At 38.4% G+C, this 60,948-nt stretch overlaps 1 protein-coding gene across 2 annotated transcripts; it reads right to left on the bottom strand.

Annotated features, from left to right (window-relative positions):
* Positions 1 to 5,232: 5,232 nt before the first annotated feature.
* KYAT3 (kynurenine aminotransferase 3) lies at positions 5,233 to 56,027 on the bottom strand. Of its 2 annotated transcripts, none has more exons than XM_061186359.1 (14): positions 55,974 to 56,027; positions 48,645 to 48,744; positions 33,469 to 33,527; positions 32,736 to 32,880; positions 31,944 to 32,093; positions 28,730 to 28,816; positions 27,816 to 27,941; positions 27,599 to 27,719; positions 23,124 to 23,200; positions 22,001 to 22,090; positions 17,821 to 18,007; positions 13,168 to 13,244; positions 12,657 to 12,743; positions 5,233 to 5,540 (listed from the first exon to the last, which is right to left on the bottom strand). In XM_061186359.1, exons 2-14 carry the CDS (start codon positions 48,741 to 48,743, stop codon positions 5,478 to 5,480), a joined length of 1,368 nt encoding a protein of 455 aa, XP_061042342.1. In that variant the 5' UTR covers position 48,744; positions 55,974 to 56,027; the 3' UTR covers positions 5,233 to 5,477. The 2 variants fall into 2 exon arrangements, with proteins under 2 accessions (XP_061042342.1, XP_061042341.1); XM_061186358.1 differs by having other exon boundaries at positions 55,922 to 56,002.
* Positions 56,028 to 60,948: the final 4,921 nt, after the last annotated feature.

Raw genomic sequence — 60,948 nt, 5'->3', positions numbered from 1 at the left:
AACTTTGGGAATTTGTAGACAACTTATCGTCATTTTTGCTAATCTACTTGTATTAGAATTCTTCAGAGAAACAGAACCAATAAGGTGTGTGTGTGTATGTATATATATATAGAAAGAGATTCATTTTAAGAAACTGACTTACATGATTATGGAGGCTGGCAAGTCCAAAATCTGCAGAGTGGGCCTGCAGGCTGTAGACCCAGGAAGAGACCATATTGTAGTTCAAGTCTGAAGGCCCTCTGCTGGAAGGATTTCCTCTTGCCCCAGGGGCGGGGGTGTAGTGAGGTTGGGGAGGGGAGGTGGGGGAGGTGTGTCAGCCTTTTGTTCTGTTAAGGCCTTCAACTGATTGGATGAGGCCCACCCACATTCTGGAGAGCAATTTGCTTTACTCAAAGTCTACTGATTTAAATGTTAATCTCTTCCAAAAACACCCTTACAGAAACATCCAATATGTTGGATGTTTGACCACATATCTGGGCACCACGGTGCAGCTAAGTTGACACATAAAATTAAGCACCACCAATATACCACCTATATTAACCATGCTTGAATGTCAGGAAATAAAATCTGCTAAAAGGTAGAGAGCACAGGGCTCATTTAGAAATTGAAATGAGCTCAGTAAGACTAGATATTTGAGCAGGAAAAGATGGGAAAGATGGACTGAAGGAGTAAGAGGGAGACCACGTCACACAGGGCGCTGTAAGCCCTGATGAGGGGAGTCTGAGCGACTGCAGAGGAATGACCTTCAGGGGTGATTCCCTTACCTGACTAAGCAATGAACTCATTCTTTCCTCAGTCAAGAAGGGTTTGCGGCAGGGAGATCAGCTCGGTGCTTTGTGACCACGTAGAGGGGTGGGATAGGGAGGGTGGGAAGGAGGGAGACTCAAGACGGAAAAGATATGGGGATATATGTATATGTATAACTGATTCACTTTGTTATAAAGCAGAAACTAACACACCATTGTAAAGCAATTATACTCCAATAAAGATGTTAAAAAAAAAAAGTTAAGTTTGCGGGACTTCCCTGGTGGCTTAGTGGTTAAGAATCTGCCTGCCAAGGCACGGGACATGGGTTCAAGCCCTGGTCCGGGAAAATCCAACATGCTGCAGAGCAACTAAGCCCGTGCTCCACAACTACTGAAGCCCACGCGCCTAGAGCCCGTGCTCCACAACAAGAGAAGCCACCGCAATGAGAAGCCCTTGCACCGCAACGAAGAGTAGCCCCCGCTCGCTACAACTAGAGAAAGCCTGCGCGCAGCAACAAAGACTCAACGCAGCCATCCATAAGTAAATAAATAAATAAATGGTTTGCATCAGAGAATGATCGTCTAAAAACCCCAAACACCAAAATAACCCAAAACAGAACCCTAAAACAACAGCAACAAAACTCATTTATGTTAAGAGCAATGGAGAGTAAAAGATTTTGTCACTTAAGACATTTTCTCATCCATTTCCTCCCTTCGTCATTCTGTCCCTTCTTTCAACCAATGTAGTCCATGTGGAGTTGACCTTGGATTGGCCTAAGTTAGTTAGCATGTCCAATCCCCTTGGCCTCAGTGGATAGCTCAGGAATGAGCCAATACGACACAATATATCATTTGCTGGAGCTTCAGAGAAAGTGTCCTCTTTTGCTGGATTTGCTAGTGTCACCATATGATGCTCAGAAACTGCTGTAGCTGCATTTCTATCCAGGAGGTACAACCTGGAGATAAAGCTGACACAGAGAAGACAGAACTACGAAATGGAGCTTGGTGATATATTACAATATGAGTCTTGGATCAAGCTGTAACTGAAACTAGACTACTCCTAAAATGTTGAGGCAGACAATTCCTTTTTATTTGATTTAAACCCATACAGGTTAGGCTTTCTGTCACTTGCAACAGGAATAATCTTAACTAATATATGTAACATGATCACATTTGCATTTTATAAAGCTTGTTTGGGCTACAGGGAAAAGTTGCAAGGAGCAAGACAGGGAGAACTGTTAAGAGTTGACAAGTAATTTAGTTGAGAAATGACATTGGTTGGTGCCAGAGTGGGGGCAATTGGAGCAGAGAGAAGTGATGGATTGAAGAGAGGTGGGGTACTATATAGAGGATTTGGATGTGGGGAGAAAAGTTAAAAATGACTTGTAGGTTTTCTGACTTGAGCAACTGGATTGGTGGCACCATTCACTGAGGTGAGGAGCCCAGATTGAATAGGGTTTGCCTATAAAATGTCCATGTGAGATAATGAATGGGATACTGGATGTATGGGTCTGAAATTCAACAGATAGAACTAGGCTGTTACAGATTTAGGAGTCACTAGCATATACAGAGTAAATGAAGTTATTTAGTGAGAAAGACAAAATACCAATATCTAAGAAACAGGCAAAGGAGATGAAGGAAGAAGGGCAGAGTGGAAAAGGCAACTGATGAACATGCAGCACCACAGGATCTAAAAAAAAAAAAAATTAGGGTTTAGGAAGGCCCAAGTGGCCTGCAGTGGTAAATACTAAGAGGTAAAGCCAGATGGAACTGAGAAGTTTCCTTTAAACCTAAGAACATGGAGGTCATTAGAGAACTTAGAACAATAATGGGTATGGAATCCAGACTGTAGTGGGTTGAGGGTAAGTAGGAGTGTGTGTTTGTGTGCGAGAAGGTGGAATCATCAAATGAGGAAAACTTTTTCAAGTTATTCCATTTCGCAGTAAAATTTCTCAAAAATCCAGAGCTAGGTCATCAGTCCCCTTTAGTCGCTAATACTGACATATTTGGCGCTCGTACCCAGTCTCATGTCTTTTTGGTTGTTCCTAGTTTGGAGGAATTATAAACCATGCTGCAATAAACATTATTTTAGATATCAAAAAAAAAAAAAGGTATGGATAGGATGGCACAAAACCATTATCCTCACTCTAGTCCTTGAGGTCCTATGTTACTTCTCTGGCCTAATACCTGCTACTCCATCCCTGGTTATTCCATCCAGCCACAGCAGACCTTTGGTATTCATCAAACATAAGACACCCTCCTGTTGTAGAGCCTTTGCACTGGCTATTCCTTCTGCCTGGGATGTTCCTCCCTAAGATCTTCACAAGGCTCTCTCCCTCTCTTCTTCTAAGTCTGCTTCTATGTCCCCTCCATGAGACCCACCTGACCACACTGTTTAAAATTCCAATTTGCTTCCCTAACACTCTCATTCCAACCTCTACCCTGCCTTACTTCTTTTCTTCATACAATTGCCATGTATAAGTTTTACAATATATTTCATTATGTTTATGATTTAGTTATTGTCTCTCCCCTATCTAGAAGGAAAGCCCTAGAAGGCAGGGATCTTTGGTTCATTTGTTCACTGATATATCCTAAATGCCTGAATATCTTAGGACAGTGCCTGGCACATATGAGGAGTTCAATGAATATCTGTTAAAGGAAAAAATGAAGGATGGAGGGAGGCCAGTAGGGAGAGAGAAAAAAATGGAAGGAAGAAATTTTGCCCTGAAGAGGAAGAGATAATAGGGTTATAGATAGAATCAGGGAAAGGATTTTCTAAGATGGGAGAGATTTGAAAGTATCTTACTATTGAGGAAGGGTTCCAGTAGAGGCTGAAGATCTAAGAGAATAGGCTGAACCAAGTCCCTGAGAACGTGAGAAGACATGGGATCCAGAGTACAGGTGGTGGGATTAGCACTGGTCAAGTCCAAGGCTGCACAGAGTGGATTTAAACCCTGGTGAAGATTTTATCAAGTCCCCCACATGAGTGGACAGGCACAATTTTCATATGGAATTTGTTTTGCTGCAACAGTTAGCTCCTGAGGCCCTGGCCTCCTTCTGGATGGCTGGGCCTAGTACTGCTTAACCACCAATCCTCCCCACCGTCCCCAGGCCCTGGGGGCAATAAAGAAAGGATGGATGCTGATGTAGATGTCATAGACTCACTTATCAGTAGAATCCCAGCTGGGAGTGCTGGTCTGGTGGTTCCTACTTTTTCATTTTTTTTTAATTTTGTTTTTCACAGAAGCTGGAGATTAAGTCATTTAATAGTACTGGCAGGGGTGGGCTTTGAGGTGTAGGAGAATGGAGAAGGCTGGATATTTTTACTATGAAGAATGGAAGAATATTAGGAATGGCTGTTGTGGTAAAATGTAGAGAAAGCTCACTAGGGGAACACAGAAGAATTAAGTCAAGTTAAGGTCAATGACGTGCATTCATGGTTGTTAGAACCTGCCCAACTATGCATTTTGCTACAGCAGCGCTCAGCAGCCCAGTTGCAAGCATGGAACTTCAACCCCAGGGATGAGTTGCTGTTTATTTATTTATTTTGACCAGGTAGATGAGATAGAACAATGAGCAAGTTATTCAAGGCAGCAAAAGTATCTTGGCTGAAGTTATGGATGATGAAATCTAACCTGGATATGGAAGGGAATGAAGATACAAAGAGACTGATAGAAGGTTCTACAGACTACAGCAATGATTTTCAAACTTTAGTGGGAATAAGAATCACCTGGAAAGGGCCAGATTCTGAAATTATTATTCAATAAGTCTGGGGTGAAGACCAAAATCTATTTTCAACAAAGATCCTAGTTGATTCTGATGTAAGAGGGCCATGGACCAATTTTTGAGAAATAGTGGATTTGAAATGATAGTTTAAAGTAATATTTTGAGAGGAGCTGAGTGAGAGAGAGAGACAGAGAGAGAGAGAGGGAGAGAGAGGGAAATATTGGCCGGGGGGATACTTAGTGTAAGAATAGGTGGTTACAGTGTGAAATGACTAACTTATTATCTCAGAGATGGAACAGCCTGAAATGATGAAAGGTTTAGGGTATGCCCAAGGGAGTGGGTGGCTGAAGTGGAGAGTGGAGTGGAGGTGAGTATCACCAGAGGTGAACAAAGTACCAAAAGCCTAGGTAATCCGTGGGGACCTTGAAGCCATCCCAGATGATGGCAGTACTTGCAACAGAGAGGCAAAACTATGAGCAAAGTTCAAAGCCGTTAGTAAGTGAAGGAGAGAGAACTACAGGTGGGTAGAGACAAAGCAAAGATACAGAGTTGAGGGGGATGTAACTGGTTAAGGGTTTTCACGCAATGGCAGAGAAGTGAAACTGGCCAAGAGTAGTTGAGTGCTTATTGTTTGCCAGGCTTTACATACATCAGTCCATTTCATCCTCACAAACAACAACTCACAAACTTCATATAAAGTAGGTGCTATTTTTATTCCCCTTTTATGAGGAAACTGAAGCACAGAGACGTTAAGCATCAACCAGCATCTCACAGTTCTTACCACTGCACTATACTGACTCATAAAATGGTCTAAAAGGTGTTTTAATACATTTCAGCTGAAAAAAAGATCAGATCTCCTGAATATTGTCAGGAGTGGGATTAACAGTGGAAATAGTCCTTTAAATTTCATTTGTACTGACATTTTTTTTTTCAATACCCAGCAAGTAGCAGTACTAAATAATTCCATACTAAGTCATTTAATAGAAACAATGCAGTCTGCATGTATCAAAACTTCTGTCTACTCCATGCCTTGATGATTTCTTCAGCAGCATCCAGTGTACTGTCTTTCTGTAAATTAATGAAATAATCATCATTATATATCAAAATAAATTCAAGATGAAATAAAGATTTTAATATAAAAAATATACCAAAATCAGTCCATCCGTAACAGTCATGTAGTGATTTGGGAACCTAGTGCTTCTCAACCCCTGATAACTTGAGCTGGGCCCAGATGGGCTCCAGCCAGTCCTTGGCCTCTGCAGCTAAGACAGAGCCCAGGAGCATTCATGGGGTGGGGGTAGGGGTGGGGGACACCTTGAGTTGCGTCACTGGATGCTCTGCCCCATATTAAGCCACTTAATCTTAGCAGGAACACAGAGACTGGGAAATGGCATCCACAGCATCATCCCTTGCCTTGGTGGCCAAATACACAAGTCCCAAGCGCTTTAAGGAGCCCAGCAGCAAATCAAACAAACCAATTATTTATAATGCTATATCCCATTGCTGTCAGGCTAGAAAAGTGAATGAACCTCACAAGAAGTCAGTGTTAGGGGAGCTGGAGAAGCATCACGGCAATCACTACATCATACTGTTTTGTGATGCTGGCTGCCAATTCAGGGCACTTTATTACTACTTTCCTGACGCCAAAGAAATCTACAAATTAACCAGTAGAGGGCCAAAGAGCATCACCAAAAAAAAAATGACTGACAAACTGTATATACAGCTCAGACTGAAAACAGTTTAACCTGATCCCAGCCAAAACCATGTCCGTCAGTGTGAACACCCTCACTCATAACCACCTGTGGCAGCCCAAGTGGCCTGCAGCACCAAAGACCCAGACTCGTAAATTAACACTGATGCAGGAGGAGAGTCTGAAGGATGTGCTGATGGGATCCATATTCACTGTTTCGTCCATTTGGGTAGGAAGTATACAAAATCACAGACCTCTTTCAAAGAGGCTTCTAGACAACAGAAGAAAATCCCTCCCTTAGCTCCCAACACACAGAGGATGCCAGGCGGAGCAAGAATGGAGGAATAAATTAATACACAATTACAGAAAAGAGTCCAGGAGTACAGAAGAGTTTACATTGAAAAATAATCATCTGCTTCTTCCCTCCCCACCCCTTCCTACTACTCCCACCATCCCCCAACACAACAATTTATGGCAATTTCTGGTTTTAGTTCTAGTGGTTGCCACTAAAATCTAAATAATGTGTGTTTCTCATTTTTTATTTATCAACTTCAGACAATGTTCACCATTCTCTGCTCTGAATGAGGAAAAATTGGTTCATTCACACTAGTCTGCCCCCTCCCATATAAGTCTCACAGTTATAAGCCCCTAACTCCCACACTGTTTGAGGGTCAACTGTATTGATAAAATTCATTTGTTTTTTGAATAGGTAATATCTACATATGGTAAAACATTAAATTGATGGATAAACTTCCTCTTCCACTTTCTCTATTTCTCCTTTTCCTTTCTGTTCCATCTCTACAGAGTGATTTAGTCCAAAAGCCATTACATGGGGCTGAGTGAAATAGGAGATCATGTATGGGGGCAGGGGGAGCCTTGGCAGCCTGGTGCAGGGTGCTGCAGCCAGAGTGGAGTGAGGAGACTTTCCAATGTTGGTGGCATGACGTGGTGGTGATGGCAGTGGTGGCACTGACCAGGAACAGGGTGTCAGAGTCGAGGGGGGTAAGTAAGCAAGGCATCTGTATGGCAGGGTGGTTCCAGGCAGCTTGGAGCCTGGAGGGGATGAGGCAGGTATCTGCCAACGCAGACAGGCATGGAGTGTCAGAGCCCGTAAGGGAAGAGGAGGGCTTCTATGCAGTGGGTGACAGTGGTGGCCTTGGACACTTAGAGGAGGGTATCTCTGCAGGAGAGTGATAGCAGCAGGTCAGCACAGGGTGTTGAAGCTCAGGTGAGGTGAGGATGGTGGCCATACAGGGGACAGGGGCAGCAGCCTGGTAGAAGTGTCAAAGCCTGAGAAGGGTAAAAGCTGCCTGTCAGGGGTGCTGGGTGGAGGGGCAGTGGCACTGACAGGAGACTGGTCACATACAGAAGTACTGATTAAAGAAGTGGTTACATGATGAGCCAGGTGTTTTACTGTCAAAGAAGGGAGGGACAAATATGGACAGGGAGAAAGCTAGAATAAACTCTGTGGTGGTTTCAATATATTTAGATAGACATAGAAATAAGTAGAATAGACACAGACATAGAATGTATGTATATACATTTACATATTCCCTACGTCTGTCCCCTGGGAGGGCCTGGGAATACTAATACCCCAACAGCAATGAGCACTCCCAATGCCCAGATCTTGGTTTCTTAATACCATTCTCCACTAAAAGGTGATTCCAAGTTGGGCTAGATAATGACAAAATGAACCTGGTGCACCTTGCTATGCCAAAAAGTAAGGAAGTGCTCAAAAAATGATGGGGACATGTCAAAGGAAACAGAGGCCAGCTTAAAGGGGCTCCTAATGGCCAAATCTGGGGAAATTTGAGCATCAAAATAAGTAATAATAATGATAAATTATAACCCACTGAATGAAACAGGAATCCATGAGTCCTTACATATATGAATGAATAGATAAATAAATTGCTTGATGAGAGATGGAATATTCTCATAGTTTCAAAGTACCTCACCGCAAAACATTCATTATTTATCAAGGGAAAAAGTGAAACTTTACAGTAGAGAAGCCTGGCAGACACCACCTCAATAACGTAATTAAATTTAACATTACCAGCAGTAGGAAAAACTAAAATCATGTGCTGATAGGATGCAAAACAGTGAATAAAGCATCACTTCCATGGTTTCCTGCCAAAGGTGCACAATCTGAGTCTATTCACGAGTAAATGTCAAACAAATGTTGAGGGACCTTCTTCAAAATAATTGGTCAATAATTTTCAGAAGTATCAAGGTCATGAATGTCAAGGAAAACTGAGGAACCATTCTAGCTTGAAGCAGACATGACAGCTAAATACAATGCACAATGCTGGCCTGGATTGACTGATTGATGACTGGCTGACTGACACGATTATGGCCTGGATTCATTTATTTACTTGCTTGTTTGTTATAAAAAGGACATTATTGGGGCAATTAGTGAAACTTGAATTGGATCTGAGATTAGATAGAATGATATAGCAATGTTAAGTTCATGATTTTGATGGTTATACTGTAGAAGAATGTTGTATAATTGGGAATACATAATAAGGTATTCGGGAGTGATAGAGGCATCAATAATTCAGTTAGGAACTTATATAAAATTGTTTGGAAAAACAGTTCTTGAAACTTATTTATTAAGAATATTTCAAAATATTTTTTTTAAAGTAACCCAGCCTCCCACCCATCTCCCTCAACCACTCAGTTCTCCTCCCCAGAGGCAACACTGGGATTTTATTACATCTCCTTCCAGGGACAGTCTAGGCACTTAAAAGCTTCTATCTCCCTCCCTCCCTTTTTCTTTTTATATAGATGATAGTGTTCCTCACAAACTGGTCTGCTCCTTGCTTTTACCTTATGCTCTATCACTCCATGGAGCTGCTTCACACTTTTATGGATGTGAATGTACCATAATTTATTCAAGCAGCCTTCATTGGTGAATATTTTGTTTATAATCCTTTGATATTATAAACAGTGTTTCACTGAAAATCCTAGAACACAAGACATTCAATGTACAAGTAAATCCACAGGAAAAAATCCTATAAGCAGAACTGCTGGGTCAGAAGATACGCGCATTTCTATTTGGATGATACATTTTCATACTAACCACTGCAGAGATTTTACACATTATACTCGTACTCTCAATCAATGCATGAGAGTATCTTATGAAACTTTTCAGTTGTTTTGGTTGTTTCCAAATTATCAGATAAAACAAAATTTCACTGCAGTTTTATTTTTCTTTTCTCTTATTATGAGTGTGGTATAGCATCCTTTCATATATTTGACAGCTACTGAGGACTTTACCCATAATCATTGTAAAGTGCTGCTGCTTTTGGTTTGTTTTGCCCTAAATTCAACCTTTCTTTCAATTTCCACTTTCTTGGCACGTTTTGCCACCCTTTTATTTTTTGCTTTTCCAAGAGGTTGGATGAGGTGTGTCAGCTTTCCCTAGGGACTTCTTGGTGTTGCTCCGCTATCTTCCAATATTGAATGCTCATGCAAAGGAGGTGGGTCCACACTGATCCTCCTCTCCTGTCTCCACGGAGGCCTTGATCATCTTGTCTAGATGCCAAAGGATCATTTATAAAGTCCAATAGATTAAAACAAGGCATATCTCAGTGTTATTCTGTGACAATGTTCCCTGAGACAAGCCATTCCCTTCCCATTTTTAGATTTATTTGTTTGTTTTCAGTGGAAAGCATTCTCAGAATAAAGCTATACAATTCTTTCCCAGTTCCATTGGTCTGCCTCCCCGCACCACTCCCTCCAGGAACTCTAGGTATTTCATTTGTCTTCCACGTCTGTAATTTTTCTAACATTTTAAAATTCTTTGTTCCTGGGAGTTCCCTGGTGGTCCAGTGGTTAAGACTCTGCGCTTTCACTGCCGTGGCCTGGATTCAATCCCTGGTTGGGAAATTAAGATCCCACAAGCCACACGGTGCGGCCAAAAATAAAAATTCTTTGTTCCTTTCTACTTCTTTTTGCTCACCCTTCTCAAGCCTCAGTGTGCTTACAGAAGTATTTAGTGTTCTCTGCGCTGTTTCCAATGTCACTACAATTACCAATAGCTTTATTTTTTCCCTTCAATTTCTTACCTGAGCTCTGACAGCTGCCATTTCATCTTCTTACATTATCTTACTCTATCTTCCCCGAACTTTTAAAAATCTCTGCTGTAACTCTTGTTTTACATGTTTTGAATTTGAAATATCACATTTTTGGTTTGCTCTATGGAAACAGTTTTTTTCTTTTTTTGGTTGAATATTCTCTGTCTGATACTTGTTTTTCACTGTACCTTTCTCCTTTTCCCCTTATAGTATCTTTTTAGATTCATAGCTGGTTCCTTTTAATTACTCATCTTTGATTGAATTCTCTTTGTAAGCTCCCACTGCCAGCACACCTATGTACGGCTGGCTCCTATTGTTCTGGGTAATGAGTAAGCTACCTGCTGGCTCCGTCTATGATCTGAAGACGTATTTGCAGGTTTGTATAAAGGAAGATCCAGGGAACCACTAGAAGGGAGTAGAAATTATCTCTGGCTCACAAGGTTAAATATGATTAATGTAGAGTTCAGAGAGAGGGAGTTCTTTTAGACTTTATTTCTTTTCAACTAATTTAATTGGCTCCCTCCAATTTAATGTATCCACACTGCCTCAACACAGCTTTAGCAAAAATGACAGAGGTGAAGAGCAAATCTATACAGCCCTTTCTTTCCACCTGGTTTGCACAGGTGCTAGATGACATGACTGTATGTTTCTACTCTGCCTCTTCCATGGGGCCAAATGGCTCTGGAGAAGTTCCCACTACCAGTGCACTTACTGTTCCTGCTGTTCTGGGTAATGAGTAGGCTACCTGTTAGCTCTGTCTATAATTTGAAGATGTAGAAGCAGAAGCCTTTCTTCGTGTCTTCCCTCTACCATTACCTTCACTGATTTGGCAACTCTTTCTCACTTCCTGGGGGATTTGTGAATTTGTTTTCCACTCTCCTAGTTGTTTCTTTAATAATTTCCAAGAAGAGAATGGGGAAGGGCCGTGTTTACCATTCTAAAACTGGAAGTCTTATGCTACTTTTTTCTTCTGTTAGTTCTGTTTATAACTTCAAATAATATACCTCTGTTTCTAGATCCACTATAAGATGCGAGTGTTAATGGCCTTACCCTTTCTTCTACATTTCAGACAATTAAATGTTGACATTGTTATGTTGGTAAGATTTATATTCTATTCTGGATAAGTCTCCCATAGTTTGTCTATAGGATGGCTCTAAAAGTTGAAAACAGTGTTTACATCATTCTGTCTAGACTTATACATGAGTGTGCAGGTATAGAGAGTGCCTTAATCTTCATAAGACTGTTTTCAGTAGTGATAACATCTTATCACTAAATTGTTAAAAATAGCAATAATACATTCAGATTATTTTTAGCACAGATCTGATGGTACTGAATTCTCTTAGCTTTCATTTACCAGGGATGTATACTGTTTTCAGTTTTAAAGGATATTTTCCTGGATATAGAATTCTAGGCTGACAGAATTTTTATTTCAGCACTTTAAAGGTGTCATTTCATTGTAATCTGGTCTCCGCTGTTTCTGATAAGAAGTTAATTAACATTCGTACCTTTGCTCCCATGCATGTGAGGTGTAGTTTTTCTCTGGCTGCTTTCAAGATCTTATCATTATCTTTGGTTTTCAACAGTTTGATTATGATGTGTCAAGATGTGATTTTTATTTGTATCCTGTGTGGTTCACTGAATTTTTAGATCTCTAAGTGGCTTTTCACCAAATATGGGGAAATTTTGGCCATTATTTCCTAAAATATTTTTTTGCCACATTCTCTCTCTCTCTCTCTTTTTGATACTCCAGTTACATGTATATTATTACTTGACACTGACTCATAGATCTGAGACTCTGCTTATTTTTCAAAAATAATTTTTCCCTCTTTTTTCAGATTGGATGATTTCTGTGGATCTGTATTCAGGTGGACCCATTTTTCTTTTCACAACCTCAATCCTCTGTGTTAAGCCCCATATATTTTTCGTATCAGATATTACTTTTTAAAATTTTTAAAGTTCCATTTGGTTCTTTTTTAAGAATTTAAAATTAATCTAGTCACTCATTATGACCATATTTTCCTTTAATTTCTTGAACACATTTATAATATCTGCTTTAAAGACCTTGTCTGCTAATTCCTACATCTGGGTCACCTTAAGATCTATTTCTATTGACTGCATAGAAGTCACATGTTTTTTCATTAAGGGTCACATTTTCTTGTGTCCTCACATGTGTATTAATGTTTGGTTGCATGCTGGACATTGTAATGTTACAGGTAAGGAGTCTGATTACATTGTAATCCAGTAAGCTCAACTTCAAAAAGTGCTGAGTTTTGTTCTGGTAGTTAATTTTATGGCAGCAAGCCAAAAATTAAAAACTGTATATGAGCACATCATGTCTAGCAACAGAAAAAAATGGTGTTTTATAAATCAGAAGGAAGGACATTATAAATGTGTTTTTGAGTAGAACAGGGAACTTACTTTAATGAAGCAAAATCGCACAAATTTCTCAAACTGTAATTTGGTCTCTGCATTACAGAATGCTGAAACTGGGATGGCTGACAATTTCTGAAAAACAAATAGGAATATAAAATAGGAAAAACAGGAAAACTACTTACACTTTAAATATCAATTTTTGGAGCATAAACATTAAAAACAAATAGATACTTCTAAATATTCACAATAATTTCCAAAAGAAAAATGTTTTAAAAATCCTCCAGGGAATTCCCTAGTGGTCCAGTGGTTAGGACTCCACACTTTCACTGCCGAGAGCCCGGGTTCAATCCCTAGTTAGGGAACTAAGATCCCATAAGCCATACAGCGCAGCCAAAAATAAAATAAAATAAAATAAAATAAAATAAAATCTTCCAAATAGCTATGAGTAGAATATCATGTAACAAAACTACAGTTAACATTTTTCAAAGCATGTCAGCAGGTTTCCTTCATAAATTATAACATACAGCACAATATTGCAAAGGCCAATAAACATTACCTTATTTTTAGTCATCCATTTTACAAATTTATAGTCATAAGGTTCGTTGCTGTTCTTCATATCAGAAAGGTCTGTATCTAAAACAACAATAAAAATTGGATGGCCTATGTATTACATCTGAGGCAACGTGTATTTCATTTGTTTATCAAGATTCAAAATTTTCTCTCAAAATGTTCTCATGCTGGATTCATACTGCATGGTGTGGTGGGAAGTAAGGAATGCACAGAGAAGCTTTACTGATACTCTAAGGCAGTACTCACATATACATCTGATTGATCATGCTTGTGTATACAGCTTTTAGCACTGGAAGAGAGTAGGAAAGGGGAAGGACAAAGAGGAGTGTTGCTTTCCGTTTAAAAATAATATAAGCCTCTATGATCATTATTAAGGAAATAACACCTAAATTTAGAGTACTCATCTGTAATAATTATGTCTCCAAATGGTAATTCATTATTAGATTGTAAGCTCCACAGGGGTATTGCAATCTATCACTATCCCCATCTCCTAGGTCAGAGTTTAACATATAAGTAATGAAAAACATATTTGTAGAATGAATAAGTTAATATTATTCATTATTTATGAAGGGAAAATGTCTATGTAGTTCTCCCAAGTGATATCTTTATTGTTTCCTCTTCCAAACATTATGCTTAAAAAAAATTTTTTTTTTAATTTGGTGAAAAACTTCAAATATGTATTCTTATATTTATCTCTTGTTCCAATCTTGCTTTAAGGTCTGGGCAAGATATTTCTCTGGCATTCAGATTCAGCAATCTACATTTCATATTGTTTTGATTTTATTGACTTGTACTCAAGATCTTTTTGAATGCCCCAAAGCAACAAACATTGATGGTTACTGTAATCAATGAAATTTTACAATTTATTGCTCAAAATAAATTGAGGCAGTTACCTTTACCTTTTTTCTTTTATTCACTAAATACTACTGGGTCCCTTCAAATTAACAGTGTAAAAACCTTGACATTGAAGAAAGTTTCACCTGTATTTTTTTTTAATGACTTAATATGGTTTTCCTTAATGATTGTATTTCAATTTTCTTCTGTGCTTTAAGAATGTAAAATTTCCATATAATAATGCTAATAATACTCTACCATTTATTACTATTTGTTAAGCATGTTACATGATTCTCTCATTTATTTGTCCTACAATTCTGAGAGAAGCAACAATCCTCATTTTACAAATGAAGAAGTTAAATTACTATTTCAAGTCATATGTATGTATGTGTGTTTAATTCAGATTTGGCTCTAACAAAATGACAACTTAAAATAGAGTCTAACTGTAAATTATGTGAAAACTCCAAGTGACAAGTACACAATAGTAGCATACTCAAAGGTAACCTGGAGAAAGGAGTGATTACAGCAGTAGAAGAAAGAACAGGAGGGTACTGACTAACTGTAATTGACACAGGCTATACTACTCATTTACTCTTTTTTTTTAAAATTTTTATTGGGGTATAGTTGATTTACAATGTTGTATTACTTTCTGCTGTATAGCAAAGTGAATCAGTTATATGTATACATATATCCACTCTTTTTTAGGTTCTTTTCCCATATAGGTCATTACGGAATATTGAGAAGAGTTGCCTGTGCTATACAACAGGTCCTTATTAGTTATCTATTTTATATATAGTAGTGTGTATATGTCAATCCCAATTCTTCCAACTTAACCGCCCCCTCCATGCCTGCTTTCCCCCTTGGTAACCGTAAGTTTGTTTTCTACATCTGTGACTCTATTTCTGTTTGTAAATAAGTTCATTTGTACCATTCTTTAGATTCCACATATGAGCGATATCATATATTTGTCTTTCTCTGTCTGACTTACTTCACTCAACTACTCATTTATTCTTGTAATGCTTAGAAAAGAGAAATTTATTGCCATGGTGCTTAAAGAAAAATAAGGGAATAAATACAATTCTAAAGACTTTATAGTTAGGAGAAAGTTGGAATCTACTTCTTTTGAATGCTTGAGTCAGAGACTCTCAAAAAAACTAAACAAAATATTTCTTTATTGAAGGTAGGAGTTTGAACCATATTATAATAGCACTAGCTTATTTAAGTAACCTATGAGAATCAAAATTGGTTGTTGCATTCCTACTATCTCCTCCCTAATTTTGGACCTTATCTCACTAGAACAACTGTAATAATCTTCTTATTTGTAATCTTGTCTTCTAATCAAATGTTTCCCTTTTTAGTTCTAGGATGACGCTCATTGGTCAGGAAAGTTGCTTAGTATAGCAGAAAAAAGATAAGTTCACTGGTTAGGACATGCATCTCTGGATTCAGAGCCTAGCTCTGCTACTTATCAGTTGATTAACTTCAGTAAATTTCTTGATTTTCTATCTCATCTTTCTCAACTATCAATGGGGATATAATAGCACCAATCTCATAGGGCTTTTGTGAGAATTGTGATATTTGTAAAGCTCTTAGCATAATACCTACTAGATCATAAATGCTCAAAAAATATTAACCAGTTAGCCATTGCTATGAGTTTTAAAGAGAATTACTATGTCCATGAATTTTATGGCTCATTTTTATTTTTAAGCTACCATCAAGTGAAAGTGTTGTTTCTTGCTTCTGTCTTTAGCAAATTGTGGGACCAACCTCTAGTATATGGAAGAATTTCTACACTCAAATCAGTCTGAGAAGACGAAAGAGTAAAATAAAATGAACTTATCTTCATATGTAGAAGGGTCTTACAGATACTAACATTTTTCTCACACAGGTGAAGGAGGACCATAAATAACACACATCTTTTTTCCCCATCATCATTGAAGGTTTTCTAGCCCAAATACTTTCTGCTCCTATTACAACCACACTAGTTCAAGATCTAGGACCTAAACCAATATTACATGCAGGCTGGATCAACTGAGGATAGAATGAGAAACTGTTTAAGAGCTTAATGCAAGCAAAAGTTGCATTACTGTCCTTTTGATGTTTAATGTCAAAATGTGATAAATGCCTTTTAGTTTGGTTCTAGAAGAGACTTATTCTTATCTAAAAAGCTGTTAAGTTTACTTTTATCCAAGAATTATGTAACTAATTCCATTTTTCTATTTGCCTTTGCTGCCATGAAGTTTGGACTCAAGTTAATGCTAATTACAATACAGCTGACCCTTGAACAACACAGGTTTGAACTGCATAAATCCACTTATACACAGATTTTTTTTTCAATAGTAAATATCATGGTACTATACAATCCAGAGTTGGTTAAATCCACTTATGTAGAACCTTGGATAAGGAGGGACTGCATGTACAGAGGGACCTCAGATACGGAGGGCCAACTATAAGTTATACACGGATTTTCAACTGTACAGAGAGTTGGCACCACTAACCCTGCATTATTCTAGGGTCAACTACCATATGAACCTAGGTGACTAAACTATTTGCTTCCCCCACTCCATGTTACATTGATATATGAATATTTCTACTTACATATTATTGCATAGAAGACTTTAAATATGAATTAACTCAAATTCTTGTTGGAAGCAGATAAAATAATTTTCTCCTAAACAGATGAAAACTGTGCTATTTCTTTTTATCACTGCATGAAATGAGCTGCACATTTAGGCCCAGTACAGGAAAGGTGATTTCCAAATCTTAGAATATAGAACATTATAAAGGGTTTTATATAAGAATGGAGCTTGGGAGCCTGACAAATACAGCTCTCCGGCAACAGCAGAACAAGAACCTCTGGTCACCATGGCCTCTGCTTCTCTCACGAAAAATGAGGAAATAACAATCACTGTTTTGTTATAAAATTGAAAGTTTCTAGCTTTATAAAATTTATAAAATTTGGTATATTTAAAAGACTTTTCAAGTTTGGTGGCATATCAACTTCATTGTAATAAAACCTTAGAACATTTAAAACTGTTCAGAATGGCTGTAATTTCTATAATTTCTGTCAAAATAAACTATGCTCTTAAATTTACTATGACTAACACTACAGTTTTCAGGAAGAAAGACGTTATACATAAAACATTATCATGCTTCTAACTTTAGATTTGTGTGGCATGTCAGAATTACATATAACAGCTTCAGGTAATATAAAGGCCATTGCTTTTTGGAGACAGAACTATTTGGAATCTAGCTGTGTGACTTCAGGCAAGTTATTTAATATTTTCTAAATCTTCATGGCCTTAAAAATGGAGCAAACAATGTTTTTTTTCAAAAGAGTGTCTGAAAGTGCTTGGCATGTAGTAGACCTTCAATAAATATTACTTTCCTTCTTAACTTCATTTCAGTATACTCTAAAATGACAAGTATTCCTCAATAGCATCAATATTCTAGAAATCATATTTTTTTAAGTAAAAAGGAAACTAAAATTATACTAAAAGGAACACAAGGAACATATATTATTTCATGTACCTGTGTTTTAAATTACATACCAGAACAAGATGACAGCAAATTCTATGCTTAATAGAATATCTAGAACAAATGACTCCAAACCATGTAACAACAGTCATATTTAAAGTTAAGAACCTAATCACCAAGATGATTGTAGATGACTGACACTGTGGAAATCCATTTTTCCATAAATGAAATGCTGATATGGCTTTGACACCAATCTTTTCTTCATAATTCTGATATAATTTCACTCTTAAGTTTCTGTATGTTTGAAATAATAAAAACCTTTACAAACCTAGCAAAGACACATCAGCAATGATGAAGTATCCCCCATCAGGAACTATGGGTTTTAGGCCAACACTTTCAAGTAAATGTACCATCCGATTTCTTTTTACTTCTAACTCTTTTGGCAAAGAATTAAAGTAGCATTCTGGGTCATCCATGCGCTTGATGTCAATCCAAAGAGCTTGAGCCAAAGCTTCCTGTATATTAAGATTGAAAAATGTGGAAAGGAAATATGGTAATGTTATTTACTGCAGAGTTTATTGGTATAATAAATAAAGATTGTTGGCAAAAAGTCATTCAGGGAATTACAGTTGAATTCCTGTGAACCTATGTGAATTTCTACAGATTAATGGAGGAATCAGTTACATGGAAATGATTAAATCTAATGTGAAGAGCTGAGAATGAACCATGAATATCCAAACTGAAACAGAGGTACAGTTGTCCCTTGGTATTCACAGGGGATTTGTTCCAGGATTCCTGCAGATACCAAAATCCATGGATGCTCAAGTATCCATAATACACTCAGCTCTCTGTATCCCTGGGTTCTGCATCTGTGAATTTCAACCAACTGTGGATCCACCATCTTTGGTTGAATCCATGGATATAGAACCCATGGATAGGGAGGGCTGACTGTAGTATATAAAGATGGCTTACTTGGCAATGAAAAGACATCGTTGTTTTCTATTGAGGTTAGCTTTAGAGTTACTTGCTAGATCTAAGTCTGAAAGATGACCAGAGAAATGATGAACCAGCCAGCATTTTCCCATTACCTTGCAGGACGAGGTAGCGTAAATGAAAGCTGATCCACTGTGTCATTCCTCATAAGTGTGCATATCCCTGCTCTAATCATTCACATCCCAGGAAGGAGGTCTAAGTCCCACAGGGGTTAGAAATGAGTTTCTGGGGGTATGTGGAGTTACTTCTCTACCATTCTTCAGGAAAGTCAGAAGAGAAAGGGCCAAACAAAAAAGCCTGTGTTGTTTAGATCAGGCAGGTGTCTTAGAAGGCAACGGGTCAGGAACAGATAAAGAAGTCCAAGTCCAAATCAGAACAGATAAAGAAGTCCAAATCAGTCCAAATCAGAAAACAAGGATGTGTACAAGCAGGAGGGCAGAAATTTGGTAGGTGAACTTAGAAATACCGGTTCTCAGAGCAAACAAGGAGATCCAAACAAATAATCAAGAACCCGGGACAGTTAAGAGACAGAGGGGCAGAACAAAATTGCCAAATTTTAAGGAAATTGATCAGAACCAAGAGACAGCAAGAACTAAAGGATAAATTCATTCACTCAGTCAATATATATTGAGTACCTATGTTAAACCTGGCATTGTGATAAATACTGGGGATATAATGATAAACAAGATAAACATGGTCCTTGCCTTTATGGAGATTCCAATTAGTGTGTATTGGCAGGGACATGTGAGAGGAATGAGAAAGAAAACAAAGAGATGAAAAGGTCAGGATATAATTTGTTCTGCTGGAAGAACTGAGAAGTCTGGTGTGGTTGAAGGGTAGCAAGAGAGATAGCATGGCAAGAGAAGACACTGAGACGGAGAAGGGTAAAATAACAGAGAAGACTGCATGTCAAAAACATTCAGCAGGAAAACAGCAATAATAATAACTCCCCAGAATTAAAAAAAAATCTTGGATAAATAAGGATCAGTTGCTTCAGCCTCAGAATCTGTGGTTCACCATTGGAATCTGTGGTTCCAGTTTCCAAACACGGTTGTCTGAGGGCATGGGAAAGAAACAGGCACTTAGCTGAAATGGAGAATAAGATAGTTCAGAAAAACATGTTCTAGGTTCTTAGATGAATCTTTCTTTTCCTCAGTAACTTATCATTCGCTATAGTAAGAGATATTGCCTAGAAAATTCAAAGCCCAGGAGACATAAATATCTGTCCTCACCATAAAATTATACTGGACTCCTCTCTTTGTCTCACACCCCACATGTGATCCACTGGCCAATACTGTCAGCTCTACCTTCAAAATATATGCAGAACCCAATCACTACCTACCACTCCTACCATCTCCGTATGGGTTCAGTCCATTGCTGTCTCTCTCCTGGATCATTTCAATAGTCTGCTAACTCAACAAAGCGGCTAGAGTCCCTTTGATAACACAAGGTAGATCGTGTCACTTCTGTGCTCAAAACTCTCCAGTGGCTCTTCCTATCTCACCCAGGCTTTACAGTGACAAACATATCCCTACTCGATCTGGCTCCCAGCTACCTTTCTGATTTATTCCCTCCTATTCTTCTCCCTTGATCATCCCATCCCAGCCTTTGTGCTTTTCACTGGTAGAAACTGCCTGCCCTAGGGCCTTGTACTGGTTTTCTCAGTCTGGAAGGCTCTTCTCTAGTTAACCACGTGACTGCTTAACCTCCTTCAGTTCTCAGCTCAAATGCCACCTTCTCAGTGAGGCTTTCAAAGACTACTCCTTTTAACATTGTGTGTTTTCCCCATTAGCACTTTATATTCTTCCTCATCTGTATTTTATTTTTCTCCATTGCTTCTATCAACACCTGACATATTATGTTATTAGGACATTTACTTGTTTTTGATCTGCACTCCCCCACAAGGCTGTAAGCTCCAGAAGGGCAGGAATTTCTGACTGCTGTATCTCCAATGCTCAGTAAATATTTACTGAATAGGTGAATGGATCTATTTTGAGAGGATGAAATGAGTTTAAAATATAATAAAACTAATGTCCGACTAGCCTTTATCATCATATCACTTTAGAGAGTCACTGGAAAAAGAATTTTTAATTAGGATTCTTTTTCTCCTTCAGTAGGTACTTTTGACAGGAGGCAAAAAAGTTTATTGTAGCCAACATATTTTACTGTTTTGGCCTTTTAACTACCTTCCAAAAAAATAAATTTTTTCTTACTGTTCTGATTATTCACAAAGTAATAGTACACAGATCCCTGTTTTACAGGTATTAAAAAAATAGAAAATATAGAAAGTCTTGCAACCCACCCCTGACCCTATCTACTAATTTCATCTATTCCCCCCTTACCCCTACAAATAGCCACATTTACTAGTTTCTTACGGATTATTCCAGAGATCCTTTAAGAAAATATAAGCAAATCATTTCCCCCCTTTCTTATACAGAATACAGCATAAATATATACTGCTCTGTATCTTGCTTTTTTTACTTTATAATATATCCTGGAAATCTTTCCATGTCAGTAATTATAGAGCTTCCTCATTCTTTTTTTTTTTCTTTCTTTCTTTCCCTTTCCTTTCTTTTCTTTTCACTTTTAAACAGCCATGGTGATAGAGTAATGGTCCCCAAAGATGTCCATGTCTTAAAATCCAGAACCTGTAAATATTTCACCTTGCATGGTAAAATTAACTTTGCAGATGTGATTTAAGTTAAGATATTGAGATGGAGAGGTTATCTTGGATTATCTGTGGGCCTAATGTAATCACAAGGATCCTTATAAGGGAAAGAAGGTGGCAAGAGAGTTAGTGTCACAGGGGGACATGTATTGACAGAGGCAGAGGTTGCAGTGATGTAACCACAAGCCAAGGAATGTGAGCAGCCCCAAGAAGCTGCAAAAGACAAGCAGCAGATTCTCCCTTAGAGCCTCTAGAGGGAACGCAGCAAGGCCAACACCTTGCTTTTAGCCCCATAAGATCCTTTTGGACTTCTGACCTCCAGAACTGTAAGATAAAAAATTTGTGTTGTTTTAAGCCACTAATTTTGTGGTAATTTGGCACCAAGAAATAAGAAACTAATACAGTCATATAATATTTAAACGTTTAGACATAGTTTATTTAACCTATTGTCTCTAGATGGACTATCCCCTATCTTCCACAATGAATGGTCATATACATAGTGCAGATAATAGCTATAAGGTAAATTCCCAGAGGACACATTGCTGCTTCACAGAGCACATATATCTCTAATTTTGCTTGGGGCTGTCACTGTCCTCCAGAGAGTTTGCAGTACTTTGTAATCCCACCAGCAAAGTATGAGTGTTTAAAGTTAAAACTTCATGTATTAAAAACAAAACTATTCTTGATAGCAATGAGTTTGTGTTTGCTCCTAAATTTCCAAAGTATACTAGAAGCCCTGCTCAAAAAGGACATGAAGGGAAGAACGAAGCCAATTCAAGTACACAACATAAAAATAACACCTCCACCCAAAGACCATGCATCAGCCCCAAATTACTATAATGTCTACCTGTAAAGGAGTCGCACAAGTATAAACGGTGTTTTGTTGAACTGTCTGTAAATGTTTTATCAAATGTTTAGGACCAATGGACCAGCCAAGCTGGAAAAGAAAAGTAGATTTAAAAAATGAATCTAATTGTAAGTACCAAATCTGATAGAGTAGCTAAGCTTAATGTAATTATTAAATATATGCATTTCTAAAATGCTCACACTATGAAAGTAGTGTAGTCTTAGTAGTTAGAAACATTTCAACCCTGATCTTTTTGTGGAATAGTTTCCAACTGGAGTCACTAAATTCTGCCTTCAGAAGGTAAACAGTGCCTGCAATCATTATCATCTTCCCCCCTCTTTGATTTGCTACTTCTGATATTCCGGAGGTCTAATAACCAGTAAAAAGCTTGTTTGAATTCAATATAGGTAAAAGTAACTCTGAATGAGGGCCGTAAGGGAGTCTTCCATAATTTGGCTCTCCAGCCCTCATTTTTGATACTCTCTGCTTCTTAGCCAAGTTTAGAAGAGGTGAAGTTGGAAGATAACCAAGTTTCAATTGGATCAATTGTGACTGTACTACATGGTGCAGTGGTTAAGTGAGTGGATTCTGAACCTAGACTTCCTGCCCTGGCTGGAATTCAAATTCATTAGCAAGGTAACCTTAGGCAAGTTACTTAGCTTCTCTGTACTTTAGTTTTATTGTCTGTAAATGGGAATAATAAATTATACCCACCTCATAATGTGGTTATGAGAATGAAAGGAATCAGTATGTGGAAAGCTCTTAGAACCTGACACATAGCAAGTGCCAAAACGTTAGCTATTATTTTTTCTCCTTTAATAATATACAGTAATCTGAACGTTCTTTGCAAAGAAAAGAGTACCATTAGTTGGTTACTTATAAAATTAAAAAATTACCTAATTTTTCTTACTTTTAAAGGAACGATTAAGTCTCAAAAAGGATAAAGGCCAATATGAAAACTGAATGAGTAAATAAGCAGATTAGTAAGTATAAAACCCTGTGTAAACTGAATATCTAAATAACCCTGTGTAAACTGAATATCTATGCATTTAAAACACAAAAAATTCTACAAGAAGTAAAATACAGGCCTGTTTTCAAACAGTTAAATTCTTCTTCATCTTACCTTCCAGCCAGTTACACTGAAAGTCTTTCCAGCACTTCCTATCGTTATTGTTCTCTCCCACATACCTGGAAAAGTGGCTGAACAGAAAAAAGAAAAAAAAAAAAAAGGTTAGGTAATTGCTTTATAATCAGTCTACACTCAGTATAATCTAAAAACATAAATGCCTTATAATATAGTCCGTATAGTTATTTCAATAGGTTTTTTAGAGATAATTTAACTTTAACCCAAACACAGTTGAAAATGTTACCATGCTTGAAAATATTTAAGTGGCAAAATTATCTCCCGGGGCAGGAATGGCAGAGGTGCCAGCAGGCAGCGCTCCAGGCCGGTTCAGTGCTGTGGTCACAGGAGCAACAGCACTCAGTGCTCAGTGTTAGTAGTAGCTGGGTGCCCAGCATAATCATTCTGTGGCACAGTTTTGCTTGTGGTTCTGGCCAGTGTTTAGCTCACCTCTACTCTGCCCATTTTCTGAGTCTATTTCTACAGGATTCCTAGGGCAATGGTTCTTTAAATACGGTCCCCACACAGCAATAGCAGTATCACTGGGGAACCTGTAAGAAAGGCAAATTCTTGGATCCTCAGAAACTCTGGGGAAGGGCCAACAATCTGCATGCATGTGCGTGAGTGTGTGTATGTGTTTTATAAATAACTTACTGAGATATAAATCCCACGACATATAGTTCACTCGTTTAAGTGTACCATATCCACAAAGTTGAGCAACAATTACTACAATCAACTTTAGAACATTTTTTTTCACCCCAAAAGAAGCCCTATACCTATTAGGTATCAACCACTAATATTCCCATGGCCAATAATTTTAGAACTTCTGCCTGAATGGAGCTTATCTAACATGTGTATTTTTTCTGTAATGCACAACACAGCTTTCCTGCTCTTAGAAGCATTAGACAGCACTTCAGCACTATGTTTGGGGGCCATTTAAAATAGCAAAATGACTGTGAAAAGAACACTTGCTTATAGAACAAGCTGTAATAAGAAGGCAGAGTGTTGCCTTGTTGACCTTAACTGGAAACATGCATGTCAGGCAACTCAAATTTTTCACCCCTCTGCACATGTCTGCGAATGAAGCACTCTAGTGATTTGGGGGTTACAAGTGTATTTTAGTGAGTAGATGAATTCACAAATACAGATTCCATGAAAATGGCAAACGACTATATAAAAATTTTCAAGTTGATTGATACCTTTAGTAAAATCATTCATTCACTTATTCATACACTCATCAAACATTTATTAGCAATGATCAGGTGCCAGGGACTAAGCTAGATCTAGAGGAAACAATGACAAGAAAGATGCAGTTCCTATCTTCAAGGAGCTTAATGTCTAGTGGGGGTAGGAGACAAGAAGAACAATTGTATTACAGTGTGATAAGTGCTATAATAGCAACAGGCATGGAATATTCTGCAAGGATAGGAGACGGTGTTAGGGGTAGTTCTCTGCAGTCAGTAATGCTTGAGGTGAGACTTGGATGACCACATAGGGCTTTGCTGGGTAGAGAAGGGAAAAAAAGGTGTTTTGAGCAAAGGGGATGCAGGTATCAAAGTCATGGAGGTATAAAATACAAGAGTTGGTGAATTCTGTTGGACATCGGTAAATTATTCCTCTGTTAATCTTCTGAGACTGCTACCTACAAAACTGCTTTTTGGATTCCTCAAGTAATTTAGCTGTGAAATTCTTCACGTGCAATTCCACAAGTTTTTCACCTGTTTTTTTAGAGGTACAATAGATGCTCTTATATTGTTCTAAGAGTGTTGGTATGCACAAAGGGAAAATAAATACCCATTTCTGCGGGGCTAAGTTACTGTCTTCTTGAAGTAATCTTCTCATAAGCAAGTAAAGTGCCTACTAACATGTAAGATAGCTAAAGAAAGTTCCAAAATGGATGCATATGCAATTTTAGCCTATCATGAAATACCTGTCAACATTTGTAAAGGCAGGAAAACCATATAAATCAGAAAAGTTACCACTGTATTCTCTGTGAAGTATAAGAAAACCCAAAAAGACAAATGAAGAAAATATTTAGAGGGTCCATTCGAAGAAGGAATATTCTAACATTTGATGTAAATAACCATATCCTTTCAAGTTTTGAGACATTTCTAGTCTTCTAAAATATTCCAAAGGACACGACAGATGTCCCGCTTTCCTATTTGATCACAGAAAAATCCAAACTATGTATAATGCAGATTATCACTTCCTTTAAAGTAATAATATATATCCAAAATCAGGAAGGCCTATTAGTAAAAACAATATTTAGAAATAAATTCTTTGAAAATAAAAATTACCCAAACTAATATAATACTAATATGTTTTAACAATAAGTTATACATGAAGGAAATAAAAACTATGCACACATCAAATGTAGGTTTCATTCACAAAATGTCAAATCTAACTATAGCATAAATTTAAAAGGAGAGCTAAGTAATTTCTTGATGGTTATTTTGGCCATATAAAAGTGGACGTCTTTTTTTTCAAGGAGTAAGCTGATCAGCTAAATAATTTACAAGGAATTTTATACTAATTTTCCAAATATCAATGGATTAGTATATAAATATCAGTGTATTAGTATAATCTCTTCCAGAAGAGAGGTTTCATTTGTCGACTGTAATGTCATTTTACTGAAACCTGGAGAAATCATTTGAGTCAAGAATTTGATTCAGTAAGAACAAGGTCTACTATTTCAATAAAAAGGGCCCTAAGTAATTTAAAACATCTGAATGTCCATGTCCTCTCCATCTCAGAGATTTGGGGAGCTACAGAAGTTAATGTAAACAGATAGGCAGAGCAGATGGCCCCAGCACTGCATGTGAATATAGTAACCTAAAGAAATAAAAAAATCTTTGCAGGTCTGATGATTTTAAAAAAACATATCCAGTTCCAGTATTGGTAAGTTTAGCCTGCAGTTATACCTGAAAGGCAGCTGGTCTTTGTACTTCTCATTTATGACCCATGATCCTTAAATCAGCCACAGCAGCTATAACAGTTATTCACAGGTGACTTAGGCTTCATTAGAAGTCAGATAAAGATGAGAGACATGATGAAGAGTGAAAACTACACCAGGAAAAACTGCCTCTGTGACAACATGAAGATGATGCTAATTTCATGATGTATGGCCAGCAAGCCCTACTGTATTATATTAAAGAGCTACTATTGCACTCTGTAAATTGATGGAAGAGCCATTTAGCATCTTTCATGTAACAAAGGCCACTGTATTTAATAGAATAAGTTTTTACACATTTGCACTCTCTAAATAATGAAATAGTGAATTCATTTTTTTCTTGTTTTAATTTTATGAGTTGTTAAAACAACTAAAAAATCTGAGTTAAAAATATATGATATCTTTAGGAAGTAACATCATCATTTACACTTTTACCATGAAGGGCTTATAATATAAGGTTTAAACAATAAATTTCAAGATCATTTAAAGTAATATTTTGGAAAGAATATTGCTAAACTGAGTTAACTAAATTTTTTAAAGCTTTGAGTCATTGCATAGGCATGAACATTTGTAAAACATGTAAAATGTTAAGTATAAAATTATATTTATTCATTAGATAGATACCTCTTCCTCTCTCTGCTTAATCTAAAAAAATTACCAAAACATTTAATTGTCCATGTTGGTCTGATTTTCAACTGGGGAGAAGTTAGTGACCTGAGACAGAGATCATCAACAAGATGTGAGAAGGTGAAAAATTCCTACCTTCTTGCAGGTTAGAAGTAAAATATATAGATCCTGATATTTGTTATAGAGGAAAAAACAAAACAGAACAGAAAAAGGACAAAGAAAATGCTGGAAGGAGAGATATAACTATCTTAAATGTTGTGGTCATCAAATTTGACATCTGAATAAAGACCCCAGGGAGGTGACAGGCTGAGCCGTTTGGATATCTGGGGAAAAGTGTTTCCAGGTATAGGTAGGGCAAGTGCAAAGACCCAAAGGTTGCAGCCCAGTTTATAACCCTATAGTTGATATAAGTTTGGATTACCTCAGAAGACACTGTGGCTTTTGTGAGATGGCCCAGTAGTAATGGCGAAATACCAGGCAAGGGCCACGCAGCAACACCTTACTGTCATGACAATTTCTTCCTGTTGACCTGGCATTTTGGCAACCTGCTCAGCAGGGACAGACCAGTTCAGGAACAATTAAGTTCCCTACGTCTTATATGCCAAGTAATAGCTGGATTCTTAAAAAAAGCTAAGAATAAAGGCAAAAGTACTACTTCTCTGGTTTCATAGTTTTATAGTGTGATCCAAAATCTCATCTCCTAAGTTTGTACTGCTTGTCCTTCAATCTGCTCATAAATTCACTCAAGCATCATTCATTCAAGGCCCATTTTTAAGCGCTCACAGACATTTACCCATTACAAAGACTATTTTAAAGCTTTTCTGGGACCCTTTCCAATCAGATGTTCCACACGTGCCCAAACACATTTAGATTTGTGACTCTATGTAATAATTGGTACCTATTTTAAAATGCTTATTTCCACTATATACAAGCCATTCATAAACCTCATCACTGATGCAGAGTGTGTCATATTTGATGCAAAGGTCAGCGATTACTTGGAGTTCCTCTTTGGTATACACCTACACATATGAAAGGAAACAAAGGAGAAGAGCCAATTATTCAACATGTGAGAAAATGATGGACCAGAAGACGGTATAAAGAGAGCAAAGACTCACCTTGCCAAGGGGGTTATGCGGAGTATTTAGTATTATAGCTTTGGTTTTGGAATTAAATTTGCTTGCCAGTTCTTGAGGATCTAATGTCCAGTCAGAACTAGACCATTTTTTCCCATCAACAGGTTTCTAAGCATGAAGAATGAAGATGTGATTTAATTCAGTTAATTCATGTTTGCTGTCCTACAAATAAATAACCTAACAAGGAAAAAAAAGTAGAAAAAGGCATGGCAAAGGTAACTGAACAGATGACAAACAAAGAAAAGAAACAGAAATAACTAAGCTTTACTCTGCCTTAAGAGCCCAACAGGATGTGAGTTCCATGCTCATACCTGTTAATTGGAAACGTGAACTCTGTCAACATTAACGGCTGTGAAAGTGCCTATATTCCTTCAAAGGAGCCAGCTGTAACTATGGTTAACACATCTGATACTATAAGGCTAATAGAAGATTCTGTGATTCACCTTGTATCACTTATTTTGATGAAAATTTTAAAAAGACAATGATACTATACTGTATTCCTAAAGATAAAAGCAGAATTAAAAAAAAATTACTTCATTCAGAATTCAATAAGCATTTATTGAGCACCCAGCATATACCCTGCACTGTTAGTCACTGGGGATCGGAGCTATAAAAGTGAGTCAGAAATGGTTTCTGACCTGGTGGTGCTCAGTCAGTAGGGGAGACACATAACCACAAAAAATAGTATTACATACAATGTAGACGCTGATACAACAGACAGACGTGCAAACACAAGATAAAGTAATAAAAGATCCCCCCTTAAAGTTGTTACCTTCAGTCATAGTAGAGATATATAGTAAATCCCAAAATGTAATCAAAGTAGGAACTTTATTGGCAACAAAGTAATGGTATTTACAAAACTTCTTAAAACCTGTGGATCATAGGGGCAAACTTACAGGTCTCAGGGGAATAAAAATAGGTATTGCTCCAGCCATTCTCACCATGGGCTCATAGCAGTCATAGAAAGGCACTATCACTATGACCTGGAATAAAACCAAATAACACAACATATCAATCATTAATCCATTTAACAAATATTGTGTACCTACTATGTGCAAGGCACTATACTACATGCTGAGATGCAGCAGTGTAGAAAGCAGGCTTTGTCTTCGCACAGCTGAGTGAAAAAGACCTTGGGGATAAATTTGTCGGGATCCTTAATTGGAGCCCTTGATCTCTTAGGGAGATCTGTGGATAGGCTTGCAGTGGGACCCTTGGAATTATATGTAAAATTTTCTACATACATAGGTATATTTTTCTGGGGAAAGGGGTCATAGCTCTCATCACATTCTCAAAGGGATGTTCCAGCCAAAAACATTGAGTTTAAATTTCAAATTAGAAAATAAATGATCAGTGGCAGAGCAAGACCATAAGGAAAGAGAGCACTGCAACTGATGCTCTCCGCTGTGGAGTACTAATTTATAAGTATTATCCTGAGAGTAAAGACGTTTGTCGCTTCTCAAAAGCATCCCCAAACAAAGAGCGTATGCAGGTAGACAGTTAGGATGCTACTGCTTATGTCTGATAACCACAATTTCCCTCCAGATGACTTATATCTGGATCCCTTTTTCCTAGCCCCTTGAGATATACTCCCTGTTCCTTTGCTCCTACAGGCTCTCTCTCAATCACTCATGGCCTGGCTTTCAGGTCAGTGGGCCAGACTAACCTGTCCAGTAGGTATTCCTTCTGCAGTATGCCAGCCTGGACCTAGCATCCCTAACTTTTTGCTTTTCTATAGGAGAGTTTGAACACATAATTTATATCCATTGTACACATTTGATTTTTCTATCCTTTTTAAACTTAGAAATATTTCACAAAAATTTTAATATTATTTAGTTTTAACACTTATTATTTTAAAGGCTATTTGAGAGTCTATTGAATTCTAGAATAATTTTGTTATCGTTTGCATGTATAAATAACAGTGCAATGTTCACTTGTGACTATGCATAGTATCTCCATTTTAAAATCATTTGCTGAATAAATTCACATGATTGCTACTGCTAGACTAAAGGGTATAAACATGCTTTATGGTACTTTATATATATAGTCAAACTGCTTGTGAAAATTCTGGCAACAATTTATAATTTTACAAGTCTACACTAAACTGCCGCATTTAAGTTTGTGTTGGTTAAATTCATGGTACCTAATTATCACCCTAAATTTGCACTTTTTACTGCTTGTACTTCTTTTTCAAGGCCTTTCTCATTGGAGTCATAGGAGACCCTTACATTCTAAAGCCCCTTTGTTTGTACTAGTCATCCAACTCACACTGAGTAGTTCCTATACAACGTGCTATGTTAGGTGTTGGGTGCTGTGGAGGACAAAGAAATGAGCCAGGAATGAATCTTTTCCTCAAGTTCTTAATTAGACTAGGAAATTCTTAGGGACTAAGATGACCCATCTTTGTAGCCCTGGTGAGAAACAGTGCCTGGTATGAAGTGAGAGCTCAATGAAGGAAAGTAAATTGGGAAGGCAGTGAGGTGGAAATGAAGAATATACTTAACACTCTTCCCTGAAATATCCTTATTTTTACAATGGAAATAATTCCCCTCTCTTTTTGAAGAATATTTACTGAGCACTCACTATTTCAGGTGCTAGCTCTATAGCGATAAACTAGTTCTCCTGGAACTTACATTCTCCTGCAAGACATTTATAATAAATAAGAAAACAAGGAAGTAAATCAGCTAATTTCAGATAGTAATAAATACTATAAGGAAAATAATAGGTCAATATGATGGAAAGTGGTGTGTGTGGTTTCAAAATATCAGATAAGATGATCAGGGAAGAAAGAATAGAGGAAAGAGGGTCAAGGGCTGAGCCTTGGGACACACCAACAAAGTGCAGAGGAGGAAGCAACAAAGGAGTAACAACACCAAAAGTCTCAGATAAAACTTCCAACTATTTTATAGGAATAAAGGAGATTACGTATATGAAAGTATGACTGTACTTCCTTACCATGTCTCCTTAAGTAGCTTATTGTTTGGTGTAGTACAGTGAATTGAAATGTAAAAGGATAATGTAACACAAAGTAACAGGTATCTTTCATAAAGGAGGTACAGATAAAGTGCGGGGAGAGTTCAAAGAAAGGAATTAACAATACAGGTCACGGCAAATATTCATTCTTCACACCCGGCTTAACCAACACCTCTCTAGAGCTTTCCAGACCTATATTAGCAGAGTTGATCACTTCTTCCTCTTGTCACCATGGTAACTTATACATTCCCCACCACCGCCTATAGCATTGCATTCCTCCTCATCTGTTTACAAGTCTATCTCCTCCACTAAACAGGGAACCCCTTCCACGCAGAAACCGTCTTTTAAAAATCTCTCCCACAATGTCTAGCGTATTCTCAATAAATTCTGAATAGATGAAAGAGGTGAGGAAATACTGAAGCAGGGGTATTGGAATGATAATGGGGAATTAGGGGCAGAGCTGACTGAGGTCAGTGCCAAAGTGGGTTTTATATCACATCACTAAATAAAGAAATCACTCAGCCTTCTTGTTATACATCTCTCATACGGTGCTGCTAACAACACAGGGTACAAAAAGACAGGGACCAAATACTTATTGACTGAGTTCAGATTAAAGGTTATTTTAGCAGTGAAAACTAAGATTCATTTTCCCACATCACTGCTAGCCCCTTTTACCTTCCCTTATCTAAATAGGCTGTAAATATAAGAATAAACGACATGCAACAAAATGGATGAATCTCACAGACAAAATGATAAATGAGAGAAGCCAGACTCAAGAGTACATACTGTATGATTCTATTATATCAAGTTAAAGAGCTGACAAAATGAACCTATGGTGACAGAACACAGAAGAGTGGTTACCTCTGGAAGAATATAGACTACGAAGGGGCAAAAGGGAACCTTCTGGGTTGCTGGAAATGTACTATATCTTCATCTGGTTTGTGGTTACATGGAGACATACATACACATGCACATGTAAACATTTACTAAGTTGTACTTAACATTTGTGAACTTGACTGCACATACATTATACTTCAAAAATAATTCAAATAAAAAAGAGCGTAAAATAAGTAAAAATAAAAGCAGGACAAATGATAGTGATTAATATAGGCAACATGATAATGTTAATATACTTACTTCATCTCCCTCATCAATTAATCCTTGAATGGCATTAAAAAGAGATCCATATGCTCCTACCGTCACAAGGATTTCTTTATTTGGATTTATTTGATTTTGATAAAACTTTTCATATAGGCAGGACAGAGCTTTCACAAGTGATGGATGACCCTGTTGAGTAAAAGGAAGAACAAAACCTTGAATTTAATTATGGGACCTACTTCTTTGAGATAGTTTGGCTCTAAAATGTAAGAATTTTTAACATCTGGGTTTTATAATTTTCCGATTTGTATTTTTAAATGGCAATAAATTAAAAAGTTTTTTTTCCTATTTTCAGAGGGTTCCTGCATGAATGGTCGTGAAGACTTGTGGTAAGTTTTTTTTTAGTAGAATCTATGAAATCTCTGGATATCCTAGGCATTCCACCACAGAAAGATGGAGGTTGTGTTGAGGTAGAGAGAAAGAAAGTAACTAGTTGGAAATAGAGAATATTAAGTAAGAAGCCAGTGCTGAGGCTGCATAATTTTGAAAGGGAGAGAAAACATGTCTAAAGTGAATATTCTCCTTCCCTGCTTGTCGTAGGACCCCATCCCGGAACAACGGTAAAGGAAGGGCCAAGACAGGACTGTGGAGAAGCTGGAAGTAGGGGACAGCTCACCCTAGGAGATAAGGGTAAGGGTGGGTGTTCCTCTGGTTATCAAGTTGGGACAGTTGGTTCCAGAAAGCCAATTACGGAGAAGTGATAGAAGTACATTCACGCACAATACAATATAAAATACAAGCTCACACCCCACATAGTTCTCAAATACTTACAAAGCCCCGTGTGTACTGATTCAGACTATCAATTGCTGCAATCTTTGATAATTCTTCCTTTACATATACAGGAGGGGATATATCTGGAAGGCCTTGGCCAAGATTCACAACAGAGGGGTCTGCAGCCAACTTGGTAAATTCAATCCTAAGATAAAAAATACTAATATTAGTAAGTATTAAAATTACAAAGTTAGCTTTTTATACCTCATAGTCTTTAAAAACTGAAAAATAAAACTTAGTTTAGTCTTACAGATCAAAAAAAATTAATGAATTCATGACAAGAATTTTACCATCTACAAAATGACTTTACCTGGAAAAATGATGGCTGAACTGATGAACTTAACGTTTCTTACAAATCTCAGTTCCATGATACCCATATTTTAATCATATATGTATTTTTCTCAACCATCTGCTGCTAGGTTCTCTTATCAACCATTAGAAAGGAGCGCTAATAGGAAAAGTTGATGGATTAGAAGGTAAGTTCCACAAGGGCATCCACCCAATCTGTCATTTTCTCTATTTCCAGTGCCTAGCTCAGGACCTGGCACATTTGCTAAGTGAATAAATCAGTGTATGAATCATTATTTCCTTCCATTTCCACTGAATGGATGAATTAAAGTAAGTGGTTTTATTTATAGACTATAGATAAAGCTAAAAATTCCCAAATAAGGATATAAACATGTGGAAGAAAATAACTTCACCCAATGATTATTGTTTATTCTAAGTTACTCACCACACATTGCTATCAAGGCCTTCAATTCGTTTTGCATTTTTGAATTTCAAAGACATTTTCTGAAAGATATAAATATTGAAAGGGTTTTAAAACTTCTTTAATCAAAACAAAAATGCCAGAAAATCATGGGTAACTCTTGCTTTTCCCTATCGGCACCATGGAAAAAGCAGCACTGTAGAGATAAATTCTAGACGCCAATACAAAGTTCCGAAGAGGAATTCATCTCCCACCTACTGCTCTAAGGAGTGTTTTTCCTTATGAACCTTAGATGTTTATCTTCTCACATAAGAACAAAAATATCACCCTAGCCTAAAAAATAAATCAATTTAAAGGCCTGAAATATACTGAAGAGAACAATAATGATACTAAAAAAATCAGTTTAAAGAAATATCTTGAGGGGACTTCCCTGGTGGTGCAGTGGATAAGACTCCGCACTCCCAATGCAGGGGACCCGGGTTTGATCCCTGGTCGGGGAACTAGATCCCACATGCATGCTGCAACTAAAAATCCCGCATACCGCAGCTAAGAGTTCGCATGTCACAACTAAGGAGCCCACGTACCACAACTAAGGAGCCAGCGAGCTGCAACTAAGGAGACTGTGAGCCGCAACTAAGACCCAGTGCAACAAAACATACAAATAAATAAATAAATAATCTTGACTCATGCTGTGAAGATCATTTTAGGTCAGGTGTACTAACAGTTTCACAATTAAGTTCCTTGTATGGCATACAGGAAGCACCAAAACAAATGGTTTTAAAACTATTTAATAAGGAGTTCTAAATAATAATAATAGTAGGTAACATTACTGGGTACTAAGTATGTACCAGGCACTGTTCTAAGTGTCTTAAATAATTAACTCATTTAATATTTACAACAACTCTATGTAGTGGTTCTATTATGAGCCATAATTTACACATGAGGAAAGTGAGGTACACAGAGGATAAGATCATGTAACTTTACATCTGCCCAATTCACGAAAGCTAGTAGCATTTAAACCCAAACAGATTCAACTCAGGATGTGAACCCAGGTAGTGTGACTTCAGAACACATATTCAGTACTGTTTCCACATACTGTCTTTTACTTAACAAGACCTTTGATTACTAGAATGCTGTCTCTTAAAAAAGTATATTAGACATTTAGGTCAGGTCTACTCACATCAAGCAAGTTAGGGCTGGGGTATAAAAATATTAAAAGCTAAAATTATGGAAGAGCATGCAATATTTTAGTTCTTTAGAGCCTAAAATTAAGTTTATATTATCTCTCAAAAGCACTGAATTAGTTTTGGGTTCATTGTTGCCAAGCTGCTGGAAATTAAAAAAAAAAAAAAAAAGATTGGCAGCATTTTTGCAAAGATTTTCCTAATAGAATATTAAAGTAATTTTAATTCCATCTGGGAGGGAGATAATGGTTATTATTAAACAGACCATTGTTCTCATTCTATTCCCAATAATGGAACCAAGAAAAATATCTTTTTACTCTCATATTTTTAATCTTTGAAACTCCAGTGAAGTAAATCACACGCAAATTCTCCAGAGGTTAATGTGCCTTCCAGAACAGCCAAATGATTAAATGCCCACCTGAACATGATGCTGTTATAGAGACTACAATTATAAAACTAAAACTCTGAGATAGAAAAGGTATTCTAACAGTTGTTCTTTGTCATCTCTAAAACATGTTTAAAGTTAATGATTCATTTAATCTATGACTACAAACACAAAGTAGAAATTCATATATAAAAGTGAGCATAGTCTACAGTAGATAATTTAGACACAAAGTCCAATTTCACCTAAAATATTTGGATAATTGCGGTCAAAATGCATTTTTCAGATTTAATTTTCTTCAACATTTGTGAAAGAATATTAGATGAGCCTCTTCTCCCACGACTCTCTGTGCCTCTGTTCCTTCCCACTGTATGCCTCAACCATTCTGACCTGTTAAATATACTATAAGTCTTCTCTCACAAGCTCCATATGTGATCCTTCCCTTACCCAAAAGGTCTTTCTACACCAATGTTTCTCAGCCTTTTCTTTTTGTCACCACCGTGCACCCCCTCCCCCAACCATGGAGACTTTTTAGACATTTTTTCTAATCATGTCTCCGCTGCTCCCTCATTAAATATTAAGGAATAAGATTTTGTCGGATAGAGTTGAGCTTTGGAGGATCACAAAACACTGTAATAACCAAGATTTATCTCACCTGCCAAGCACCAGTTTCTCCCTCTTGGGGGCAATAATGCCCTTGTTAAGAATGCATGTTCTGCATTCGATCTAAGCCCTGGTCTCCACAACCTCGTCCCTTCACTTGGCTAACTCCTATTCCACCTGCCACCTTCAGTTCTCAAGTTAGACTTCATTTCCTCCAGAGAGCCTTCTCTGATTCCCCAAGTCATGGTTAGAGGCTCCTCCTATGTGTTCCTATGACATGAAGCATTCCCAGCATTTACTACATAACATTGTCTTTTTTTCTGTTTGTCTGTATTCTTCCTTAGACTATAAGCTCTACGAGGACTATTTCTAGGTTGTTCACTGTTCACTGACTGTGTATTAATCGTATTTCTCCAGAGAAACTGAACCAATAGGATGTGCATATATATATATATATATATATAGTGATTTATTTCTAGGAATTGGCTCATGAGATTTGTGGCAGCTGGCAAGTTCAAAATCTGCAGAGCTCCAGCAGGCTGGAGACCCAAGGAAGAGCTCATGTTGCAGCTCGAGTCTGAAGGCAGTGTGGAGGCAGAATTCCCTCTTCCTGGGGGAACCTCAGTCTTTTTTTTCTGTTACAGCCTTTAGCTAACTGAATCAAGGCCACCCACATTATGGACGGTAATCTGCTTTACTTAAAGTCTACTGATTGAAACGTTAACCTCACCTGAAAAATATCTTCACAGAAACAATCTAGACTGGTGTTTGACCAAACATCTGGGTAGTGTGGCCTAGGCAAGTTGACAGATAAAATCAACCATCAGAGTGTCCAACACACAGTACTATGCCTAGCACATAGCAAGCTTTTAATAAATATCTGATGAATGAATGAAAAAAACCCACACATTAGGAGTGAACTTATGGCGTCAGCTACCTTAAGTTAATGCTTCAGTAACACATGACCCCAAAGTCTTGGTTGCTTAAAATCATAAGGTGTTATTTCCTTATCGTGCTACATATTCACTGAAAATTAGCTGTTGCTCTGTTCCATGTCACTCTAACTCTTGAGACACAGGCTGATGAAATAGCCTCTATCTGGAATATGGCTAGTTTCATGGCAGAAGGAAAAAATTCTTAAAAAGTTTCTGCTTAGATGCAGACACATCACTTCTACTCACATTTTATTGGCCAAAGCAACTTCATGGCTAAGCCTGACACCAACATGGCAGAAATGAAGTCTGGAGTTATAATGAGATGCGTGGTTATTATGGGTTGAATTGTCCCCCCCCCCCCCGCCCATTCTTATGTTGAAGTCTTAACATCCAGTACTTCAGAATGCGACCTTATTTGGAAATAGGTTCACTGCAGATGTAATTAGTTAAGTTGAGGTCATTAGGGTGGGCCCTAATCCAATGTGAATGGTGTTCATATGAAAAGGGGAAATTTGGAGACAGACTGGCATACAGGGAGAATGTCGTATGAAGATGAAGGCCGAAATCAGGGTGATGCTTCTAGAAGTCAAGAAACACCAAAGTTTGTCGGAAGCTGGGAGACAAGCATGGGACAGATTCCACCTCACAGCCGTCAGAAGGAACCAATCCTGCCAACACCTTGATCTTGGACTTCTAGCCTCCTAAACTGTGCGGTAATACATTTTTGTTGTTGAAACCAGTTTGTGCTACTTTGTTAAGGCAGCCCAAGGAAACGAAGATAGCAGTGAAATGTATAAGACATGCTATAATGCCCAAAGACATCAAGATTCAGCAGTAGGTGCAAATGCTCACTGTCTAAGAATTACTGTCCAGAGTAGATCCGGTATTAGGAAAAGAAAATAAACCTAAAATCCTATGGGGAATTAAACATGAGCCCCAAGTGTACAATGGAACATCTGTAGGGCCTGTATCATTTCTGGGCAGCTAACTCCATGAGGTAGCTTCCGTTCCCAGGTAGATTAACACCTGGCATACATATACTGAACTGCTATGTTATAAATGCAAAACTGCTCGCGTACTAATAAGCAGCACCTTTTGCTGTTAATGTGAAGCTGAAAAATTACAGTTCTACAGAATCACCATTAAGTGCCACTCTTGGCAGAGATGAGAAAAAGCTTATTGTTATTGTCTTTAAAATGTTTACTGTACCTGTCAGAATAGCTATCATCAGGAACCTTCGTGCACTATTGGTGGGATTGTAAATTGGTGCAGCCACTATGGAAAATAGTATGGAGGTTCTTTAAAAAAATTAAAAATAGAACCACCATATGATCCAGTAATTTCACCTCTGAGTATTTACCCGAAGAAAACAAAGACACTAATTTGAAAAGATATATACACTCCAATGTTCACTGCCTCATTATTTACAAACAGCCAAGACAAGTGCCCATGGATAGACAAATGGATAAAGAAGATGTGATGTGTGTGTGTGTGTGTGTATATATATATTAAACATGGTGTGTGTGTATATATATATATATACACACACACATACACATACATACATAGAATATACTCAGCCATAAAAAAAAATAAAATCTTACCATTTTTAATAACATGGATGGATCTAGAGGGCCTTATGCTAAATGAAATAAGTCAGACAGAGAAAGACAAATACTGTATGATCTCACTTATATGTGGACTCCAAAAAACAAAACAAACAAACAAAACAAAATGAAAACAGATTCACACATACAGAGAACAAATGAGTGGTTGCCAGAAGGGAGGGGCCGTGAAATAGGTGAATGGGGATTAAGAGGAACAAACCTCCAGTTATGTAAAAAATAAATCATAAGGATGTAATGTACAGCATAAGGAATATGGTCAATAATATTGTAATAACTTTGTATGGGGACAGACGGTTACTAGACTTATTGTTGTGATCATTTCATAATGTATACAAACGTCAAATCATTATGTAATACACTTGAAACTAACATAATATTGTATGTCAAATACATTTCGACTTAAAAAAAATGTTTACTGCAATGGTACTGGAACAGGAAAGTCTGGAAAGAAGAAAAAAATATTGCCCATTATCCTAAGACTCAAACATACTCAAGTTTCAGTTGTATATAATTTGAGGGCCCTACCTGATTGACCTGATGCATTTAGATGGGATAGGACAAGTGTAGAAAAAACCCAAAAGGTGAGCTGAAGCTGGGGAAATCAAGGCTGTCAATATCTGTGAATCACAGGGTATGAGTCAAGTATAAAAGAGATAAAGAATGAAAGAAAAGGCCAGAAACAGAAATTACAAAGCTAATTTTTTGAGAGGTGAAGACAAGAACCAGGCATGAGAAGCAGATGGACTGAGGTACTTCAAGACTAGGCTGGAGCAGAAAGGGAGCACCCATGTAATGGGCATGCCTTTAATGTGGTGCCAGGCTGCTGGGGTAGCCTAAACATATATTATCTTTTAGATCTATGAATTAGGTATTTATAGTTGTAATCACATGTGATTTTAAAAAAAATTTTTGCCTTTTCTCTTGACGGAGTATCTTAAACATTTTATGAATTTTCTTAGTCATCATAAAATTTTCACTTTTAATTAGTAGGTAATATTTCAGGTTATGAATCACACCTTACTCCTTCATTCCCCTAGTTTGTGCATTTATTATTCAAGTGTTTGGCAGTTTTAGGTAGTATGTTTCTTCTGTATATTATGTGGTCCCTGCTTTGTTTCCTTCAGTTTTAGTTTGATGTGGAAAGTGAATGTTTAAACAGATCTGTTTCAAAAAGAAACGTTGTGCCTCTTTCCCTTTGGAAAGGTGATGTATTGACACATTACCAGTTTGAGAGTCTGCTAGAAATTTGATAGTTCCCCAACCTGACTAAAAGGAAACTTTGTTATACTCTTTCCTAGCTTGGAGAGAGAGAAACAAACCAGTGCATAGATGCCTTTGAAGCTCCAAAACTATATGAATCAGATCTCTTAGTTGCACAGGCAGAAACTCAATCTCAACAGCTTAGGGAAAAAGAGGAATTTATTAGAAAGCTCATGTCACCATGAGAAGGTAGAAGGTGCAGCCAGCATCAGGGGTAACACTGAAACCAGAAACTTAAACCTCATCAGGGCTCTGCTTCATCTACTTTTCTATGCAATCTCTGTCTGCTTTTCTCCACATGAGACAAAACACAGTTATACCTCCCGATTTCACCACCATAGAGGGCCTGAGAGCTGCCTTCTCTGGTGCCAATTTCAAAAATTCTAGGGAAGGGCTCTGAATGGCTCCTCCCCCCCCTCCCCAATTTAAACAGTACTATATTAATATGCCTGTTAAGACTATAATGAAAAGATATTAGAGCAGTGTGAAGCAAGATCATGAGAGAAATAGAGATGTAGTCAACCAAGGATGCCATTTTTTTGGATGCTTTTTTTTTTTCAAATGTACTTACTACCCCATCAAAAAACAGTATAGACCTCACTCCACAATCTCCAGCCCCTCTAGATGCGCTCCCTGAGCTAGAACCTGTCACTGCCCCTGGTAGTATCTTTACAAATATACCAGCGCCTAACAAAACATATGTTTGGAATGGGGAAAAGAGCATTTTCCAGAAAGATAGGAGGAACTGCTGTCCTTAGAAAAAGGGAGGGGGTCCCAGGTCACAGCAGTCTATGAAAGTCCATCTAAATGGGAAGGCTGATAGGGAGAGGGGTGCAGACACCCTACTTCTATGGCAGAGCTGAAGGTATGCAGTGTAAATTTCTATGTCTGGAACAGAGAGCCGGGGAAGAGGTGAATGGAGAACCAAATTCTAAGGCAGGGGTGAAATTAAGTTTCCTCCTATATACCAACGCATCTCATATCTCCCTTATATTTGAACCACATTGGCTTTCATTCACTCATGGAACAAATATTTATTGAATACTTATTTTATACAAGGCACTTTTCTTCTTGGGATACATCAGTGAGCAAAACAGACTAAAATTCTCTATTCTCATTGAGCCTTTCTTCTTTCTATGCCTTAAACACTCTAGGTTTGTTCCCATCTGTCATGGATTATATTACTCTGTATAATTATTCACCCCTCCTTTTCGGAAGGAGTGACTTTGAGATTGGACATGTGATTTGCTCTGGTCAATGGAATGTGAGTGAATGTGACATATGGTCCAGGAGAAACTTTAAAAGCTGTTGCATGGTTTGGCTCAGCCTCTGGTTCTTCTCTCCTCTACTGTGCGAAGACCATGTCTCAGGTAGGGGTTACATTTTTACCTTAGATCCTGAAATTAAAAAAGACACATAAAGTGTAGCTGCAACCTGCAGCAAAGCCACAGCTGACTTATAGCCTACATAAAACCTGAGTGAGAATGGGAAGGTTACTGTTATAAGAAGGTAAGATTTGGTGGCTTTTGTTACAGCAGCAGAGCTGACTGATATAAAAGCTTTTGCAATTGCTGTGTCCTCTGCCTAGAATGCCCTCTCTTAGGTCTTCATGTGGCTGGTTCCTTATGTCCTTCTATTCGATATGCTCTCTATTCAAATAGAACCTCCTCAGAGAGGGCTGCCAAAATGATATGCCCTAACGTTACTCACCCCCTCTCTCCCACTAGTACCACCAATGGTTTTAGCAGTTTTCTCTATTTCATTTTCTTATGACATTCACAACTACCTAAAATTATTTTAACTTGTAAATGATCTGTCTCTCACTAAAATGTAAACCTCAGAAAACAAGACTTGTGTTGCTCATTGCTGTATCTCCAGTATCTAAAATCATGTATGAAAGGTAATGTGTTCAAAAGTATTTTTTGAACATATGAATGAAATCCTACCTCTTTAATTATCCTCATGTTGCATTATTTCAATGGCATTCTGCCTCTAATCCATCATTTGCAGTGCTCCAGAGCTAAACACTTAAAACACAGACTGGGGGATGCTACTAGCTTGCTCTAAAATCTCCAGAGACTCTCCTCAGTCCATGAAACGTAACTCAGATTCGAACCTGGCACTCAAGGCTCTTAATCTCCTTTCAGCTTTCTCTCGCTCTGTGCTGCTGCCTCATATATAGTGACTCAACAGCATAGGACCACTTGCCACTCTCTAATTACCTTCAGTGCGTTTCTGTTTCCGATGCTTTTATTCAAGTTCTTCCCTCTGTTTGAGATGATCTTCTCCATAATCCCCACTGTGGTTGGCTCAGAAATGACCTCCCCCAAAACATCTGCATCTTATCCCTGAAACCTGTGAATGTTACCTTATAGGGCAATATATATCCTTATATCCTTGCAGATGTGATTAAATTAAGGATCTTGAGATGAGGAGATAATTTTGGATTATCCAGGTGGGCCCTAAATTTAATCACAGGTATCCATATAAGAGGGAGGCAGAGAGAGAGAGATTACATACACACAGAGAAGGCCATGTGAAGATGGAGCAGAGAGTGATTTGAAGATGCTGGCAATGAAGATTAGAGTGATGTGGCCATAAGCCAAAGAATACCAGCGGCCGTCAGAAGCTGGAAGAGGCTGGACTGGATTCTCTCTAGAGCCTCTGGGGGGACTCTGGGTGACAATGATGTATCAAGGTAGGTTCAATGTTTGTAATAGATACACCACTCAGGTGAGGGATGTTGGTAATGAGAGAGGCTATGCATGTGAGGGCCAGGGGATACATGGGAACTCTGTAGGTTCTGCTCAATTTTGCTCTGAAGCTATAATGCTCTTTAAAAAAAAGAGTTTATTAAAATTTTAAAAACTTAAAAAAAAAAAGAGCTGCCAGGGCATTGTGAAATCATGTTCTCTTTCTCCCTTTGGACAAAATGCTGCTCAAGCAAGCAGACACTAACAGAATTATCTCACAGGTATTTGATGTTTTCTAAGGTATGGCTCTCCATTCAAAAAAGCAGACAAATTACATTGTTTTGCCACTAGATGGCATAGGAAAATAACAGAATGTTCCTGTAATGAAAAAACTGAAAGTGGAAATGCAAAGTAGGGATGTAGACTTAAAAGACTCAACAAAATATAAAACACTCATATACATGTTACCCAGATTCAGTAATGATATCAAGATTTTGCCTCATTTGCTTCATCTCTCCTGCTTTTCCTTTTCTTTCTTTCTTTTTTTTTTTTTAATTGCTGAGTAATTTTAAAGCAAATCCTAGAACTTAAGTCATTTTGCCACTATATACTTGGCACATATCTCTAAAAAACATCGATATTCTCTTATATAACTTCAATGTCATCATCACAGCTTACTAACAATGATTCCTTGATATCATCTAATACCCAATCTACAGTCATATTACTCTGAGTGTCTTTAAAAATATCTCTTTACATTTCTGTTGATTGGGTCAAGTTCCTAAACAAGGTCCATATATCATACTGGTGGTTAAGCCTCTTTCCACCCCAGAGCAGTCCCTCTGAAACACTACCCACCACCACTTTTCCCCTGTGCTGACTTGTTGAAGAAACCAAGTCAGGAATCTATCCTGTGGTTATGACCCACATTCTAGATTTGTTTGCTTTTCCAATTCGTTACATAACTTGGTCCTCAATTTGCCATATTTCCTATAACTGGTCTGCACTTACAGTCACTATATAATATCCTTTCTTGAGTAGACAGAGCCAGACTTTTAGAATACCAGAGCTAGACACAGGTGAGAATGGTATTTTAGTTATGCCACTTATAAGCTGTGTGACCTTGGGCAAGTTACTAAACCTATTTAAGCCTCCACTGTTTCATTTGTAAAACAGGATTATAACAAATCATAACTTGAAGAATTTTGTAAATATAAAGTGACATAATAAGGGGATTAGATCAAGATAGCAGAGTAGGAGGACATGGAGATCACCTCCCCTAACAAACACATCAAAAATACATCTACAGGGGACTTCCCTGGTGGCACAGTGGTTAAGAATCCACCTGCCAATGCAGGGACACGGGTTCGAGCCTTGGTCCGGGAAGATCCCACATGCCGCGGAGCAACTAAGCCCGTGTGCCATGACTACTGAGCCTGAGCCCTAGAGCCCGTGAGCCACAACTACTGAGCCCACGTGCCACAACTACTGAAGCCCATGCGCCTAGAGCCCGTGCTCCACAACAAGAGAAGCCACCTCAATGAGAAGTCTGTGCACTGCAACAAAGAGTAGCCCCCGCTCACCGCAGCTAGAGAAAGCCCATGCGCAATAACAAAGACCCAACGCAGCCAAAAAAATAGATAAATAAAAATAAATAAATAAATTTACAAAAAAAAAAAGAATGCACAGACTGAATATAGCATAGTAAGATGTTTAAAAAAAAAAAAATACATCTACGTGTGGAATGATTCTCATGGAAGACTAACTGGAAACTGACAGAAGGACGCCTATACAACCAAAGCTGCAAGAAAGATTTCCACGTAACGGGGTAGAATGGAAAAAAGGCTTAGGGTAGGGAGCTCCGCCACAGTGAGGGATCTGAAAGGTCTGAGAGAACCCTCACCCTGGGGAGCAAGCGGGCTGAGCCACAGACGGGGTGTCCTAGTCCCAGGGTCCTACATGGAGGAGACAAGCCCCCTGGCTGCTGGGAGAATTTCTGGAACAGAGAGAACTGGAGAAGCCTAGACTTTACCTGTGAAGAGTACATGGGGGCTGGCCTGCCAATAAACAGGGCAGAGAGAGCTCTGCACTGGTGGCTGCTGGCTCGCTACATTTCCCAATCCAAGCAGAAAGAACACCCCAGCCCCACCCACTCCACATCACAGCTTGGCACTAGATCTGGGGCAGACACGTCCTGGGAGAAGACTGAATCTAGGGACACAGAGATGGCCTAGGGGCCTGGGTTATTGTTCAGCTGGAGTGGTGACCGTTGTTAGCGCTTACTCCTGCAGTGCCTGGGAACCACCGTGACCAACATGATGAGGTCCCTTTCACAGACACATGAGTGTACCAGCTCCACCCACTCCACGCCAGAACTTGGCACTGGATCTTGGGCAGACAGGTCCTGGGAGAAGACTGCCACAGAGGCAGCCCAGATCTCTGGCAGCAGCACAGTCGCCTCATTTCTTACAGCCACAATGTCCTGGCCCCAGCCCCAGCCTAGTGAGTGCTTGGCCTGCCTACTCCACACCACAGCCTTGCACTAGATCAGGGATAACCACAACAGGGTTAGGGATGTGACTTTGGGTTGTGTCTGAGTGGAGCCACAGACACCTACTCAGGTGGTGCATCAGACCTTTGTGAGTGCACAAGCCAAACACTCAAGTGGAATGAAGCCTGATCAATCCAGAACCTCAGTGCTTCTGCTCCAAAAACTGGTGAGCAGACCCTACCACTGACAGGGTGGTGACAGCCACAGAGCAGACAGGAAGTCCTGCTTCATACCCTGCACAGGCTCTAGATCCTCCAACACCAACCACAACCCCTAACAAGGTGATAGCAGTCAGCACACCCTAAGGGAAGAGCTGGCTGGCATCCATATCAAAACCAGCCTTCACACCAAGGACACTGGTTTGTGTCTTTGAAGGATATGCACAGTCTGCCCAGGGATGCTCCAACATGAAAGCACCCCTACAAGAGCACAATAGATAACCATTTCTCCCCAGTTCATAGAGAAAGAGAAAGTTAAGTCAAATGAAAAGGCAGAGGAAATTCTCCCAATTAAAAGAGCAAGAGAAAGCCCCTGAAAAAACTAAATAATGAAACATATAGTCAGTCTACCAGACACTGAGTTCAAAGAGTTATTAATACAAATGCTGACTGAATTAAGAAAGAGAATTGATATAAACACAGATTATTTCAACAAGGAACTAGAAACTATAAAGACCCAATTGAAAACAGATAATTGAATTTCTGAGATAAAAAGCACTCTAGGAATAATGAATAGCCATCTTAAAGACACAAGAAATAATCTGGAAGATACAATAAATCATCCAATCAGAACAACAGACAGAAAAACAAATGAAAAAAAAAAAAAGAAAGCAACATATGAGATCAATGGGATAATATAAAGTGTGCCAATCTATGTATAATAGGGGTTCCAGAAGGTGAAGAGAGAGAAGGGATTGAAAATGTATTTAAAGAAATCATGGCTGAAAAATTCCCAAACCTAAAGAAGGAAACAGATATCCAGGTATAGGAATCACAGAGAGTCCCCAACAAGAGGAACTCAAACAGACCTACAGTAAGACATAATTAAAATAGCAAAAGTAAAAGAGAGAATTCAAAAGGCAGCAAGGGAAAACCAAAGAATCATTTACAAGGGAACACCCATGAGACTATCAACTGATAGAGGACCCAGCAAAACAAAATACAAAATGAAAGAGGGGCAATTGCAATACCACAGAGATTAAAAAAAAAAAAAGAGAATACTGTGAACAATTATGTGCCAACAAATTGGACAACCTAGGAAAAATGGACAAATTTCTACACATACAGCTTGCCAAGAATGAGTCAAGAAGAAACAATTTAAACAGACCAATCACTAGAAGCAAAATAGAATCGGTAATTAAAAAAACTCCTCGCAAACAAAAGATCAGGACTCAATGGCTTCAATGGGGAATTCTACCAAACAAACAAAAAAAGAACTTATTCTTCTCAAAGTATTCCAAAAAAGTGAAGAAGAGGGAAAACTCCCAAATTCACTCTACAAGGCCACCATTACCCTGATACAAAACCAGACAAGGACACTACAAAAAAAGAAAATTATTTCAGGCCAATATCTTTGATGAATATAGAGGCAAAAATCCTCAACAAAAGATTAGCAAACTGAATCCAACAATACTTAAAGAGGATCATATACCATGATCAAGTTGGATTTATTCCAGTGTCACATGAATGGTTCAACATACACAAATCAATCAATGTGATACACCATATCAACAAAAGGAAACGCAAAAACTACATGTATTCTCAATAGATACAGAAAAAGCATTTGACAGAATTCAACATCCATTCATGGTAAAAACTCTTGTCAAAGTGAGTATAGAGGGAAAGCCATTTATGACAAACCCACAGCTAACATAATATTCAATGGTGAAAAGCTGAAAGCCTTCCCACTAAATTCAGGAACAAGAAAAGGATGCCCACTTTTGCTGCTTTTATTTAACATAATATTGGAAGTCCTAGACACAGCAGTCAGACAAGAAAAAGAAATAAAAGGTATCCAAATTGGAAGGGAAGAGGTCAAACTGTCACTATTTGCAGATGACATGATACTCTATGTAGAGAACCATAAAGTCTCACACAAAACCCATTAGAACCAATAAATGAATTCAGCAAAGTTGCAGAATACAAGATTAATATACAGAAATCTATTGCTTTTCTATTCCCAAGTAATAAAATATCAGAAAGTGAAAGTAAAAAAAAAATCCCATTTAAAATCACATAAAAACAAAACAATACAAAACAAAAAACCTAGGAAGAAACTTAACTAAGGAGGTGAAAGATTTATACACTGAAAACTATAAAACACTGATACAGGAAATTGAAGATGATTCAATGAAATGAAAAGATATCCTGTGCTCTTGAGTTGGAAGAATTAATATTGTCAAAATGGCCATACTACCCAAAGCAACCTACAAATTTAATGTGATCCCTATCAAATTGCCCATGAAATTTTTCACAGAACTAGAATAAATAATCTTAAAATTTATAGGGATAGGGAGAGTGGGAGGGAGATGCAAGGGGGAGGGGATATGGGGATATATGTATACATATAGCTGATTCACTTTGTTATACAGCAGAAACTAACACACTATTGTAAAGCAATTATACTCCAGTAAAGATGTTAAAAAAAAAAATTTATAGGAACCATAAGAGATCCAGAATTGCCAAAGAAATCCTGATGAAAAAGAACAAAGCAGTAGGCATAACCCTCCCAGACTTCAGACAATACTACAAAGCTACAGTAATCAAAATAGCATGGTATTGGCACAAAAACAGACACCCACATTAATGGAACAGACTAGAGAGGCCAGGAATAAATCCACCCAGCTATGGTCAACTAATCTATGACAAAGTAGGCAAGAATATACATGGAGAAAAGATAATCTCTTCAATAAGTGGTGCTGGGAGAACTGGACAGACACATATAAAACAATAAGGTTAGAACATTCCCTCACACCATATACAAAAATAAACTCAAAACAGCTTAAAGACCTAAATGTAAGATATAACATCATAAAACACCTAGAAGAGAACATATGTGAAACAGTCTTTGACATAAATTGTAGCAATATTTTCTTAATTAGCCTCCCAAGGCAAAAGAAATAAAGGAAAAAATAAACAAATGGGACCTAATCAAACTTAAGTTTTTGCACAGCAAAGGAAACCATCAATGAAACAAAAAGACAACCTACAGAATGGGAGAAAATTCCATTTACAATGGAAGGAACCCAAGCATCAACAGATGACTGGCATAAGAAGATGCGGTATATATACAATGGAATATTACTCAGCCATAAAAAAGAATGAAATATTGCCATTTGCAGCAATGCAGATGGACCTAGAGAATATTATGCTTAGTAAAGTAAGTCACACAGAGAAAAACAATACTATATGACAGCACTTATATGTGGAATCTAAAAATACAAATGAATGTATATACAAAACAGAAACAGGCTTACAGACATAGAAAACAAACTTATGATTATCAAAGAGTGTGCAGGGGGAGGGAATTAGGAGTATGTGATTAACAGATACAAACTACTACACATAAAATAGATAAGCAACAAAGATTTACTGTATAACACAAGGAACTATACCCAATATCTTATAATAACCTATAATGAAATATAATCTGCAAAAAAATTGAATCACTATGCTGTACACCTGAAACTAACATAATATTGTAAATTAACTATACTTCAATTAAAAAAAATAAAAAATAAGGTGAGATATTGAATAAAATGCCCAGCAATATGTCTGATACATAGACAGGCAAGCAGCTGCCCAGTGAAGGTCAAGTCTAGCTGATGACAAGAGATAATTTCAGTTTATATAACAGAAATACCCATTCTAATAAAATAATTATAAAGTAGCTAAAAAAATTATGTTTTTTGGACATTGCAGAATATGTGCAATATTATTTCTGTAAGTGATTAAGCAATACTTACAGCAGAAGTAGAGAGTCCAAGGATTTTTGAAGCACAAATTGTCTTCAGGAATTTAGGTCTACTGCCAAGGGTGCACAGTCTCCCCCGGGCCAAAAACATGCTACAGGACAAAAGAAAAAATTTTAAAGGGAGTAAATATATACTTATATCACTATTAAACATTTATAGCTAGGTGATAGACCATAAACTTGTATAAAATAGAAATAAAATTTATTGATAGCTGAGTTTTCTTTCTATGATATAATCTCTCATCACTAGAATCATTCTAATCATTCTAATAGAATCCTCCTTATACAAATTTATGCATGTGTCGTTTTAAAGTAGAGCTCTGTAAGGATATGGTGAATTTAAAAAACAAAGTTCTAATTTAGTCAAGAGCATTAAACTACAGGACGTAAAAGTTCCATTCCTAGTAGGCATAAAATCCAGAATATTTCAGTCTAAGAACTACTTAAATTTCAGAATCATCTGGAGAAGTCACTAGTAAAAACGCAATTTGTAACAGTAAATTAAAGTTGTTAGAAACAGGTTATTTAGAAAGTTGTTTGAAAAGGATTATAGTAGGTCCTTGATAAATATGAAGAATATATGAATGAATCTTCCCTTATTTTCTCAGGTGGTACTGCCTTCAACAATTCCAGAAGATAGCTAGGTAGCTGGAATCTATTGAAATGGCTTGCTAAGAGGCATGAATCTGGATTACTTCTCTACCTGTAAGGAAATCATTATCAATCATGGGTCAAAGTAGGGAGATCAAAGCAAAATAGAATTCTTATTATACTGCCATTTAGAAGTGAAAGCATTCAGGAAAGCAGAAACTTCCCATAAGGTTTTACTCTGACAATGTTCTATCAGTGGATGGCATTTCCTTCATCTCTAATAATCAAACTTTTAGAAAAAAAAAGACATACTTTATGGATTCAAAGGGACCACTGAAACTATCAATAGCTATGAATCTCTTTAAGTTACCAAAATGTGAAGGCTACAGATGTGAAAAATAATATATTGGATGTTTCTTAAAAAGTGAAATAGAAAATCCTTACCTTGTCAATAAAATCTCAGCTTAAATGGCAGCCTCTTAGCCATTCTACATCACATCAGCCTAGGTTAATTCTCTGCAAAGCAGTTTCTGTTTGTTTGGCTGACCACTCACTCATTCATTCGATAATTTAATGTAAGCGCCATGCACAGGGGGACCTGGTGCGTTTAGTTCACCACTGTCTTCTCTGGCACATAGGAGGCACGTGATAAATAAATGTGTCAAATGACTGAATGAATACGTAAAATCACATTATAAATTAATGATTTAAGTGAACTATGTATGATGAGTCCTTTTATGAAATATTGATTCCTTTGTAAAGTAAATAATTACCTTTTATGTTTTACGTCTTTCAAGTCAAAGACTAGGTTTTCTTAAATCAATAAATGCCTATTCTTTGGTCATTAATAGTTCTGTTCAGGAATAAAATATTAATTGGATTAGGCAGTAGGGCTAGTTCTGAGGAAAGGTGTTACCAAACAACAGTGACTATGTTGAACAATCTTCATTCAGTATCATAGAGTTATTTGATTTAGGACAATATATTTTTCAGAAAATAAATGTCCATTTATTTAAATTCAACCTAATTTATTTGGTATTAAGTATAAGTAAAATTCTTTCTTGCAAGTAGAAAAGTGAGAGAAACCTCTTCTACCTTCTTCAGATAAATGGGGTTGGGGAGCTGGGAGGGGAGCAAACAGGACTAGGAGTCAGGATACCTGGATTCTAACCCTTATTTTTGATATTAAAAAAAGGTTTCTATCCTTGGACAATTCCCTGACCCTTGGTGGGCCTTAGTTTCCCCATATTTCAAAACAGATGAATAAATGAATCCTTGGTTTCAAGGTAATCTCAGAAAGTACTGTAAGTCAGTGGCTGGTTGTGTGTGACCTCAGACTGCAGGTCTTGGGAGATTCCCCCCAGGTTGGGTGAGCCACACCCTCTGGCCACCACACCTCAATACCCATTCCCCTTTGGAAGTCGACACTAAATCTACCTGTTTTCATCTGGAAATCCCAAAGCCTAATTCCCACCTCTTCTTCCCTGTTTTCTGCAGCACATTACCGCCATAATGCAATGTATTGCCTGGAAACTGACCCAGCCCTTCATTTCTCTTCCACTTTCCAAACTTTCTACTGTGTCTTTTGGAACAGCTGCACCATTCTCAGCAAATCCCATTACATCTTTATGTTTTCAGAGTGTTCCTTGTACCTCCTAGCTTGAACTGAAACCTTATTGCTCCCTGAAGATACCACTCCTATATGCCTCAGTGTCAGCTTTTGCTTGTATATGCCCCACTTATCTCTTTCTTACCATCTATTTTACCATCACCAGACTACCACTTCCCTCATCTGCCTCAATGATATTATCTTCTGGCCTGCTGATAACCCCTTATCATTCATTAGAGATTTTGTCACTAGGCACACAGTTTTCTTCTCAACTCTAAGTACTGTGATCATCCCAGGTAATTCCCATGTCTTCAGAGATGGCCCATCCAACAACTGACATCCCTGTGCCCATCGCTCTTCTCTTCCATCCCACCCTAGGCACTCTCTCCTATAGTCACACCCTGCACCTTGCCATTACCTCAATCTGGTCTAATTCCAAAACAATTAATTGAAGTATTCTGATCTTTGACCATAAACTACCTATCCTTCCAATTTGCTTACTTATTCTAATGATTACTATTCTTAAATATCATCAAGATCTCTAGGAGGCTGCTTCTCCTTTTCTCAATCAGCCCTCACCTTCCTTTATTTTCCAATTTAGACGCCAGTTCCACTGCTTCAATAATGTTCTTTACAATGCCCTAGCTCCCCCTGTCTGTCTTTTATAGACAGGTATCTATAAAACCCTGGCCCTGGATGAACTCAATTACAGTGTCTCTTTTTCCTATGGCCCATGAAGCTATGGACTGCTGGAGAAAATCACAAAGGATAGGATTGGTTTCACCACAAATTATGGTCATTAATCTCAAATTGACCCCCAACACTCTCCAGCATTTCTACTATATTTTATAGGTAGAGGATGGCAGAATATACCTCTCCCAAAATTGCCACTTTGGCCTAAGGATTATTGTGAGTTAAAGGCACTGGAAAAACAGCCGAGGCAAGAAGAGTGATCTGATCTCCCCCTTTCTTCCTGAAAACAGGAGATAAAATTCCCATGTGAAAAATACCTGCCCTATACTGGGAAAAAAGAAACACTCTTAGACAGGGAGTTAAAGCTGAGAGAATTCTGTACAAACAGACCTTGTTAAAATAATTCTTATCTTCCTTTAGTCTCCCCATATTTTTGGGTTACTTTTCCACAATGGCCTCTCTTTGTTCAATCTAGCATAAAAGCACTTGGTTTTGCTACTTCTTTGGGTCTTCATTTCCTTGTGAAAGCTCCTGTGTCACACAGAACTTTTATCAAATGTGTGCTTTTCTCCTGTTAATCTGTATTATGTCAGTTTAATTCTTGGGCCCACCCAAAAGCCATAAGAGAATAGGCAATATTTCTCTCCCATAGTACAAAATGATTATTTAAATTTTTCCCACACTCCTCTAACATAAAACCCTCTTTAGTCTAAGCAGCTGACCTTGCTCTCTATCAGAGAAAATAGAAGCCATCAGATGCGAACTCTTTCAACCTACCCACATCTAAAAAACCAAACCTAAAAATATTCCTTTTTTCTTCCTACTATAATAAAGGAAGTGACCCTGCTACAAAAGGACAGTCCCTCCTCCCATGACTTAGATGTCATTCCTCTCCCCTCCACAGAGACTTTGCTCCATTGAATAGTACCCCTCTCCTCAGCATATTCAGTTTTCCTTGCTCAAGTCTCCTCTAGTTATTGGGTTGGCCAAAAAGTCTAAGGTAAAAATAAAACACACATTATTCATTTTCACCAAGAACTTCATTGAACAACGTATTCACTGTTTTGTTCCACGACCTTCTGCCATTTTTCAGGCAACTTCATAATTCCATCTTCCCAAAACTTTCTATCTTTTTGAGCAAAGAACTGTTCCAGGTGCCTTTTACAGTCTTCGAGGGAATTAAAATTTTTTCCATTAACAGAATTTTGTAAAGACCGAAATAAATAGAAATCCAAAGGTACAATGTCTGGTAAATACGGCAGATGAATCAGAACTTCCCAGTCAAGCTGTTTTTGTCTGGTCATCAAAGAAACATGTGGTCCTGCATTATCCTGATGGAAGATCATGCGTTTTCTGTTGACTAATTCCGGACGCTTTTTGTCAACTGCTGCTTTCAGTTGGTCTAATTGGGACCAGTACTTGTTGGAATTAATCGTTTGGTTTTCTGGAAGGACCTCATAATAGAGGACTCCATTCCAATCCCACCATATACACAACATCACCTTCTTTGGATGAAGACCGGCCTTTGGTGTGGTTGGTGGTGGTTCATTTCGCTTGCCCCACGATCTCTTCCATTCCACATTATTGTACAGTATCCACTTTTCATCGCCTGTCCCAATTTGTTTTAAAAACGTAACGTTTTCATTACGTTTAAGTAGAGAATTGCATGCGGAAGTATGGTCAAGCAAGTTTTCTTCGCTTAACTTATGTGTAACCCAAACATCAAAGTGATTCACATAACCAAGCTGATGCAAATGATTTTCAATGTTTGATTTGGATATTTTGAGTATGTCGGCTATCTCCCAAGTGGTATAACGTTGATTGTTGTCAATCAATGTCTCGATTTGATCACTATCAACTTCAACTGGTCTACCTGACCATGGAGCATCGTCCAGCGAGAAATCTCCAGCACAAAACTTCACAAAACACTTTTGACACGTTCAGTCAGTCACAGCACCTTCTCCATACACTGCAGAAATCTTTTTTTGCGCTTAGGTTGCGTTTTTACCTTTCTTGAAATAATTAAGCATAATATGCCGAAAATATTGCTTTTTTCTTCCATCGTCAATATTAAAATGGCTATACAAAAATTCACCAATTTTGAGAAGTTTTTTAAAAATGCATGCTGATATGACAGCTGTCACAATACAATCTAATAAAATTGTTTCGAATGAAGTTAAAGACAACTAAATGCTACTAGAGCCATCTTATTGAAAAAAACCGAACTTTTTGGCCAACCCAATGAAAACACATCATTTTGTTAACTGTCCCCTTTCCTCAATCTATACTCCTTAACCCAGTGCAATCTGATTTTTGTACCCATCATTCCACAGAGGCAGCTCTTGTGCAAGTCAATTTTGACATTCATATTGTTAAATTCACTGGACATTTTGCAATTCTCACTTTCCTTGAGCTCTCTGCAGCTTTAGATCAGCTGGTCAAGCCCTGTCTCCTCCCAGAAACACCATTTTTCCTTGGCTTTTGACCTATGACAATCTCTCATTTTCCCAAATTTAAATGACAGAATTCCTCAATGCCCAGATCTTTTTTCTTCTCACTCATTACTCTCTCACTAGGTAATTTCATTGTAAAAGGAACTGTGAGGGCACCAGTGAATTATCGGCTCCAAAGAAATCTAAGCAGGCTGATAGATACAGATTCAGAACCCTTGAAGCTTTTTTTCTTCTGTACTTTAAATAAACATTTTTTGAGCAGCACTTTTCTAAAGCAATTAACATTCCATATGCATATTCACCGAGAAGCTAAATGAATAAATTGGGATGTCATTGAAAAGTTGGACAAAATCAAAAGGTATATGGCTTTTCATTTTAAACAGTATTTTCACTGTATTTTTTTCATTTCAAAATCAAAAGGTATATGGCTTTTCATTTTAAACAATATCTTCACTGTTTCATTTATACTTAAAACCAGTGTTCTGTGAAGAAAATCAGGAAATTGTGAATCAGGGTGATCTAGTAAACCTGATTATGGCATATTATACATAAGATAAGCTCCACAGTCATATACACATGATCAATAGAAAATTAAACTATTTATTATCATTGGTGTAGACTGTTTAAAATGAAGATACAGAAGATATGTGTGGCACAGCTTGAGGGGACCTGAAGCTGAGAAGGCTGATGGATTGTTGGAGAATCCAGAGCTAAAAGATGAGTAAAGCAGTCAAGATGAATTGTAAAAAGTTTGAAACTCTGGACTTAAACCCAGATAATCAATACATAACCACTTTGCATATGTGGAGGAGAGGTAGGAAAAGATTTAGTGAATTTCACAAAGTACAGATGTTCAGGTTAACAGCAAGCTCAAGGAAGATTAATGTGAGGTGACTGCAAAAAGGCCTAGTGCTAATGAATGCACAACCCAGGTTAAGAGTCTGACCCAAGGAAAGTTTATTTCCACCTCACGTTCTACCTGTTGGTCCACTTCTATAATGTTTATAAGGCTTACTGATACAACAGAGGGCATATAGGAGGTGAACAAGGTACTGGCGGGGGAAGTACAGTGGGAATAAGCCTCAAAGCCATGTCACTGAAGCAAGAATGGAAAAAATCAGCCATACTGAGCCGGCACAAGACTTAAGTTAGGAGACATGATCCTGAAATTGCTGAAAAGCTGTTTTGTGAAAATGGGATTCGTGTAATTAATTATAAATTTCTGCAGAGGGAAGGAATCTGGCTGTCCGGTTTAAGTTGTCACGAGTTTGGTTTCAGCCCCACGTGAGTTAAAACTTTGTAATGGTGGGTGTGCAGCCCGGTGTGGAAAGAGCTAGCTGCCCGGCTGCGCCCTCAGGTAGCAGCGGAGGAGCCGCGCGCCAGCAAGACGGAAGAATGTCCGTACTGGGTGGGGGGGCTCCAAAAGCAGCAGATTGGGCCTCTTTTCTCTTTTCTCTAAAAACTATGGGTTCCACTAAGAGTCACTTATGTGGCAAGTGAGCAGCCTTTGTTCCCTTTTTTTAATTGAGAATCCCGATTACGGATGAACTGGAGTCGGTGTCAGCTTCCCACACCGTTTACAAAATGCCCAAATTGCAAAAATGAAGCGCAAAAGGAGCAGACGAGGACCGGGGTCCAAGGGACTCCACCGTAGAAGACCAGTCACCTCAAGGCCACTCCCTCTCCGGAACAAGCAAACTCTGAAATTCCAGCGCTGACCCTCTGCTACCAGCCCCGTGGTCCGCCAGGGCCGGGGGTCAGCGGCCCAGGCCCGCGCTCCCGCCTCAGCTCCGGAAGGCGAGTCCGAATGCTGAAGGAAATCCAGCTCCGGCTCTTCCTCCCAGCCCGCCAGGCGCACGGCCCGGCGAGCGCACCCCAGCTAGGCCTCCCTCCCTCCCAGCCTCCCTCCGCGCGGCTCCGCACCCGAGACCACCGCCGTCACCGCCACCAAGTGCCCGCCTTGCGACCCACTCACACCCCTCGCGCGAACAGCTCGCCTCCCTGAGTTCCAGTACCGCGAGGCCTCGAGAGCCTGATGGGGCGGGACTCGGACGTGGGGGCAGAGCCTGGACGGGATTGACTGTGGGGGGGGGGTCGGGATTCCAAACGCCGATTGGCTGAGGGGTAGGCCGGGGTAGCGGACTGGACGCAACTGGGCGGGCGTGGAGAAGGGGGCGTTGAAAGGCGCCGGGCACAGGAGAGTAAGGGGGCGGGATGGAGGTGCGCGGGGATGTGGCCGGGGATTGGCTGTGGTGTCTAGACTCGGGCGCGATGTGCTGTGAGGACAGCCGGGAACCGGGACTGGACTTGTCAGGCGGAGGTGCGGAGCCGGATCAGGGCTGTGCAATAGAGGCGGGTCTGGGTAAGGGGTGGAATGGGGCGGAGGCTTGTATATGGCCGGGATTGGGTATGAAATTGAGGTCTAATTGGGTGTATGTGACCTATTGATTTGGGGCGGGTTATAGGACAAAGGATTGATTTGGAAGAAAAGGCAAGCTGTGGGGTCACAGGGCTTAGGTGAGGGGAAGGCTGTAGTTTGAATGATGTTAGAAGGTGCCAGAGAGGGCAAGGCTAAAGAGAGTGTGTGAAATGTTTTGTAGCTGTATCTATCACCTATGATGGTGGTGAGGGGGGGGGGGGGGGAAGGAACTTTACTTTCCTGAACAGTAAAACGAATTCGATCAAAGAACCGAGAATGGAATAGGGTATGAAACTGAGAAGGAAAATAAGTGACACTTTAAACATGAAGAAGAAAAATCGGCTAAGAGAAAAAGGAACACCAGAAATTACTCCTTTATTGAGGGCAGTGTTAGCAAAAGGAGAGGTTCTGGTAAGAATTAGGTTTCATAACTAGATTTTCCTTATCTCCTAATTTTAGAAAATGAGAGGATAGAAGGAGCTGGGGGGCAGTAGCTTGTTATTCAACTGCAGAGGAAAGAACAAAGATAATCTCTGGTTGAAGGAATCTACTCTGCAACTAGGTACTGCGAGATTCAGAAGATGATTAGGTGAATGGAGAGATGCTTGTGTACAATAGGGACAAGTATTTGAGCTTGTATTGGGTGATTTGGAGGGGAGGGTTCAAGGAAATGGAGATTCATGCTGTTTTGGGTGCTGTCTGGAAGTGGGGGTGATTATTAGATTGGGCATCATAATACATCTTATGTAGAAGAAGGGAGGAAAGTTGCAAGGCTAAGCCTGTAGTTGGTAAAGAAGCAATGGTTTTGCTAGCTGGGAGAAGAGGAGGTTTGCTATTTTTGTAGTTTGCAGTGACCTTGTTTTTATTTGAGTTTAGGCAAGTTTATTGAGTGATCTTATCTGTTGTCTCATTTCATCATAATCAGAGAGTGACTGATGTGAGTGTTCTGTTGGAGTTTTATATTTTACAGGGGAACACCAGGGCTAGTTCCTAACAATACCGAAGCCTTAAGGGTAAGTGCCAGTTCAGTTCCTGATGCCAGGTACTGCTTATCTTTTTCTCATATTTAACAAATACATGAATTGAAAACAGAGGTTTGGAGGCTTCTGGGGGAAATGAGGCAGAGAAAGTGAGTGCCTCAAACCTTAAAGAGGAAGAAACAGGCAACAGACAAGTAAGTATATACAATGACTTCAGATGGTGATAAGTGCTATGAAAGAAGCAATGAGGGGTGGAGACTGCAGATAGTTTAAATACGATAGTCAGGATAGGCTTTTTTTGAGAAGGTAACATTTGAACCAGAATTGAATGATAAAGAAACAACTTTGCAAAAAATGATTCTGGATAGGAATATAGCAATTGAACATGCTCTGATATGAGAATAAACTTGGCATGCAAGGAATAAGAAAGAGGCCAGTGTGTCTAAAGCACTGTAATCCAGGGAAAAGTGCTTCCAGATTAGGGTGGAGAGGAAAGCAAGGACCAGATCACGCAGAGCCTTGAAGACCACAGATAGTTTTGATTTTATATTGAAGTAGCCATTGGAAGATCTTAAGCAGAGGAATAATATAATCTTAATTACATTTTAAAAAGACACTCTAGTTGCTTTGGAGAAGAGACTTGCAGGTAGGCGAGAGTAGAAGCAGGAAGGAGGAGGTTAGGAGGCTGTTAGTGGGAGATATGATGTTGTCTGGGCTAGGGCGGTGGCAGAGGAAGAAAAGGGGGCTAGGGTCACAACGTTCATTCTGCCGACATTCACTTACTCCTCTTTTTCAGCTCTACCACTCCACAGTCACCTCTGCCTAGTTTCTCCTAATTCAGACACTCTCTGTTTACCCTCTTCAGAGTATGAACTGCCAATCTCTTGCTGAGGTGAGGGAGGAAATTTGGTAGGGATGTGCGAACTTGCAGTGGGGATCTGAGGATCTAGTTGTTTCTTAGAAGGGCCTTTAAATGACCCTCGTGTTTTTAGTCCTGAACCTTTGGAGAGTTCTGTGGGGGTAGATCTAGTTGCTTTTTTGGCTTTCTTTGTGATGAATCTGGGATTCAGCTTTTTTTTTTTTAAATAAATTTATTTATTTATTTATTTATGGCTGTGTTGGGTCTTCGTTTCTGTGCGAGGGCTTTCTCTAGTTGCGGCGAGCGGGGGCCACTCTTCATCGCGGTGCGCAGGCCTCTCACTGTCACGGCCTCTCCCGTTGCGGAGCACAGGCTCCAGACGCGCAGGCTCAGTAGTTGTGGCTCACGGGCTTAGTTGCTCCGCGTCATGTGGGATCTTCCCAGACCAGGGCTCGAACCCATGTCCCCTGCATTGGCAGGCAGATTCTCAACCACTGCGCCACCAGAGAAGCCCAGGATTCAGCTTTTTTGAATCTGCTGTCAGTTTCTACCTGCCTGTTTGCTTTCTAAGGTCTATAAACTTGTTGTCACTGTCTTTCCCCTTGTTCTTTTTCTCACAGGATTATGGCTTAAAAGAACTTCCTCACTGTTATTTCAGTGTGGTTTAAGTAGAGAGAGAGAGTATAAATGTTTGATTTGCCATCTCTTGTTGTTGTTATTGGTTTACATGCACATTCATTCAATGATTGGAAGACCAAATGCTGCGCATTCAAATACTTTGTTCATATGCCAAGCTTTGTGTTATTCTTTATACTCATGTTGGCTTTTAAAACAGAAATGTAAGTGACTCCTTGGAATTAATAGCTAAAGGCTGTGCTTTTCTTATATCTTGTGCTCATTTGTTTTCTGAATAAAAGACAGTATCTCCCTTTTAAAGACTTTTCCACTTTCTCATACAGAGGGCTAAAAATATTCTGAAATACAGCAGAGAGAAGGCAGTATAGCTTAGTTGGCAAGCCAACCTGTCTGGTTCAGATCTCAACTCTGCAATTTTCTAGCTGTGTAAACTTGGGCAAGTTACTTCATTTCTCTGTGTTTCAATTTCCTTATCTGTAAAATGTGTGTAATAGAACCTTACTTATAGTGCTATTTTAAGGATTAAATGACTTCATAGACCAAAAAAAAAAAAAAAAAACCTTAGAACTGTGCTTGGTTCTTACTAAGTACTATACAATTTTTCCTTAAGAAAAAGGGAAAGAGAATCTTTAGGATGGGGCTGCTAGTTATGCCCCAATGTTTAGTATTCTTTTCTTCTATAGCAATACAACCCCCAAATTTCAGCAGAGTATATGAGTACTTGGTATAAAGACTGGATTTCCAGTCTCTGTTTTAGCTGGGTGGGGGCCATATGACTAAATTCTAGCCAATGGGATATAAGTGGAAGCTGTATGTGCTGCTTCCAGGAAATGTCTTGAAGGATCATATGCCCTTATTGCTCCCTCTGTTTGTGGTTTCCCTGACAGTTTGAGTACAGACATGTTGGCTACCACCCTCTTGCACCACCAGGTAGAATCTTCAAGTTGAAGATGGTAGAACAATAGTATGGGAGACAAGGAGCCTGAGCCCTGATATCATGAAGCTACCACTCTAGCTCCAGACCTACTGTATTGACATAAAAGAGAAATCAACCTCAATTTTGTTTAAATTTTTTGTATAGGTTTCCTGATATGCAGTCATAGTACTGCTGTGATGGTTTACTGACTCCTCTCATTTGCTTACCAAAGGCATCTCACTTTACTTTACATGGACCTTGCAGGCGACAATAGAATGGCAGAGAGGAGAACAAAGTGGAAGATATAAACAATGCCTTATTATCTGGAATAATAAGGCCACTTCTCAGGCAGCATCTGTCCCTTGTAGGTATTAAGGGTCAGGCAGGTAGAACTACATTCTTCCTTTACTCATAATACTCAAGCAGTACTAGGAAGGACCTGCTCCAGGAAAAAATGACAATTAAGTATGGGTTTGTAAGTTCCTAAAGCGTTTTCCATCTGACACTCCTGCTATAAAGAGTTATGTTCTTGAAAGTTGCTGAGAGTAAATCTTAAGTGTTTTCAACATACACACACACACACACAGACATACACACACAGAAAAGAGTTAACTATGTTAACTGTGTGAGGGGATGTATGTGTTAATTATCTTGATCTTTGTAATCATTATAAAATGTATATATATACGGAATCACCATGTTGTCTACTTCAAATATATACGATTATATCTGTCAAAAAGAGTTATGTTTAGAGGACAGACAGCAGAAACAAGAAGAACTACAATTCTGCAGCCTGTGGAACGAAAATCGCATTCACAGAAAGATAGACAAAATCAAAAGGCAGAGGGCTATATACCAGATGAAGGAACAAGATAAAATCCCAGAAAAACAACTAAATGAAGTGGAGATAGGCAACCTTTCAGAAAAAGAATTCAGAATAATGATAGTGAAGATGACCCAGGACCTCAGAAAAAGAATGGAGACAAAGATCGAGAAGATGCAAGAAATGTTTAACAAAGACCTAGAAGAATTAAAGAACAAACATATAGAAAAATTAAACAACAAACACACAGAAATGAACAATACAATAACTGAAATGAAAAATACACTAGAAGGAATCAGTAGCAGAATAACTGAGGC

This window comes from Eubalaena glacialis, chromosome 3 (assembly GCF_028564815.1).
Source record: "Eubalaena glacialis isolate mEubGla1 chromosome 3, mEubGla1.1.hap2.+ XY, whole genome shotgun sequence".
Classification (NCBI taxonomy): Eukaryota; Metazoa; Chordata; class Mammalia; order Artiodactyla; family Balaenidae; genus Eubalaena; species Eubalaena glacialis.
This window is presented reverse-complemented; position numbering and strand designations above follow the sequence as displayed.

What these genes read in the sequence shown, in the direction of transcription:
- KYAT3 (XM_061186359.1), bottom strand. Translation starts at nt 48,743, where the DNA reads ATGTTTTTGGCCCGGGGGAGACTGTGCACCCTTGGCAGTAGACCTAAA. An exon ending in TGCTGATGTGTCTTTGCTAG is followed by an intron (nt 13,245 to 17,820) that starts GTTTGTAAAGGT and finishes TTGTTGTTTTAG; the next exon opens with ATACAGACCTTTCTGATATG. An exon ending in TGCGATTTTGCTTCATTAAA is followed by an intron (nt 5,541 to 12,656) that starts GTAAGTTCCCTG and finishes ATTAATTTACAG; the next exon opens with AAAGACAGTACACTGGATGC.